The sequence below is a fragment of the Dipteris shenzhenensis genome, chromosome 25 (assembly GCF_047967505.1).
Source record: "Dipteris shenzhenensis isolate YYH24624 ecotype China chromosome 25, Dip_SZ_1.0, whole genome shotgun sequence".
In the NCBI taxonomy this organism is placed as follows: domain Eukaryota; kingdom Viridiplantae; phylum Streptophyta; class Polypodiopsida; order Gleicheniales; family Dipteridaceae; genus Dipteris; species Dipteris shenzhenensis.
Window position 1 is genome coordinate 3,942,628 of NC_141620.1, and position 72,089 is coordinate 4,014,716.

General features: G+C 41.3%; 2 protein-coding genes across 3 annotated transcripts in view; both read left to right on the forward strand.

Annotated features, from left to right (window-relative positions):
• Nucleotides 1-11,598: 11,598 nt before the first annotated feature.
• LOC147885328 (rhodanese-like domain protein) lies at nt 11,599-52,605 on the forward strand. 2 transcript variants are annotated; one of them, XM_087396928.1, is made up of 9 exons: nt 11,599-11,994; nt 19,053-19,217; nt 19,334-19,445; nt 19,558-19,813; nt 34,582-34,663; nt 44,310-44,392; nt 44,511-44,643; nt 51,283-51,520; nt 51,659-52,605. In XM_087396928.1, the coding sequence occupies exons 1-9, from the start codon at nt 11,803-11,805 to the stop codon at nt 52,579-52,581; spliced, it is 2,184 nt and encodes a 727-aa protein (XP_087253054.1). In that variant the 5' UTR covers nt 11,599-11,802; the 3' UTR covers nt 52,582-52,605. The 2 variants fall into 2 exon arrangements, with proteins under 2 accessions (XP_087253054.1, XP_087253056.1); XM_087396930.1 differs by having other exon boundaries at nt 51,283-51,391.
• An 18,601-nt stretch (nt 52,606-71,206) lies between these two features.
• LOC147885329 (uncharacterized) overlaps nt 71,207-72,089 on the forward strand; it is a 935-nt gene continuing 52 nt past the window's right edge. The window contains exons 1-2 of the mRNA XM_087396855.1: nt 71,207-71,631; nt 71,760-72,089. The exon at nt 71,760-72,089 is cut by the window's right edge and continues 52 nt beyond it. Of these exons, the coding sequence (XP_087252981.1) occupies nt 71,210-71,631; nt 71,760-71,904 (567 nt within the window). The 5' untranslated portion in view covers nt 71,207-71,209 and the 3' untranslated portion in view covers nt 71,905-72,089. The remainder of the gene's footprint in view (nt 71,632-71,759) is intronic.

A 72,089-nucleotide genomic window follows, 5' to 3' on the forward strand; every position in this document is an offset into this window, starting at 1 on the left:
CCTCGCTTGAGTCGATTGGTTGATAGATTTTTGCTTCCGATTCCAGCTCTGGATTAGCCAATCTAAGAATCATCGACTCCCAACTAATATTTATGGGGGTGTCTTGCTTAGATTCACTTGCAGCACGCTTTGCTTGAATTGATTAGTGGCGTTCCCTGCTTCTTTGGCTAGTTGGAGATCATACCAATCTTTGGATTAGCAAGTCTGAGAATCAACAACATCCAACTAAAATTTACAGTGGTTTCCTATCAATGACAAAGTCTTGATCTTCTCGGACAAGGAAGCCACCTTATCAATGCTACCTTGTATTTGGAAGGACCACATAATGTACAATAAGCTAAAGAAGTTAATGCACTCAAATGACCACAAGATCTTGGAGATTTTAAACCACATTTAAATTGGCACACAAGCACACAGATTTGAACTACTTAAGCACACTATATCATCGTTCACCTCTAAACAAGCATGAAATTCTACACCTCTACTACAAAAATGGAGTAAAAGACAAGCATAATGAAGACATCTTCCACATGTTGAGCCTCCAAGCACACTTCATTAAATCAATAGACATTACCCATAGACCCAAAGAACACCGGAGGCCTTCATGCAAAGCTAAGGCTTGAACCTAGCATGATAGTTGAACTTTGTTCAAGAAATCTTAACATTGTGGATGCTTAGTCAATGGGGATGATGCCATATTCATGGACTCCAACATGGACAAAAACCCCATTTGTTGCATGGGTAAATTTCACCGACATGAGAATTGGCTCTAGGACACACTCCCAAAATCAATGTTCTATGCAAACAAAACCCAGTCTTCATGGACACCAATCTGCCAAGTCACTGGTGAATTCCAAATAGAAAAGAACCTTCTCAACACTGTTTGCAGGCACCAATTTCCATTACAACTAGCATCTACATGTACAATTCATCGCCCTTAAGGTCCTTCCATGGACTATTTAGGATTTGACCCTACTATCATAAAATCTCTTATTCTGCATTATCCTGTGTGCGAGATCCATCTCGCCTCTGCATGTTGCAACCATCGAAAATGAAACATATCAAAGTAGACATGTTTTCTTTGCAAGAAATTCAACGATTAAAAACAACGCATGAAGGGAAATTTGATTGCATCAATCTTAGTCAACAATACCCAACATTGCCAATCCTATAATCCTTGAACACAAGGGCAAGAGGACATACTATTCGATCCAAAAACCCTCACATCACATATATTTTTCCTTCAAGAATACACCCACACTCCCATCATAATCCTATCATCCCAAACTTCAAATATATCACTAAAACAATGGGCCTAGGAGTTTCAACTTACTATAGAAGAAAAATACATCTAGTACACAAGCAATGATGGAGTCAAGTGCTTACTAACAATTTTCCAATCAATCCTTGCAAAAAAAATCTATAATAATCGTATATCAAGCACCAAGAACACAAACAAATATCCTCATCCATTCACTAGACCACATGCTTACATTATAAAAACATTCCCACATATATCTTAGGAGACTTAACATTGACTATAGAATGAAAACATATAACAAGCCAAGAAGCGAGTTTTTGAGGCGAAACCCGAGGCGGAAACCCAGCTCTGGCTAGGAAACAAAATTTGTCCTTCACACAAATACTTGGGGGGGAGTGTATGTATAGTAGAAGAATAGCTATAACTTTTAATGCACAACAAGAATCCTACAATCTAGGGAAGAATCAACTCCAAGTGTTTTTCAATACAAGTTTGGAATCGTACCAATGCCAGTCAATGGATCCCGTACAACAAAAACTTGAGAGAAACAACAAATCTTGCAAAGATTTGAAAATTGTCCAAATGAAAGAATGTTATGCATCATAAAATACAATTCCATATTCCATTACTCACAAACAAAGTACAAGTTTCTTTTAAATACCTTGAAGTGGGTGTCTTAACATTCAACATCCTATAAGCACGTATTTACTTTTTGTTTTGTTTTGAAGTGGGTGTCTTAACATTCAACATCCTATAAGCATGCATTTACTCTTTGATTCAAATGCAAGGATATATGTTGTATAGCTAGATGATCAATCCAACTTGGAGAGGATCAATCATCACTGAACGGTATGCTTGCACGATACATCTCAGATAGATGATTTGCTTGATGAAATCATGCTTACCGATAAATAGATATTTTAACACCATAGATGAAGGTACCAAGGTTTTAAAAAGTACGTTTAAAAAAAAATAAAATACATACATTTTGATTTAAAAACGCTGCCTAACGCCTTAAATGCACAAAAATTCATTTATTCCCACCAGCTGCCGATCACGAGCATACCGCGCACTTTGTCAAAATATCATGCGGTATGTAACTTTGGGCTCCGCACGATATAAATCCATACCGCACAGTGAGATGAACCCCACATGGTCCCACAGACATACTGCATGGTTTTTTTAAGGATTCTAGGAGACAACGCTTGGTGACACACCCATATTGCATAGTATTTGTCATATCGGCACGTGTGACATTGTGTACTATCCGATTTGAAATGATTTGCAATTGGGGCCCATTAACACACCGTGTGGTTGGGGGAGGTAATATGCGATGTCACTGTGAAATGTTATAAAATGACCTCGCCTCCGTCACTACCATGTGCATACAACTATCGCTTTCTTCTGCTTGTCTGCTTTGTTTCTTCTTTGGGTGAGGTCTTTTCTTTAGTCTTTGGTGTCAATCAATTGGGCCATTGTGATGGCCCACCTTGGCTGGTCGGAATCACCTTGCCCTGGCATTGATTTAATATACCCTGTCGGTTGTGAGTGGTTTAATTTACATAAGCATTGCAAATTTGCATGTGTAATTCAAGTGTTCTTTATTTTAAAGTAGTTTGAGTGCTTACAAAATGATTGTTGCATGCGCTAGATCACTACACACCCATCCTTGATGGCAACACAAGAGCAATTGAAGACTTAGGTTATGATGCTTGTTCGTAACTTAACGATCGAGCACCTAATAGGATTGAGTGATGAAGAAATGTAGGCCCATGCAACCTCAAAATATTTACGTGATCAAATGCTAACCTGAGTATTTGACCTTCTATACATGAGCTAGCTCGAACGTGGCCAAATGTCATGGTCAGAGGTTAAATTGATAGTTGATCTTTTTTTAGGCAGGTAGCATTGTGCCATGAAATGAAATACTTGCTTCTCGTTGAGCCACGTGTCATGGTTTTATCAATAGGAAATATAAATATTAAATGAAAACCTTCGCCTCAAACGGCACGAAACTGTCAAAATTGTCTCCTTTTTCTTGTTATTCAAAGTTCCCTCACCACACCGGTCCCGTTTCTCTACCTCTCCTTCCATCTATATTCCTTTTTTCCTAGCTCCTCCTGCCTGATGGCTCCCCTCTGCTTCTTTGGCACTCAAATCGTTTGATATCCCAACGAATCTATAGAGTAGGAATGAGGATCTCATGTGTAGAAGAACCTGCCCCTCTACCTCTTCTCTCCCCACAATACCATCCTTCCCTTGTCTCAACTAATTGATCGTGTTGGCCTTGCACCACATGCCCTTCACCAAGTTCGAAAACTACGACATGGATCCGGAGGCGAATGAGCTGGCGCTCTCCATTACCGAGTTCCATCTACGAATCAGTTGCCGAAGACAAATCAACTGTGTTGCCAAGCAAATTCCGATCACGAGCAGAAAAACGAGGGTTGGTAGTGTCATGGGCACCTCAACACCACTGCTAACGGATGAATAAGTAGGCGGATTTTTGAAGCATTGAGTACATCATTGAGGTAGCAACATCTACATGTGAGTGCGATGCTTCATTCTCCTCTCATGATCTTCTCTAAGTTTTGCAACAAGCTCACGTCCAGAATATTTTGGTTTTTTCTTTCCCTACCTTTTGGTTCGTTTAAGAGCCTCAACAAGTCTGTAAAGATCCTCAAGTTTCCTATTCTTTAGCAGCATAGATCATGAGCCTCTTCTCCTTGAATATCATGTATAGAAGCATCGATGACGATAACTATGGTGATGACGATGATCTTGAAACGCCTTTCAAAACAGCGGCGATGTCGACCATTGAAAATAAAGGCTATTGCAAAGCCTGACAAAGTTACGATGTTACCTCAAAGGAACAACACCTCCTTGCTTTTCTTGCTGGCTGACAGAGGTTTGAACAATCCTCTACTACTCCATTACCTTGGACAATGAGCTCCTTCCCTTGCACAATCCTCTACTACTCCATTCCCCTCGACAACGAGCTCCTTCCCCTAGACTAAATTCATATCTAATGTCTAAAGGCAAAAACGAAAGTCTAAATTTTGTATCTATATGAGGAACATTTAAATGGTCAAATATTTAACAATTAAAGTAAGGCAACTTATACAAAGTTTACTTTGGAAAAAAACAATTGACTAAGAACAAATAACTACAAGAATAAATAATAAATCAAAAAAACTTAAGTCTTTAAAATGAAGAAAAAATAGAAAATTTTTTAGTAGATGATGAAGAAGGGGTTGATTTAAACGATGATTAGTATTTAGAGGTCAAAACCTCAAAGCATTACATGAATGAATGTTAATAAAGAAAATGAATAATTACCTTTAGAGTAAATGCATGTATATCTAAGAAAACTTTAAATAAATGGAGACTAAAAATAAACAGAACCTGTCACTATAAATGCAAAAGGCATCAGTGTTACATTTTTTATATGCGTTCATAGCAAGACCTTCATTTTGTGCTTGTTTATCCGTGTGTTTTTATAAAGAAGTCTCACCTGTTTCTAATACAATAGTCTGATACAAGACTCAGCATAAGAGAATAGTATAATACAAAGGTTGCAGTAGGAGCCCGACAGCCAAGACTTATCCGTGGTCGAGAGCCAAAATTGTAAAACGGGAGAAGTAGCATTGAGCAAGGTGATCTCGGGGGAGACCTGTCTTAGTGGCAAGCACAATACGATGTGCACAAGGTAAATAAGGTAGATAAAAGTTGCCATGCAGTAACGATGCCAGCCCAAGAGCCTGAAGAAGGCTCTTAGGTAGTCAAGCACAACAAAAAGTTAGCGTAGGGGCTAGCCAGAGACCCGAACTGCTAAGCATGCAGCTAACCAGAAAAGCAATAAGGTACTTGAAAGCAACAAAAATAAAAGGGTGACACACAGCCAACACGACGAGCAAAATTTTGGCTACTGTGCTAGAAGTTGATGGAAATAGAAGGTGTTTATATCGTGGGAAGATGAAGGAGCATGAAGGTCAGAAGAAATGATAACTTGTACAAGCACAGGGGGGTTTAATTTGATGGAAGTGAATAAGAAGAAGCAACGTGCTTAAGTTCTTGCAAGTAAGCTGTGTAGCAAGCCTTTAATCCAAAATACCAGCCTTCCTGAAAGCCGACAACTTCAGAAGAGTTTCGCCAGCAAGTTCGGGCTTGCAGAGCAGCGCAATGGAGAAGAAGTAATAGCAGCATATCAATAGTAACTATAAGCTTTTAAATGGCCACGTAAAGAGCACCATACTACTAAGGGCCTTAGCACATGGATGGGGCTAGCATGGGTTTAGGATGGGAATATTTTTGTCATCATTACTCCCATCCTACACCAAGTGGTCTAGGATGGATTTAGAATGGGAGTAGCCACTTTTTCTCCCATCTTGGACCATGGCCTCTAGACCCTGGCAGCCAGAATGGGTTCCCCTTTTTTTTTTAGATTCAAAAACATGGAAGGATGACATGTGTCCTTGTCCCCACAAGGTCCCCACCTCTTAAACACATAAAATGATGCCATGTGTCCTCTTCCTTCTAAACCCATACCTAGTTCTTTTTTTGTTAGCACATGGTGGGATGGGAATAGGATAGAAATATGCATGGGACCACTTGGGACCACCTTTTCCCATTCCCATCCAATTTCTTCCCATGTGCTAAGCCCCTAAGTAGAACCATTACATAGTCTAATAAATTGGACATAAAAGGGGAAGAAATGGATAAATGTCATGGATGGCAAGACGACGGTTATCCTCCCTTCTCCATCCCCCATGTGTGTGTGCGGATATTTCAAGACAAACATAATCCATTTCAATCCTTTCAATACGAGAAGCCACAAGACAAACTTTAGAAGAAGGTTCTTTACATTAAATATTGGATTTTGCTATACAAAAATACCACATGACATTGAAGGAGCTCCACTCACCTGCATCCATCCACACAAAAGCCAAGTTAGAACAAGCACTTTTTAAATGTGGGACTGCAGGCTTCAAGGCACAACTCCGCTTGTTATTGATGTCACAATATCACATGATATATACAAAAAATATAATCTCCAACACCCTTGGTTGGCGGTGCCTCATATGGCACTTCTACATCAGAATCACAAGTCTCCAGATGCTCCCTATAGGTGGGGCACATAAATAAATCCTCTCTTAAAGATATTCTCCATCATCATTCCATGCAAAAAGAACAAGACAAAGCGTGCCTCCCATAGTATGTATAATGATCTTAACTCAAGACTGGAAGCAATAGGGCAAAACTTCTTATATTCGATATGTAGCTAAAGTGCCACCTTAATGGGATCAAACCCACACTTAAAGGTCGTACCATTGAAACATTAACGGTAATTAAAAAGTGCCACGTTGTTGGCATGAAGCCATTCAAAAAATATATCCACCCACATTCTTCACAATGGCATCAAGTCATGCGTTGGTCATAACAAAAGGTGAGTTTATAACTTTTAAGCTCATACGATTAGTCGTGTATGGATAGTAGCTTATGCATATGAATATAAAGTAATCATGTATAGCTATGCCATGTAGTAGAAGCAATGTAAAGGACCCCAATCAAAATACGCATGCGTTAAAACAGAATGGTCCAACCACAAGATAAGTGGAAAGAATACCTCCGATGAGCATTGTTTGGCTCGGTGCTTGTGGTGTTCAACTTTCTCAGGCCCCTCAGCGATATGCATTGTCCACTTATATGTCAAGCATAAGATTCAAGACCACGGCCATCGACCCATAGATCCATCATTCGAGCTTCACTTGATTTTGGGTGTTGCGGATCTATGGAGTTCTGGCATCTAGTGTAGTAATAGAGGCTCATGAGCATGACCAGCAACAAGCAGAGTTGCATTAGAGAAGTATATGTGTTTGCCCTGCTATCAACCGTGGCACACAATTGTTTCTCAGTGGAGTTTGCAAGGCGCAATCATTGCTGGGGCCTTCAACCGCACACTATAAGCTACTATTCCGTGGTTCTCAAGATGATGGCTAAGAATTATACACTGAGTACATGACTCTTGCACTGCATGGCGACGATGATCTACTAGACGAGTGGATCCATATATATAGCTTTATCAATGAATCCACCGACTGAGTCGGGGTAGAGCTAGGTCTCACTCCCATTATGGCACTGAGAACGGCCAACTACTAGTCAAATAGAATGTGAGGTATACTTTAGAGGCTCCATGGTTTTATTCAGTGATAGAGTTTGGCTGACTATATTCTATCCTCCTTAGTTCCACTCACTTAGTGGGATGGGGACTATAATGCAAATAATAGTGTATTTATCTTGCAACGGCCAGAAACTAGGAAACAAATGGTTGATGATAGTTTATCAAAAATTTAAGGTTCATGTATTTATTTGTTTCATATCACCATAGTATACCATGTCTTCACACTTTGCTCCCTTATCTAAGATATTGATAAGGATCTACTAATCATATACTCCCTAAAGCAAGTACAATTTCATATACTCCATGGGATTTAAGTTTATGTTGCCTTATGCATAATACTATGACCTATGGTTGGTCTAATAAAGCCTTTAGCCAGCCATACACCATGCTTGGTATTTACGCAATGCCAACGCTACGCTTGAATCATTGTGTCAAGCAATAATGTCATTATTAGCGTAATGTCATTATTTTAAGCAATGTTAACACTATGACTGAATCATTATCAAGCACTAATGTCATTATAAGTGCCTTTGTGTGTGTGTGTGCATGCGCGCGTGCATGTGTGTGTGTTGCCTACTTTTTCAATTAATCACGTCTCCACGAGGTCTGCAGCTCTTTTCACTTCTCATTTGAAAAAATAACATAAATTAAGAAGTCCCTTTTACATCTATTTTTTGCTCAAGGCCATGATCAGACTCAAATATAAAAATAGCAAACTCAACAAGGGCTCAATATTAAATTGTCCCTTTGTAACTCTATTGCAATCAAGCAGTAAAATCCTCATCAAGGAAAATCAAGGGTTTTTTTTCAACATTAGTACCCATTTTCTTATATTTCAATGTGCATGGAACATCAAGCATGATTTAGGTTGTCCATTGACCTCTCTTTGTCCAATTTTCGATAGGACAATATTAACCCCATGATGTTCTCCATTAAATATGTATTCCAAAATAATTATTTTTATAATTTCATAGTATCATCATATAAGCATTTATCAATGTATGGGGGGACATACTCGCTCAACTTTATTTTATTCCTATTTGTTTTGGAGCATGGAGGATAATTAACTTATGTGTGTCCATGGATTAATTTATTTATTTGAGTTAATTTATTTATTTTAAGCTATGTCTAAGAGGAGTGCAAAGGGTAGGATTCGAAACCATAATGTTGTCTTTCGCACGTGTGAGCCCTACCACTAAGCTATAGGGTGGAAAAGCATACCAATTACTAACTAACTTTCTTTAAAGCCCCCTTCAAATGGTCCCTATTCCCCCTCCCTCTTTAGCATGTGCCTTCTTCTTTAATGCCCCCTTCTTAACTGGTCCCTCTTAATTGAAACTTCTCCTCCCCCCTGTATCCCTTAGTTTAATCATGCCCTTTTCTCTTCCATTTCACCCCTCTTCTCTTCTCCACAACTAATTAATGGGGCAATTTTCCATTTTTCAATGTATGGGGGCACATACTGGTTGCTTGCATTTCTAGCGACACATACCCCATTTCATGTATCACTTCCTACCAAGTAAGTTCATATAACTGTCTTTTCCAAAAACCTCTAGTGAAACTGTTTCTATTGAAATAGAAAAAGCTAAACTAGCCAAAGGTGGCCAAGGCCATAAGCGGACCCTCAAGTGCAGGTAGGTAGTGTAGTATTGCCTTGGAAGGTGTACTCCTATCTCCCCCTTTAAGCATCAAAATGGTGGGAAAAGTGGCCAAACTCACCTGTGTCAAACAATCAAGGTAAAACCAGATTTAGAATTGTTGTCTTACACTTGCAACCGCAGTCTTCATGGCTCGGCCACGGTTTTTATCCCTGCCAAATTATTCCTTGCATACAGTCTCACATTGTAAAGTAGACATCTCCTTTTTTGGTGATCCATGCACAACTCATCCCATCCTTTTTAGTGTATGGAAGAATGCAGGTAAAAAGTATTACCAAGGTAACCTCCATTAGCTGTCTATACATGACGCTAGAGTGCAACCTTAATTGTCAAGGAGGAAATCCCTTTACTGCAAGAACATCCATCAAAGTTAATCTTGAGTTTTCTGCCAAGTGATTTCCTAATAACACAGTATATTATCTCTCTATAAAGGGAGCTTATTTTAGTGCATCTCCTCCCCATCAAGATATGTCTATACATCAGCATACAGCAAATCACCTTGTCCAATCTAGTCCTGGTGGATAGTTTATATCTAGCCCATTTACAAGAGCGGTTAGTCAAGACCTCATAAAGACAACCATATATATATGTTATTACAAAATCTTAAACCTAAAAATATCTACCAAAAAAAAAAAAAACGGGGAAACAGCGGCAGGCTTTTTGAGAATATAAATTTTGGTCCAATTCCAACCTTTTTATAAAACTCAGTGTCATAAAGGGACCGTTACAAGTCTTTGGCACATAGGGTCCACATGTTATTGCTGGGGGGGGGGTGTCGGGGGGGCGGGTAAGGTGCTCAACTATCCCATACAACCTTGTGAACGTGTTTCAAAGCCTCCCTTATGATCCGTGTTATTGAAGGGCCTTGAATTGTCAAGCATTCTAATCGACTTAACCCGTAGTGAGCCTTCTAAGTGTCCTTTGTGGGCCAATGAGCTTTTTGGGTTTCGAGGTATATGAGTACAAAGCAAGATATCTCCACTGCGTGTTTGATAAGCCATGTAGGAGGCTTACTTCATGAGAAGGTAGCTCATAGCTAATCGGATGAGAGTTGAACTGCATAATTGTCAACCTAGGGACTCAGGGTTTTGTGGGAATTCTAATGACATGTAGGAACACATGCTTTACAAGAAACAACGTAGAAGTCAAGAAAGTGAACCATAGCCACCGAATACATGGCTATTGTGACCGTTGTATTAGAAGGGAAGGCCACAGTTCATGTCGTAGTAAGGAAATCTCCGTTTGTGCCTACTCGTTTAAGACAGGTGATCATTTACATAGCGCAAGGGAGCAGTAGCCTTCTTAGACTCTTAGTCAAACGTGGTTTAGGCATGGAACGGCACTATTACAGTCGAGCCCATCCTTTCCAGCTTTACTATAAGCATGGTCGAGATCAAGGAACGCACAAAACATAGACATCAAAGGCTCCATAGAAAACAACTCGCCATTCATCTTCAAAACCTACATGAAGAACCTCTCCAGCATCTCATTCAATTGATGAAGCTCTAGATCCTCTAGCTTCACATTCATATCCAAGCCACGAAACTTCCTCCAAGCATCAAAATGATTCCTCGCCCATTGGTCCTTCTCAATAGAACGATCGTGAACACTCTCATATAGCCTAGCTAGCTCCACAGGATCACTGTCCAAGAAAGGCACATCACGACTCAAACTCGAAGAGCTCGTAACACGAACCATCTTAGAAGGACGACAACAACTCGTCACATCAGACCCCACAACTTTAGTTGCAACAAGAGCTAATAGAGCTCGCACTACCATAAGCTTCCACAGATACACCCCTAGCTTCCACAAACCCGTTGGAACACTCCACAGATCCACCTGGAGCTTCCACACACCCACTCGGATCAAAAGACACAGCACCACCACACGCCTCGACAACATCTTCACCAGCAGCAATGACACAGTCCTTAGAAATATCCAAACCAAAGCTAGGACCATCGCAACCCTTCACGACTTCCATTCACACTCGTTGCACCACGCTAAATCCTACAACATAGAATCGCTATCGACCAGCACCTTGACTACAACAAAAACAACACTACATAAAATAGAATCTCATGAACACACCACCAACACCCATAATCTCTACAGACGACCTCCCAACAAGAGAAATCTGCTGATGATGTCCTGCTCCTCGAAAAACCTCGTAGACAACCTCCTACCAACACTTAGCTCGAGAGAGAGCGCCAAAATTCAAATAAGTGATCCAAAACATGCACCCAACAGACAACATACGTGTTTCAAAGGACATACCCACAAGACCCAGTCTGACACAGTTAACTCGAGGCAAACCCGGGGCAAAGACCGAGACCTCATCCGACAAACCCTGCAAAACCAAACCTGAATAGACACGTTAGAACCGACGGGACGCCAGGTTGCACCTGTCCGTCACGTTCACGTGCTAATCTTGACGACCGGAAGGGCGACATGTTTGCCTGCCTGGTCCGATCCCGGTTCCTGGCCGCCCTAGGGTCGCGAGAAATCCGCCGGCTTCGTCCCCGGAAAGGCCTCCCCGTGGCCCCTATTCACCGTCAGCTTCAGAGCTGCATTGGTAGACTTGCAGCCTTGGCAGCAACGTGGGGAGCTCCTCTAACTCGTCTGGCATAACAGATTTTAAAAAGAGGAAAGCCCGTCCTGGAGTCACACAGCCGAAGGAACACGCGTTAGTGGTATTTCTTTGGATGATGGGAAACGAAGGCGTAGAGACTCGGAGCGTTGTCTTGCATCATGAAGGTTCCATGGGGGTGCTACTGTATTATAACTTCGTCGTGGTTCCTGATCCCCATATTTTGAAGGACTGGTTTATCTCCCTCTGCTCTTCTCATTCTCTCGTCGGCAGAATACGGATAGCTCCTGGTGGTATCAACGTCACTGTAAGACCATCTACAGCCTCCCTCGTGTAGCTCGGAAATTTGTGCCCTCTTATACTAATTACTGTTTTCAAGCTCAAAATGTTTTAATGCAAAAGTTGGCTCGTTGAGACCCTGATGCTGTAGAAAACTGGTATCAGGTGAAAAGGATCTGCATATGGTCAGCTTTTAAGTGTCTAGTAGATGCCAAAATGTCGAAGTGTGATCATATTTGAGCCAATATGTCTGCTGATTGTTGTCTTGATACGATCATAGACAAGCTCCTCCTCACCGTTGGAAGAAAAACTTTACACCATATCTTTGACTCATTTGGAATCGGAATGTCCTGCTGCTGCTGATGATGATGATGATGTTGATGATGATGCTGAGATTGATATATAGTTGACCATCAACGTGACTATGTTGTACTTAGTACTGCCATTCTGCATTTTGTGCATTTTGCATTGGCGTGGATGCTCGTTTAGTAGCTCCACTACCACAGCTCGTTTGTATCAGGTTTTTTACAGTCTCATAGACCCATTGGTCTTCCGAAGACTTTAATAAACTTTCTTTCTTTCTTTCTCATCAACCGGATACTAGGAAAGATGTGATTTTAAAGAAAGGGATCCTACTTTTTGTTATCAATGCAATGTGGGGTTGCCCTCATATGGGTTGCCAAGGTTGTAGGCCTAGTGAGTTAATGCTTATCAACAATCATTTGCTGCATTGAGATAATGTTACCTTGATAGTGGGCTGTGGCATAGGTCTTCCCATCCTATAAGTATTGTGGCCTATTCGCCTTTAGGTAACATACGTGGGTCTTGAGGCTGCCACTGTCAATTCTTCCTGAGACGTTGGTGGGTGTTGTAAGGTAAAATATATAGAAATGTGATCCACCTGAATGCATGCATAATGTGATGGCATTTTTAACGATGGGCTAGGGCTGTCTTCAGCTTCTTTTTGATCTGTGGCTTATAGACAAAACAGAGAGAGGCATTGAGCTTCATTGATATACATCGAGTGAATGGCCAGCTTGGACTATAGGTAACTTGACAGTTGTGCGGATGCTGTTACATTCCTGGCAGATTTAGGTGAGATTCTCAATACTCGGGGTTGACGATGGCCAAGCATGCCCATGAGAGAGTCTCGAGCAGTCGACTAGGTGGGCAAGGTGCCATGTGAGTAGTCGTAGGCACAAGGCAGGTGCATGTGTAAGGTGACAAAGGTGACATGCATATATTGGGCTGTCACATGCACCCCTACACTTGGGTGCAAGGTGACAACTAGCTATGTCAATATTGCAAGTAGATTCCTAATATAGGTGATTTTGTCATATGTCGTGACCCCATTGTGAGCCCTTGTCTAGGGACAGACAGGCACGAGCTATGTAGGTCAGTCTCTCAGTCTTAGGTCAAGTCATAATTCAAGTCCATGTTCAGTAGTACCCACTGGAGAACAGTAGGTTAGTGTTTCCATCTTAGGGTTTAGCTAGGTCTAGGTCTCAGCCTAGGGTAGGAGCCCAGAATGGCCTCCAAGGGCTAGACCAAGTAACGGGGACATGAGCCGCCAAGGTAGGAGCCCTAGACGGGCCCCTTGAGGGAGCTCCAAGCAAAGGAAATGGGCTGGGGGAAGGCAGCTTTTATAGGCTGCCTTCTGCCCCTCACTAGGCAGCTAGTAGGGCTGGATTTATGGCCTAACCAGCCAGCCAAGCAAGCCGACTGGCTGGTCGGCTGGTTTTGGCTGGTTGGGGCCAGCCAACCAGGCCCTCCAGCCCCCTTCATAAAGGGGAGCTTGCTGCCTTCATTTCTCATCCAGCTACCCCTCAGTTTAGCCTCCTCCACCAGCCCTAGAGCAGCCTCTAGCCTCTCCAAAAATCCCCTACAAGATAGCAATAACATTCCAGTTGGGTGCCTACGCAGCACCATAGCCTGGGCTCGGAGAGAGGTTTGGGGTTCTGTTTTCCAGTTTTCAGCTTGTTCCTTAGCTCTTTCTCAGCTCTCTTTACTCTGCATCTCTCAGCTTTCACACAGTTTTCTCAAGCCCCATATCTCTCAAATTTCCGTCCTCTCTTCACCTCTCTCACTCATGCAGCTCCGTTGCATGCACGGGGACAGCAAAAGCCTCTTCAATAGCCTTGCATAGTGTCTACATCTACAGTGTGGGCAGCATTGGCCTTGGTCGAGATTGGGTTATTTCTCAGGCATTCGTGGGTCAGCTCTCAGTGTTGAAGGGCCATCCTCAGAGTTGCATTCCGTGCTCTCTTAGCAGATCCTAGTAATGCGGTCGTAGATGATGCAGATAGGTCATTTGGCAGTGTATCCCTAGGTTGGTGAGTCCAGATATGAGACTCTCTCTCGATGCACCTTTTACCAACCTAGAATTCAGGATTGCTCTTCTTGCCCTTCATAAGGGGAAATGCCCAGGTTCAGATGGGCTTACACCCTCCTTTTTCTTGAACTTTTGGGATATGATTGGGGATCACATCACCTTAGCCCTGCAGGGCGTTTGGGACTCCGGTGAGATGCTTGGCTCACTTGTGGAGGGTCTCATATATTTAATCCCTAAAGGGGGGTGCAAAAATAAGTCCAAGAAAGACGACTTTGACGAGGAGACTTCGAAGAGGAAGCAAAAGAAGAAGTGCTTCTACGGTGATACGCCATGACATTTTGCAAACAAAAAGGAGTCTGACTCAGATTCAGAGGGAGAGGCCAAAGCAAATGTGGTAATCAAAGAGTTGTTCCTGGTGACATCACCGAGTGTTACCGAGGTCAGATATGTTGACCAAGAAATCACAGTGAGGATGTCTGACATAGAGATGTAGGTCGACCCAGATGCCTTTGTGACGGTGAAGGACAGCATGGAGCGCTTGGTACCTTCCAGGTGCGTGGCTGTTGACACTAACACGAGGGTGGATTCCATGTAGGGCCCTAGGGTCTCATGGTCAGATGGATGCTGTACTTCAGAAGGAGACAGTATAGGATTACACAGGCTCTTGGTGGGTGCCTCGATGAGGTAGAGGGTTTGCTTTCAGAGCAAACACACACAGTACAACAGTCTAGTATGTACTTGATATTTTGCATTTGAGCCTTTATAGCATGCTGTGGAGAGACTCTGCGCTTCATTTTTCTCAGGAGATAAGAGATTGGAAGGAATTGGCCTTCTTCGAAGGCAGAAGGGGAAGTAGTTTTTTTGAAATGTCTTGAAACGATTCACGTTTCTACCTTTGGAATGTTTGTGGTGACTGTGGTCACATGAGGACTTGCTATGGTATGGTGATGTGAGTCAACTAAGGTTTGGCTTTTTATGGGTTTCCTATATAACCCACCTCTCTCTTGTATTTTCAGTTTTTGGTAGTGGGTAGCATTGTGGAATACACAGCTTTGCATCTTGCCAATACAATTTCTTGTACTCCTCTGTACTTTCATTTGGTATCAGATCCTATCTCTGACCTTCTATCTTTGCTTGGGGCAGCTCGTTTTTGTTGTGTAGCGTATGTTCTCAGCTCCACTGAATATTGTTCAAACTGCGCAAGTGTCAAGTGGACACTTTTGAGCATATTTGCTATTCGTTTAATTTATGGAAAAAGAAAGTTGTTTTAGGGTTTCAGAACTTTGTTCAACTGATTAGGTATGTCTAGGAACAAAAAGTGCTTGAGAAACATGCAGGCTATATTTATTTGCTTTGAATAGGCTGCATTGGTGTTGAGGGTTTTTGACCAGCCTAAAGGCACATTCAGACTTGGTCTAATTCAAAAGTTTGTTGGGGGTTGAAAGGCTAAGCCAATTGTTTAACTTTTGTCAAGTTTGGAGGACTTTGATCCAGCCACCACATGATTGAACCCATGTCAGCAGTGCACAGTCAGCTAGTGTTAGTCTCCTAGTACATTTGCAGGTTGGAGGAGTATCTTTAAATGCTTTTTGTTAAAAAATTTGATGCATTTGTGATTTTTGGTCACTTTTGGGCATTTGAGCATCCAATATTTGCTTTGCATGAAACATGAGAAGAAGAGTCGAACTAGAGGGAATTTGAGCAATCCGGCTAGTTGGCCAAAATGTTGTAGGCGGTGGCCATCTTTTGGGTTGAGTAGATGGATTTTAACGAGTCTCAGTCTATTAGCTAGCTGCTATCAACCCGTCCCTTGAGATGTGACAACATTTGTTTGAGTAGGGTCTACATGGCTGGTCAGCAACCAAATTGATGTCGCCTCGTAGGGATTTGCCACATGTTTTATCAAATGTATGCATACACAAGAATGCATGTGTGGATACGTATATGCAATATGACTTGTTTTGTATGTATCATGGTTGGGGCTTTTTGCCACTGCAAATACTGTACATAAGATCTTCTTGCCTTAAAGCCTTGCTATGATGTAATTACCTAAGTGGGAGTCAAACTGCTCCTATATGTGGTGATTGTGACACACTATTAGGTTGGTTTGCACTCTCTGATTCTCACAACAGACAATCTCGATACGAGGCTCACCACCTAGACATGGTAGATCATATAAAAGTACTTCTAGAACCTAGTACTAGCTGTCCTAGCTATTATAATTAGGAACCAGCCAGCCTTTAGGCCACTTAAGCCTAAAAATCAATGCCTAACAACCAATGACCTATATTACTCGTATCTTCCGAATCCAAGGCACCCCCTAGGGTGGTGTTACACGGCACTATTATTGATGTAACATTTTGTCCCCCTTAAAAAGAGTTGACGTCCTCTGCAACAATGTTAGGAAATTGTTTTTTGAGTTTTCTTACACTTTTTAAGGTAGCGTTCTCTTTAGAACCATCCTTCCACGAACCATCCTTCCACGTTACTAAATATTCTTGAATAACTGTATGGTGTGTATACTTGTCTTTACTATTGAGAAATCTTTCTAGCTCATGTGGAAGCATTGAAGGCTGAATCAATAACTCTTCTTCTACCGGTAAGGCTAACCTTTAACATCAAGACTTCTTTCTAGCTCTTGTGGAAGCATTGAACGTTCAATCAAGTCTACGAGAAGCTCTTCTTCTAATTCGAGTAATCAGTTCTTTAGGCGACTATATTGCACTCTATATCCTTATGGTAAGGCTAACATGTAAGCTGGCTCACCAGTCTTTTGAAGTATTGTGAACAGACCACAATACCTTGAAGTCAACTCAGGGCCTTCACCAGTCTTTAGGGTTTTAGAGGACTCAAGTACTCTCAAAGAAACTCTCACCTTATTCAAATTATTCAAATTTTAGCTCTATCTTGAGCTTTCTTAATACTATTCTAGGCATGCTTCAATGGTGCATGTCCTGGGCAGTAGCTGCTTGTACCCTTGCTCTCTCTCAAGCCCTAGAGATGGTGGAGATTTAGGTTGGAACCATACATTAACATAAATGGACTATAGCGTGTAGTTGAATGCTTTGCAATATTATAGGCAAACTCCAAAATTGGAAGATATTCCTCCCAATTTATTAACTTAAGCACCCAACATATCTTCCAAAATTTCATTGACCTATTTTGTTCGACCATTCGTCTGTGGATAATCAAACATGCTCCTTGTGCAAGACAGACCTTTAAAAATGACTGTCAAAACCCTTGTCTCAAAACTCGGTCACTAACAATACCAGCAAGTAAACCATATAACCTGAAAATTCCTTTGACAAACAATCTCACTAATTCAGGGGTTTTCACATGTTTTCAAGTTGGAATGAAATTAGCCATTTGGTCAATTGACCCACACAGAGTCATGCCTTGTATGTGAGCGATTGGTCGTCTATCTTGACTAACACAATACCCCAGCTATTAGTTTCAAGTATGAAATGTCATTAGGATCAACTGCTTTGAAGACTCTGGCAATGACTATCAACTGCTTACTTCCAGCTTTTTCAATCTAAGTAAAGGTACTTCCCTTCAATTTAAGTTGATCTATCATTGGTAAAAAACATTTAGGGTAATCTTTGACAAATCTCTGCGAGAAACGTAATGCCCAGGTCAAATATTGACAACTATAGATCAACGTATGCCCCAAACAAAGGTATTTTTGGGTTAGACAGCTTGGTTAAATCCCAAATTTTATTTGTAACAAGAACAAATAAAATTGTCTTTTGAAGGGATGATCTATCTTTAAAAATTGCACTAATGCAAGTCCAACAAAGGGCTTTTCAAAACAAAATTTATAGTTCAATCTTAGGCAAATTTTGCAACTTTAGCAAACACATTTTGACAAAACAAAAACAGAATTTGTCGGAAATAGTATCCACACAATGTCTGGCAAAACTATGTGGTCATCAATCGACTGAATACGTTTCTTTAATCGACAGGTTTTAAAACAATATTCGAAGTAAATTCAAGACATACAGGCTTCATTAGCTCAATATGCTGAGATACCCCATCCACTAAAGCAAGCATTTGTTTTCTGCTGTCAAATTTGAGCATCCATTATTTGCCGTCAGCATGGTGATTGTTATCATGGATTTCCTGCAACTACAAAAGCTTATCATGCCCAATAACAGACTGCTGTCACATTCTTTGTGAACTAATTACCACCCATCAACTGGCCATTGGCCATTGCCTTTAGCATAGCCTTTATCAGGAGATCCCCATATGCTCATCACCTGAAATGGTCACGCAATTGTGGTCCTGTCTGGGCCAAACACCTGTCGATGAAACACCCATTTAGGCAAGTCACGCATCGCACAAATCAGTGACGAATGCTTTCTTAAACATCACCAATTTTGATGTCAGAGCCATTGGCAACTTTGCGGTAAAGGTATCCTTGATTCCTTGGCAACTAGAAGGTTCGTTACACGCCTGCTGTGCAGTCTTGGTGTTATATACTAATGAAAGCTCTTTCCAGGGTGTATTCAGCTAATTTGTGCCAGATTATATAGTCAAGGTCTGGGTGCAGTGCTCATTCTAAAGCTGCTGTGCTTGAGGCCTTGCCATTACTTACAATAGGGACCATGGCATATTTTAAGCCCTTTAGCTGAGCAAACATTTTCAATTGCTGTCCCCTCTTATCATGGTTGTGTTTTACCACTGCTGATACATTTGTTATTCCTGGACTAGAGGGTGTTTTCTTGTATTCTGATTTGTATCCAGTTTTCCAGGTCGGAGGAGTGGTAACTTCGCTTCATGAGCATATCAAGGCAGTTGGCTCACATCCTTTGCTGGGAGGATGTGATTTTAAACTTGCTGCTGTACAGTCGAACTCCTTCAACTCTACTCTGGCTAAAGAAGTTGGGTTCAGTTCTTTATCTGTACGAGTGGTCAAGGTAACTTTCTGTGTTATATATATCTGCTTATTGAGAGGGCCGGCCATGAAGAAACGACTAGTGAGTGGGTGAGGAAGCAGGTACTTTAAGATCAGCACTGAATTGGGTTTGAACAGGAGCTTGTAACTCTGGGTCTGCACCCTTCAAAGTATCCTCATATTTCAGAAGCAGGAGATCATTTAACTCCAGTGGAATTTCACCAGAAAATGCAGGAGAGAGTCCACTTTTGTAAGTTCTTTAATGAAGGAGCAAATATGGATCTTCAAAGCATGGCATAGATTCGTATATTTGTGGATGTGAAGAGTGTATTTTGATGGGAAGAGTGTATTTGTGGATGCAGACAGCCCACTGCAATCCTCTGCTGGAAATGGTACGTTAGTTAAAGATGGCAGAACTCGACCAACAGGTTTGTCGATTGGCACAGTCCAAGCCAAGCTTGTACTTCTAGATGCCAGAAACATCTATGAAACACGGATAGGCAGGTTTGTTCCTCCACAAGGGGTAGATTTTCTGGACCCTAAAGTTCGTCAGTACAGTGATTTGCCAGGCTGGATTGATTCTAATACAGAGCAGCTACGGAACAAATGCATCCTCATGTAGGATCTCTCTCTCTCTCTCTCTCTCTCTCACACACACACACACACACACACACACACACACACGCATGCACGCACACACGCACACACTTGCGTGCTTGCGTGCACACAGACACACAACGTGTGCCCACACGTGTACACACATAAAAATCCTCGTCAAAATGTTACACTGAAAAGAATGGTCCCCACCACCCCTGTGCGCCTTTACCACATTCTTTCCCCTGCCTTCTGTTTGTGCGTGTGGTTCAAATAGGCCACCTTTGCGATCGGTGGGAGGTGTATCCAGCCCTACCTGTTGGAGTCTACCCTTGCTCTGCACAGTGTAAAGTAGCTACCATCAATTTGTATGATTGGACTTATTCTAGTCTCACAAAGGTATATAGCTACCATCAATGCCAGATTCCTTGATAAAAAAGGGGAGATAGAGCTGACATCAAGTAGGGGAGGCCAGTGCTCGATGGCCAGCATGGAGACTGTGTGAGACCTCTTGAAGAGGTGTTTGGTCTTGGGCACTAGAGCTGACATCAAGTAGGGGAGGCCGATCACCCTTCTAGATACAGCCTACAAGGTCTTAGCTGATGTCTTGAGAGTGCTCGATGGCCAGCATGGAGAGGGTGTGAGACCTCTTGAAGAGATGTTGTTTGGTCTTGGGCTTTACATTGAGACAGAGGGCTCTCTCACCTGAGGCAAGACTCTAGGCTTTCAGTGGATCCTTAGAGACTAGACTGCACACTATCTACAGAGCCAGGTTGGGGGTTGACAATTGGACATATCAGCTGGGTAGCAGCAGATAGATTTAGCCCTTGAGAGTGTTTGTTGTAAGCTGCTGCATTGCTTCCTTGTAGGTAGAGCGTTGGTGGAGGCCTCTGCATTGTGTTTCTATTCATGACACGTGGGACAGCTTAGAAGTTGGCCTACACTTTCCATGGGCAAGATCAGATGGCACATGAGACACTGAAGCTTGGGCAGCTTGCTAGATGATTATTGTGTATTGTTGTTGCAAGGGGGACTAGTTGTCCTCAGTACCCAAGAGATTCCGGAATCTTTTTAAAACCGTTGATGAAAACACAAAGTATAGCTTTGCTTACTAAGTTATTATTATTTATCATTTTTCTCATTTACTCATAATTTTTTCTAAATTCGCTTACAAACTCCCTTCTTTCATTAGATATTTTTCTTGTTCTATAAAAACTTCTAATTTCTAAGATTGGATGTATTTTAGTCGTATGAAGGTATGTAAAAAGAGATGCAGAGCTAGAGTCCTGTTGTGCAAGCTTATTGTGTGAGGCCTTACAAAAGCTTCGGAGGGGAAGCTTTTGCTACAACAAGGTCTTTTGTGGAACATCCCAAAAGGTGGGGGGTTTGGGGGGCGTGGGGAGGGGGAAGTGGGGCCGGGGGCATGGCAGCCTTCTCACAGCAGAGATGGATTTTTCTGGAAGCCCCCCTTAGGAAGGGCTCCACAATGATGCAGATCTGACAGGGGTGTAAATATACCTTTGTGCTGGTCTAATGCAAAGACATTGCATGGTGTAGGGCCGGCACCCTGAGGTTCAAGATGCGGAGGGGGACATCCTTGGGGCTAGGAAGTCTATTGGCTGGGCACAGTTGAACAGTGGACTTGCTCTGTCCATGGGGACTTGGAGGTGACTAGCTCAGTAGCAAAAAAAAGCGTTTGACCCTTTGAGCAGTAGTAGTACCATCAGAGGATCGGCCCTAGATCCAGCTCCAGCTCCAGCAGCCTCCGTCTATCCAACAGACGTCTCAGTCTTTATAGCAGCCCCAACCTCACCCTAGCCTCTTCATGTCCCATCCTAGCATGGGAGCAGTTCCTTCTATAGCCTCTGTTCAGTCCTTCAATGGAAACAAATGTAATAGCTCGGACCAACATCAAGGGGACCAACAGTTGTACTGTGGGTATATAGATTTTGGTAATTGCTAGACCCCAATCCTAAAAAATATAGATAGTAGTTAGCATAACTATGCATGTAACAATGATATGATGTTTCCCATGCGTGTGTTGATTATATCTCTCTCTCTTCTCTCAGATAACCTTCCACCCTTCTGCACCCCAGTTGATAGCACACTCATGATAGTGTAACCCCTTTAGTTTTCCTAGAGTGGAGTCCCTCTCAGAGTTCGCTAATTTGCTTACCACTATGGATGGAGAGAGGATGGAACGTTGCAATATGTGCCCACTCCGGTGTTCTATAATATATATGTTCTGTTGCAGCCTTCTATTTGCAGCCTCTTGCCATTCATAGGGTCCCCTTGGATTACCATCTCATTCGCTATAGTAGCAAAGGATCAAAGTTGTGGGGAGGTTGGGACGGCCAGCAAGAGAGGCATGTAGAGTGGAGGTTGTGGTTGTGGAAAGTTGTCCACTAAGAGAGATGTACCGGGATCGTGGAGGGTGGTTCTAGCCTTATCTAGGGCAGACTAGGAGGATGGTGCAAGTTCCCTTCTTTTATCCTTCTCGCATTTATAGACAACTTTAGTTAGTGGCCTTCCCATGGACACCCCCATGTGAGAGGGCACTAGCTTGGGCAACATGTACTGCATGAGGTTCTCACAGAACTTTTTCTTGGCTTTGGACTAGCCATTCGCTTCATAAGATGTTATACTTCCTTTGGCTATTGGCGTATGGCATCCTTGTCATTGGCCCTTGGTTGCATTTGTCATGTTGCATGATAGGAGATGATCTCCCACTACTGATGGAGCTGCTCTTCGGCATTGGGAATTTGGCATTACTAACTTTAGAATCATGTTGCTAGCGATCGCATCTGGCGAGCATTTATGGGGGGGATGGTTTTCTAGCTCTTGGAGGAGCTGCATGCTTTTCCCATAGAGATGGTATCTGCCCCTTACTTGTTGAGTGGGAAGATAGTCATATGTCAAGACATTTATGTTGGCACTCCTCCCTCTAGGTGGAGTCCCTCTAGTTTTCAAGCGGACATCAGTTGCGAGCCTTTTTTTGCAATCGTAGTGGATAGCATGCAATGATGTGTGGGGAGCAAATCAATCCTTCATCACAAGGCCTGACCAAGACAAAATAATTCTTCTTGACATCTTTTGGAGGAACGAATTTCTATCTTGGCTTGTTGCAAGCTGGCTCAATGTACTGATTTGCCACTTGGCAACTGTGGCTGAAACCAGCCTTCACGAATCAAAGGGTGGTAGAATCCACTTTAACCACATCATACACAGTAAATAATGAAATTATTAATCACCACAGATTAAATCACAGGGAGCTAGAGTGCTCCTACTCAGAAACAAAGACACCGATTAGCCCCAAACATTGGCACCCCTTGCGGTATTTCTTTAATATTTAAATAAAGCCAAGAGGCTGATTACAAGGTCTCCTGAATGCTGCACCACAAGCAAACCACTGCCCACAGACTTCCAATATCCTGCACACCCTGCAATTCCTGCTCAACTTTATATGGCGAATATGCATCCAATCACTAGGCAATCACTCATCCTTCCTTCCGACCAAGCGTGCAATAGATCTCAAAGGCATAAACTATCTCTCTGTCCTCTGCACCTGCACAACCAAGTGCCCAACGCTGCCAACAGATTAACCAAGTCTGAAAGGGCAGCCAACCAACAGACCAACCATCCCCTTGAGCATCAGGCAATGCTCCAGACGCCTATCGCTCTGCTGAACCTAAATGAGTGCCAACTAAAGTTGGATCTAACTGGAAAGCCTCAAGGTAAAGTTGCAACACTTGATGAGTATTCGCCAGTTCCTCCTCCTCCAACCGCTTCGCATGCAATGATGAATAATTGGAAAATTTCACTTGTAGCATCGGGTAACTTTACCTTTTACCTTCCAATTTGCTCAGGTACCAGAATTTTGTCCAACTCTTCCACCTCTGGTTGCATCTCCCAAGGAAAATCCTCAGGCACATCACCTTGAAAAGGCTTGAGAAGACTCACATGAAAAGCATTGTGAATCCTCCAATGATCAGGTAACTGTAACCGGAATGCTACATCATTGATTCTCTCACTTACCTTAAAGGTCCCAGAATACCTCATACTCAACTTGGAACCGAGTACAACCCCTTGTACTTTTCAGCCTTGCCTTTTGAAAATGCAGCAAGACATAATCACTTCTTTAATATGAACTTGATGGCGGTGTTTGTCTGCGGCCCTCTTTTGCTTATCTTGTGCCCGTTGAAGTGCTTGCTTCACCTTCTGATAAGCCACATCCATACTTTCCACATACTTATCAGCCTCAAAGATTATATCTTTTGTCTGCAAGATGGGTGGAATCTTACGGCTGCCTTCCACTATCTCAAATGGAGCTTTACTTGTAGAAGAATGTATCGTGTTATTATAAGCATACTCAACGAATGGTAGAAATTTCTCCCACTGTGATTGGTGCTCTGAAACATAGCATTTAAGCAAATCCAATGTTGTGGAATTAGCCTCCTCCGATTGCCCATTTGACTGCGGATGAAAAGCAGAAGAAAACTAAAGACTAGTGCCCATATTCTCAAAAAGTCCCCGCCAAAACAAGCTGGTCATGCGAGGGTCTCTATCACTCATGATAGACTTAGGCATGCCATGATACTTAAAAATATTATGCATAAATAACTTCGCCATATGATCTGCCCCAATCTTCTTTCATACAGGAATGAAATGTGCCTGCTTGCTAAATCGATCAATACTCCGTCATTACTTGTAGGGGTCTTGGGCAAGTAAAAAATGAAGTCCATGGCTATGCTTTTCCACGGTCTATCTTGGATGGGTAAAGGATGTAACAATCCTAGAATTCTGATGATCGTACTTCACCTTCTTATAGGCCATGCATGTACGAACATATTCTTCAACATCAACCGCAGCGTAGGCCAATAAAAGAAATGCTCCACCGCCTTAACTGTGGCATCAATACGACGACGTCTTGCCTATGGTGGATCATGACATTCTCTCATGTCCTTCTGCCTCAACTGCTTAGTGACACACAGCCTGCCATGCATCATCATATAACCATCCTTAAGCACATAATGCTCATGTCCTTGCCCATTCACAAGCTGTCATAAATTCCAACAAATTGCTTATCATCTGCATACTGATTCTTCTTAACCTCAAGCTCATTACGATAGGAAATTGTCACAGTTGAAACTTGCAGCTTTCAAGACAGGGCATCTGCAACCATATTCTTCTTGCCTTCAACTTGTACAATTTGAAAATGAAACATAGACAAGAAGTTTGCCCACCTCATGTGCTTCTTGGATAGCTTGGATTGCATCAAAAAGTAACGTAGGGATTGATGATCCGTGTGTACTGTAAAATCAGCTCCGAGAAGATAATGTTTCCAAGTGGATTAGACATGAAGTACAGCCAACATCTCCTTTTCATAAATCTGTAAATGCTTTTCAGCTGGCTGTAATATGCGACTCTCTTAGGCTACAGGGTGCCCATCCTGTGTCAGAACAGCTCCAACACCATTCTAATTTCTTACCACAGGCATCTGCGTGCACATGAAAAGATTTCTGCAAATCAGGTAAAATCAGCACCCGATCTGTTGTAATTTTCTGTTTCAGCTCCTCAAAAGAGTCATTTACCTCCCTTGTCCACAGAAACGCTCTTTCTTTCTTTGACAATGCATGCATAAGAGCTGCAATATCTGCAAAATGTCGGATAAAGCGGCGGTAGTATGAACATAAGCCCAAGAAACTGCGAACTTCATGCAAGTTCTTCGGTTGTGACCAACTCTTTATGGCCTCCACTTTAGCCGGATCCATCCGGACTCCTTCCTTGGAAACAATATGCCCAGAAAATGAATTTCATCCATGAAAAACGCACTCTTCTTGGGGTTAATGAACAACCTCTGTCTCTAGATGCTCTTGATGCTCCTCTTCATCTTTTGAAAACACATCATGTCATCAAAGAACATACCAACAAAGGCTCTGTGATTTCGAAAGATCCTGTCCATCATGCGATTGAATGTCGCAGGAGCATTATGACCAAGAACTCGTACAACCAAAAGAAGTTCTGAACGCCGTCTTATGTACATCTTCGGGGCAGATGTGAACTTGGTGGTACCCACTCTTTAAATCAATGTGGGAGAATACAGCCCCCCTTTAACCTATTCAGAATATCATCTATCCTGGGTATCGAAAAGCGATTCTTAATAGTGATCTTGTTCAAAGCGCGGTAATCGATACACATACGCCAAGAACCATCCTTCTTCTGCACCAACAGGACTGGAGAATAATAAGGTGACTAGCTAGGCAGCCCCTTCTCCAAGAGTTCATTAACTTGACTCATGATCTCCTCCTGCTGCGCTGCAATGACCCTGTAGGGTGGTTTATTAGGCGGACTACTACCAGGCACAATATCAATCCCATGGTTCCTCTTGCCTTTCTGGTGGAAGCTCACTAGGCAATTCATTCGAAAAATAATTTAAAAACTGATTTAAAAAGACAGCTCTTTCTCTGTCCATACAAGAAACAATATGCTCTTCATTTACTGGAGGAACCTCCCTAGCAAAAACCATGTACGTTGAAATAAGACTTTTCATTATGGAATTAATGGCAGAAGCCGTTACAACTGGGACAGATTCCCCTTTCAATTTTGCATCAATAACATGGGTGACGGGTCTTCCCTTTATGACAAACTGTAATTTTTCTCTTTTTGGCAATTCCTGCTCAACTTTATATGGCAAATATGCATCCAATCACTAGCCAATCATGCATCCTTCCTTCCAACCAAGCGTGCAACAGATCCCAAAGGCATAAACTATCTCTTTGTCCTCTGTACCTGTGAAGGGAGATACTCCTTCATTAATGTCCCTTGATATCACTCAATTTCCATCTTCCCATTTAGAACTACATTTAGTCTATGACCCATGTATCTACCATTCAATGCAGTCTATGCATCCTTCCCTTTCCTATTACCCCTAGGACCTAGGAGTGTGGGTGCACATCTTAATAAAATAAGTGTCACATGTCCAAATTTGGTGCTGTCGGAAGCAATGGCTCCAGCTCGACATGACCTATCTATTCAAATGATCCACCTAAAAATATCGTTTAGTGTCCATCATTAATACAAACACATGTTGCACCATCAAATTGGCACTTCATGTCATAATGCTTTAATGTTATTAATTATAAAATAGTTTTCTCGTCATGACAACCCAAGTAGATGGCTTTGTTGAAGCGGCACAACCAACCAAGGAAACCCTTCCAAAACAGCTCGTCCCAGTCTGTAGCCACCCCAACCACTGCCCAATAGCATAAATCAGCCTTTCCCTACCTAGAAACAATACCAAATGCAATAACCAGCCCACAACCAGTTCGGGAACGGCAAAAGCAGGCAAAAACCAGCCTTTATCTGCTAGGAATCTTGAGAAAACAAGTCGTCTGGTCTGGAAAACCTTGAATCCAGCAAGGAACTGTTCAACCCTGGAACAGCCCGAAAGCAACACAGAACAGGTCGCCCCACCTGGAAAGGGCCCAAAATCAGCAGCAGTTGAGAGAAATTAGCCAGAAATCAAATCGTCTTGCTTCCTATAGTTTGCCTGCAACCTGGAAAGCAGCAAAGACGAATTGATATGGAGGCTCTTGGCACAAAAACGAATTTCGTTTTTGAGCTTCTGGCAGTCTTGGTAGCCCACCAACAAACAGCCCACAGATTGCCTTGGTAGTCAAAAATCAGCAAGGCGATGTGATAGAATAGCCCTGGAGCACTTTTCCAACCTGTGACTTCCCTCTCCCTGCTCTTCTGTGGTCCAGAAAACAGCCCTGAAAGAAAATTTCGACTTTTCTGCTTGCTTCTTGGCCTCCTGCATGCCAAATTGGTGTCTTGTGCTGATTTTAGAGCCCGTGCCAAAAATAGCAATTTTTAATTTCACCACTCTTTTTCCCCTCTGTTGCACACACTGGTCCTAGGAATTAATTGCCTAGTAATTGACCTACACATTCACAATTTCCAAGGGCCCGCTAGGAATTTTAATTCTCCAAGTCCCACACACGTGGCCAGACTTCCGTGCCCTAGAGGCCCAAGGCAGTCACACGTAAATTACGGGAGTCCCAAATCAAAACTCCCATAAATACGTCCTCGTGAGAGCGGCTGGACATTATGTATACCTTGTGCTCAATTTGGGAGTGAGGTATAGAGGGCTTCATGAAGACCCTTGAGCGTCCTTCTCCTTCAGTGTTTTTTTTTGCCCCCCCCCCAAAGAAAGGAACCTTCTATTAATGCTTGAAAGATTTCATACAAGACAACAGCCCCGAAGGTGCTGAGTATGAAAAAAAACCGGAAAAGGTTGAAAGAAAAACTGGCCTGTTCCAGAGAAGCCCAGCTCACTGCCTAGGGGATCTCGGGAACTGGGGCTAACAGCCAAGTGGGGGGACTATACAGCCAGCGAATCCCTCGCGGAGTGAAGATGCAGAAAACACTTGCAGGCCAAGCCTTGCGGAAACGAGCACGCCTCTCAATAGTCGCCTTGGAGCCTGGAGTCCCATGCTCCCAAGTGGACCGTAGAGTGTAAATGATATCGTGTCAGATGGCATCGGGTGCTCTCCCATCACGAGACTGCAGCGAGCCACCCAAATGTTCCAAGCCGTGATGCTGGCTACCACCTCCCAAACACTGTCTTCCCTAGGGGAAGGAGGAGCTAGGGCATTAGGGGGGGCTGCCTCGTGGAGTGCAATCCTCTGAATGCTCTGACCTTGTATTCTCCTTCAGTGTTAACCTTTGTCATGGTTGAGTTTGCCCTTCACCTCTCGAGTGTGGGCAGAAACTCAATATGAAGACCTTTGTATAAATGGATGCTCAAGTATGTGTGGGTGCGTGGATTTGTATGTGTGAGAGTGTATGTTTATAGTATGGTCTACACCCACCGTTGGGTACTGATGACGTCTGTGGGGAAGTCATAGTAGCTAGTCCCTGCTATGCGTGATGGAGTTTATGGTTTTCAACCTTATGAGTGACTATCATGAGATTGAAACTACACTATGTGTTGTGTTTTTTGAGGATGAGTTTGGGCATGTTCCTGGATTCATCAAGATATATATTGAGGGCTCGTGAAGATAGTTGAGCATCATGAGCGTTTATGCAAGCCTTGCCCTACATGCATTTTTACATTCTCATGGATTGAGAAATCCATTGGTTGTATAGCCCTCCCCTGTGGTTGCTAGCATTTGCTCTTGGGTTACCCTAGGCAGTGAGTTGAGACCATTAGAAGTAGGTTGCAAGGCAACTAGATTCTCTTTATTGTCTCGTGAATAACTTATTTTGGATCGATTTTCAAAGCATATAATCCCTTTTTCGAAGGGGGGGAAAAACATAAATGCCAAATAGAGAAGCAAGTAAAGATTCAACCGAATGCTAAGAGAACGGAAAGAGCATTACTGCATAATTGTAAACCAACAAAACAACCATAACGGGTTCTGTTACGGTGGATGCACTATCTTCCTTTAATACAAATAATCAACCATCAATTTTCATAATTCTGCTGTTGCGGTGAATTTGGTTGTTGGGCTGTTTTGTTAGTTGTTGAAGTACCACTATATTGAGCTGTGATCTCACGATCAAAACTTGGGGGAAAGTCCTGGCGATGGCCATGAAATGATGCGGTCACCTTGAAGCATAAGTTGGCATAGTGGTTAATCTTTTGAGGCTTGGGTGTCGACAAGGGTTCTATATTATAGCTTGGCTATGTGGAGATAGGCTTTTGAGCCATTGGTTGGGATGTACTTGAGTGTTTTCTACCTTTAGAGACGGAAAAGTTTTTTATCCCAAGAGCATTCTATGGTATCCATTCTTTTTGTAGGATGTAGTGTCCCTAGGTGGGCATACTTGAGTTGAAATCGATAGGTCAGGGGTAGGATAGTGCTTTTTTTTAGCAGGGCCCTAGGCAATGTGTCAAAATCGTTTTTGCACTTAACATTGTTTTTGAGGTGCAGCCATATACCTTTCTTTTCCGCAATGGAAGTACTTTCCTTCCTTTCAGAAGGTCTCGAGCTGTTGTGAATTGAACTTTGATTTTCCTTTGAAGGGCTTTAACGAACCCCTAGACTCCTAAGGCTTTTGACTTTGTGCTGGTACCATATTCCTTCTGATGGTGTCCCTATCCTTTCCTTTTGACGTTGCTACTATCCGTAGCAAAATCTTTCATCAACTCGATCATTGAAGTTGCATCAAATCTCGAAGTTGTCTTTGGTTGAATACTTACTAGGGCACGGATACTAGTGTTAGCAATAGTAGGATGTAGTAAACCTTGTGGGGGGGAGCATTACCCTCCCAAGGTTCAATTGTCACATGTTTGGTGCCACTTGGCACTCTTGCATGTAGGTTTGGACGTGTGGTGGCGTATCTCTTCTCCTCCGCCTTTTTCGGTGATCATGAGGGTCGTCTCAAGGATTTTGGAAAAGCCATGACCTTTGGAGAAGACCACCATGATCTCTGATAGGCTAGTCTTAGCTGGTGAAGCCTTGAGAGGCAAGCCTAGCTGGTGGAAGCTAGTCGGCATGGAGGCAGCTCGTAATCACGACTCCTATATAGAGGTAGATGTTGGGGTTGTGAGGTTTGCTGGAGTGCACATCCTCCTCGCCAAGAATTCTTGTGTTGGAGCGACTAGTGTGGTTGCCATAGTTTGATTGTTTCTCAGTCACGTAGTCTTGTAGAGCTCAATTGTGTGTTGAGCCTCATAGTCGACCCTAGTGGTCTCTTTTCTTGTACAGCTGCAACAAGCCTGGTAGGGCTGAGCAGTTAGGTCAATATTGTGTACTCTGGAGTCTGTTGTCCCAGAGATTTTGATTTCCTTCATAATAGATCATGCCTTTTACATGAGCTTATATTGCATGCAATCAAATCTAATATATGGTATCGGAGCAAAGCTTCTTGAGATCTGTGAGTTTTGGTCAAGAGAGGTGAAGTGCTCATGAGCTTGAGAGCTCGAGGATACAGTTTGCAGAGAAGGATACGAAGGAGATCACCACGTTTCGAATCATTAGGGTTCCTAATGCTCTCAAGCGACCCTGAAGCACATGCAGAAGGAGGGCTTTTGCTCTCGACATACTTGCAAGCTTGCGTGGGTAGCTATTATTGCAATAAACAATGGAAACATTTGCTAGGGCTACCAGAGGACTTCTGGACACTTCAGTAGTGAAGTTCAATGGTCGGAACTTCCCCTCTTGGCAGTTATTGGTACGTCTCTTGTTCATGGAGAAAGCCCTGTGGGGTGTTGTATCTGGCTCTGAGAAGAAGCCAGCCAACAATCAGGGTCACAAGAAGATGCAAGCATGGGACGGCAAAAAGTAGAAGGCTCTTGGCCTATTGGGGAGAGCCCTTGGATTGGAATATTTCCATCATGTAGATGCTAGGGAAGGCTTGAGAGGCAAGCCTAGCTGGTGGAAGCTAGTCAGCATGGAGGCAGCTCGTAAGCAAGACGCCTATATAGAGGCAAATGTTGGGGTCGTGAGGTTTGCTGTAGTGCATGTCTTCCTCGCCAAGAATTCTCGTGTTGGAGCGACCAGTGGTTGCCATAGTTGACTGTTTCTCAGTCACGTAGTCTTGTAGAGCTCAATTGTGTGTTGAGCCTCATAGTCGACCTTAGTGGTCTCTTTTCTTGTACAACTGCAACAGGCCTGGTAGGGCTGAGCAGGTAGGTCAATATTGTGTACTTTGTTGTCCCAGAGATTTTGATTTCCTTCATAATAGATCATCTCTTTGGCTTTACGTGAACTTATATTACATGCAATCAAATCTAATATATCCAACAACCATGTAAACCATACTTATAAGTTCGAACTTCGAAGCTTAGTCTTTTCTGAGATATCCTTGAAGGGAGTGAGCTGAAGGTAAGTCGCCCAAAACTTCTGATTATAAGTCTCGACAATATCTGAACTTGTAATACTTACCCTTTCCCAGGTTGTGCGGACATCATTGAAGAAATTTTTAGGTAAGAACTCCTCATAAAACGGTTTCTTAAAATCATGCCAGTTCTTTGGCACTTCATTTGCAACTAAGAGATCTCCCCACCATGTGTTGGCGCTGTTTGTAAGACGTAGACTTACAATCTTCAACTTTGACTTCTCTCGATAATGTCCTATTTTGAAAGTTATATCAAATTGGCGGATGAATTGGCAAAGCTTTTTCACTTGTTCCATACTTTTATATCAAAAGTGGTGAACTTGACGGACTTACCATTCTTTGAAGTCTTTGCTTCTGGATTTGGATCTCTTCCTTTTTCGTCCACGAGGAGAATGCTCTTTAAATGTGGAAGAAGAAGAAGAAGAAGAAGAAGAAGAACTGCTCGACGAGGGCGTCATGCTTGTAAGACACGTTAAGACATGACACGTCAGACATGCTTCAGACACGAGTGCCTAAAGTGTCTTAATGATGAGACACATAAAACACATCATTGTAGTTATAATAATAAACTTTTAATGAAATAAATGTATGTGTGTATGTATGTATGTTTAAGTATGGAAGTATACAACTTGATAACATAGCTAACTACTAGATTCTAGAAGTACACTAAGCTACACTTAAACAATGCAAGAAGTAACAATGTACAATGTAGTTAAGAGTCAAGGCTCGTCATTTTAAAAGTTAAAAGTTAAGACTCACGACTTAGGGGCTTGCAAGTTAAGACTCAAGACTTAAAAGCTAAAAATTAAGACTCAACACTCGAGACGACTCACAACTTTAAAGTTTAAAGTTTAATTGAATCTCCATATTAAAAAATCCAAATGACAACTTAACAAGAGCCCAGATGGCTACATAGATGATAGGTGAATCATCATAGATTAATAAAAATAAATACCATGCCAACAATCTATTTGTCAATGGGACATGAATGAAATGTGAAGCCTGATACATATAATTGAAAGGAAACTTTCGACTCTTGAGTCAAGTCTCTCAATACTCATCCTAATCTGGATTTACTAGGTCATTGTCACTGCTAGCTCCAAAGTCACCATCGATCCTCTATCGAACTCAACTCCGTTGTTGACATCAGTGATGGATGGCCAATTTGCACGGTCCAAAGTGCCAAAGTGTAATTTCCAAAGTCCAAAGTCCCAAAGTGCAAATGTTTAGAGCTTTCAAGTTTTACAAAATTTCAAGAGTGTCTAAATGTATTTTAAGGTAAGACTCGTGTCTTAATTGTATCATCATAAGACATTGGTGTCTTAACAACCATGGAGGGCGTGTTGGAACTTGGGGATCTTCGCCCATTCTTCTTACTCCGACTTCTATGGGGCTTTGTGTCCCTTCTTCTTTCTCTTGAAGCATAGTACTTTCAGAATGGTGAAGGACTTTGGGAATGCCTTTTTAAGAATGGCGTTGTCCTTGGGATCCTTTTGAGGTAAAAGAAGTAGGATGATGCCTTTGATTAACTTAAGTAGCTTGCTTGCACATAATCTCCTCAAATAAGTGCTACAATCGAGGTATTTGCTTGAAGGGCTGGTACTCCTAGATTCTGGCCTCAACAAATTCTTCATCTAAATTATCATCAGGTTCTAAGGGACACCTTTGACTGGGGCGTCTAGTGGCTGAACTGCCATATTCCGAAACCATGATGTGCGAGATGAAAATTCCAACCCAAACTGATTCAAAGCTTGGTTGAGACAAAATAGCCAATTGCAAAGCCCAACTCCTCACAAGGGGGTAAATGTGTTATGGGTGAAGACAAAAGCTGACCCAATGCGTGATGAAGTAAGGGTGGGAGTGGCTTTTGGTTGTATGGTTCAACCGATTGACCAGTAAATCAGCCCTGAAGAATAGTAAACAAATAGTCAATTGCAGCTCCAAAGGCCTGCAACACACGAGCGGAACAGGCGGAGCTGGATTGGAATCAAAGAGGGACTCCTTGTCTGGATCTTGGCATCGAAAATCTCTCTTCCGGTTGGAATATCTCCAAATCACTGAATCTAAGTAGTTCTTGGATTGTGGCCACAAAGGAAAGTGGCAAGAGGCTGACCTCTGGTACCATTGAAACCTTAACCAAACCTTAATGCAGCTCCCACGATCAAAACACAGCTCCCTGGTGAATTCACATTCAAGGAAACAAGGCCAGGATTGGCTGGGAACCAGATCGCAGAAAGGGAAGTCAATTCGCAGCACCTAGGAACAATCTCACTTGAAGAAAGAATGTTTGGAAGCTGGAAACTCTGAACAACGAGCAGGAATACCAATGGGGGAGCTGAGAAACAATTTGTTGTAGAGAGAGAATAAGGGAGTAGAGGGGGGAGAGAAAAAACACATCACCAGGGGCCAGAAAGAAGGGCTGGCTGCCCGGAACGTCTTTATTGCACTAGAATAACTTTGCACAACTGGCTCACAGAGGGAGCATGAATACTGCTTAGAGCTTAGGGGCTCTTCTTTTATAGGCTAGGCCTAGCTTGTGCTTTTCCAACAGATAAACCTGCTTTCTAGCCTAGAATAGGCTACTTTTTACAAAAGCTAGCTTTTACGGCCTTTCTCCATAAAGAAGCACTTTTCTTGAAATCCAATCTAGAGACCTCGGGAAGTCTCTCTTCAATAAAATGGTAGTTCTAAAACCAATCGCAGCAGGCATGGCACACTTTGATAAGCTGGAAATCAAATCCGCAGTAGTAAGAGTTGCTTGTATATACGAGATGCACATTCACATTGAATTCGGACTTTTTGCTATGTTTTGTCCAAACGTGTGGGCGTATTGCTAGCCTTTTTTATATGAATTTTCTTTTTGCCAATGACTTTGAGTACTGTAAAAGTTTTAAAGCAAGCTCATATAATGAATGTAAATTTTTCTTGTGGCATGGCATTCCTAGGTATTGCACAGGTGGAGTTCGGTGCGAGATGGCTTCCGCATATTTGAAGAATAAAGGGAAAGGCTTTGAAAATGTCTTTCAGGTCGTGGCTTACTTGGAACTTGTCTTTGCTTTTTGTTTGAAACAACATGAAGTACAATCAACAACTAAGGCGTTCAATTGTTTTCCAAATTTAGTTAAGGTGTAACTTGACCTAGTCAAACTTGATATTCTAGGGTTATACATCGTGGGTGAAGTCAGAGGAAAGTTATTGGAGACAAATTCAATGTCTACCTTGTATTATTTTGTATGCTAAAGCACGAGGATCTTATTCCAAAGGCAAGAATATCATTATTGCTACAAACATGGAAGTTGGATGACCTAGATCTACACAAAACATTGCGTAGGGACTCAAAGGATTTGGCAGTGCTCCCTTAAGATGGTGGGCAGGATGTGACGTACCAGGCAAGACTACACTTTGGGCACGGCAACTTGGTTGGGGGGACCACATGCTTTCCACATTGAGACGGTCTCTCCAGCCAAAAGGATAGATGGCCTCAGTATCACTTGCTTGGATCTTGAGGACAAAAGTCCATTCTTCGGAGGAGAGGCCTGAGCTCCCTCCGAAGGATTGTGCTTGGGAATGGTGGCCAACATCATAGCTTACTATGTGAGCTAAGCATTGCTCAATGAAGCCAAAAGGAGCTCCTCTTTCACCATGTTGGTTGAATCTGACTTTGACTCTTCCTTGGGCTTGTCACCTTCCTTTTGCTTATGATATGCCTTCTTCTTCCGATAGTCCTTCGCCATGTGGCCTAGCTTCCCACAATAGAAACATTTCCAATGCCAGTTCCTCTTCTTCTTGTCTCCACTGCCATATGGCTTGTCCCCCCTTTGAGTCGTTATCATCTTTGAGCTTGCCTTTTCTAGGCTTACCCTTTTTGCCTTTAGCTTTTGCAAGAAAGGCCTTGTCACTAGATCCATCGAATTTTGTTTTCTAGTTTGTTCTTGGGAGAAAGGGCACTAGCTCTTCAAAAGTGACTGGTGCCAACCGGTGCCCTGCAATCATGGTCGTGACAAAACCCTTGTAATTTCTAGGAAGCATGCTGACGATCAGTCTAGCCATTCTGGATGAATCTCTCGTTTGCTCAACAGCAGAAAGTTGAGCTCTTATCACCTTCATCTTGGTGCCATGCTTTTGAACTGAGTCCCCCTCATCCTTATGCCGTGCTTTTGTCCACGTAAGACACTCTCCTATAGTGCCCTAACCCCTTGTCCTCTTAATATGAGCTCACAAGTGGGCAGTGACACTCCAGCACACCTCTCAATGACTCGACTATAGCCGATGCCCATGTGTTTGGTGCTGCTCTCTAGGAAGATCCTTGGCAAAAGAAGCGGAAATGTTGTCCTCTATTGGACAGTACATCAGCTCCAAGACCTCGTCTTGGATTAGCTCCCGAATTAAGTAATATTCAACCTCCATATACTTCATACCAACATGGAACACCGGAGCGATACATGATTCCATAGCTGGTTGTGCCTTTGAGGTACCTAAGAACCTTGAATCCAATCTTCAGGTGACCCTCCCTTGGTACAGCGTACTCCAATGGCAAAAGCTATGTCAAGCTTGGTATTAGTTGAATACTAAGCCTGACAGCAAACAACCAACCGTTCTCCGGTCTACTACTGCATCTAGCAACTAAGACGTTTCTCATTGCTCAGTTTGGTCCTGCCCACCATTGGAATTGGTGCTTCTTTGCAATCCTGCATCTGAAATCTTTTTGGCAACCTCTGACAATACCTCTCTTGACAAATGAAAATATTGGCAAGAGAGGTGGTGTTTCCTTTAAGTTGGTGATAGTACCTCTCCATAGGAGTTGCTATGAAACCTTAACCACACCACAAACTCACCTCCCCGAACAAAATGTAGCTGCTAAAGTCAATTCGTACCATGGAAACAAGCCCAACAATCAAGCTGGAAGGTGAATCACTTTAGAGATATGGGAAAGGGAGAGAGTGAGAACAAGAACACAGCATTGGGAGCTAGGAATAAGAGATCACCCCGCGAAAGTCTTTATTGCAATAGAAATCTCTTTGTACAATGCGGCTCACATGGGAGCACAGTCTAGGTACAATTCTCAATACAATTTCGAGCCTAGAGGCGCTTATTTTATAGACTAAGCCACCCTACTAGAAAGCATGCGCTTTCTAAGAGCTGGGCTTGCTTTCCTTGCCTAAAATAGCCACCTTTCTCTAGACAGTCGAGCTTTCTCCAAGGTATTCATGCAACTGAGCACTTCTTGCTGTCCCCAATGGCCACATGTGAAAATGTGCAAGTTGTAGTCCCTTGAACCAACTCTTGTTATTAGACATGAGTTTGGAGGCTTTGCAATCCACGTACCAGTCATCACTGTCCTCACTCACTATGTGAGCTAAGCATTGCTCAATGAAGCCAGAAGGAGCTCCTCTTTCACCATGTCCGTTGAATCTGACTTTGACTCTTCCTTGGGCTTGTCACCCTCCTTTTTCTTATGATTTGCCTTCTTCTCCCAATAGTCCTTCGCTATGTGGCCTAGCTTCTTAGAGTAGAAACATTTCTGATCCCGGTTCCTCTTCTTCTTGTCTCCATTGTCGTATGACTTGGCCCCCTTTGAGTCGTTGTCATCTTTGGGCTTGCCTTTTCTAGGCTTACCCTTTTCACCTTTACCTTTTGCAAGGAAGGCCATGTCACTCGATCCATCGAATTTCTCTTCCCAAAATTTTCTTGGGAAAAAGGGTACTAGCTCTTCAAAAGTGACTCGTGACGAGCGGTGCCCTGCAATCATGGTCGTGACCAAACCCTTGTAGTTTCTAAAAAGCATGCCGAGCAAAAGTCTAACCATTCTGGCTGAATCTGTCTTTTCACCAAAGGCAGAGAGTTGAGCTCTTATCACCTTCATCTTGGTGCCGTGCTTTTGAACTGAGTCCCCCTCATCCTTATGCATGTTGTAGAGCTATGTTTCAAGATCGTGGATCCTCGCAGCATTGTTCACTTCGTACATGTGTTTGAGGATCGTCCATGCACCGAGGGAGGTGGCCGGGAGCCGAATATGTTGGAAAACACAATCTACAATGGTACAATGATGATGGCCAGGGCCTCCGCATCATGCATCACCCAATCTCTCATTGCCATTGGATCTATCGGTGTAACAACCCCCGTCACATTTGTAGTGGGCTGTGGCATCATCTCAATTGCAGCCATGATTTCCCAAACCAATCTCACCACTAGGTGGCTCCGACCTTTCATGTTTCAGAGAGGACAATTCGACCATCAGGTCTACTTGCTTCCCCCAAGCTTGGGATTGGATATCGAACAGCCATGATGAGACTTCAGGGGGGAGATCGTCCTTCTTTGCACTGAATGCAGAAATCATCTTCCTCAAACGGGGTCGCCCCGATCTTTGGAGGGGCTCCTTCCTCCAAGGGTGAGGGGTATCATAGGAGTTGCTGACGAGGCTCTTACACCATGTTAGATTTAGGGACTGTTTGGGCAGCAAACCTAGCACAGCGCAATAAACTCAAAGCACTCCTTTTCCAAAGAAAAGAACCTTCTATTGGAATTTAGAAAATGAAGATGATACAAATCAGCAGTCCATGGGACGCTTGACCAATCCAAAGGGGCTTCTATGCACCCTGCTACTCAGGACCGCAGCTCACTACCTAGAATGGCCTAGAAACCAGTGCCAACAACCAAAGTAGGAGACTATACAACCAACGGACCCCTCGATCCATGAAAGTGTAAAAACTGCCTGCAGGTTGTCCTTGCAAAATTCTACCACCTTTTGGTAGTCATCCTAGATCACTCTACACCTTGCTCGAAGTGGCCCATAGGGTGTGGATGATATGCTACCGGCCAAATCTACTACCCCTATATCACTAAACTATAGTTCGTTGCTCAAATATGGCTGGTACACGGATAGCAAAGCCTCCAAACACATGTCCATTGGTTCAAGAGACTACAACTTGCACATTTTCACATGTGGCCATTGGGGACAACAAGAAGTGCTGAATTGCTTGAATACCCTAAGGGACTAGGTTTAGTCCAAGAACTAGAATGGATGAATTTACTTAACCGCTAATGGGTTAAAAGTGTTGGATATTGTTTGTGCAAGGTGCGGGACTTTGTAGAGTGCTAAATTCCTCCAATTAATGGAGGGCCCACTTGAGCTAAAGTGTAAAAGGTGCTCCACTCAATGAGGAAAGGCTCCTGTTTTTGGGAAAGCCCAAGATTTTAGAGAAAGCATGATTGTCTAGAGAAAGGTGCCTATTTGCTTTCTAGTTGGCTGGCCTAGTCTATAAAATAAGGGCCTCTCGGCTGAAAGTTGTATTGAGAATTGTAGCTAGACTGTGCTCCCATGTGAGCTCCCTTGTACAAAGAGAATTCTATTGCAATAAAGACTTTCGTGGGGGGTGGGGGTGGGAGTCATCTCTTATTTCTAGCTCCCAATGCTGTGTTCTTGTTCTCACGCTCTCCCTCTCCATCTCTCTACAATGATTCACCTACCAGCTTTGTTGTTGGGTTTGTAATGCGCTGTCTAGAGTTTCCAGCTTCTAGACGACGTCTACCCAATTTGCGGTTTGCTGCAGAGTGCTGCGATCCATCCTTGCTGCGATTGAAGTTTCCAGCTAGTTCTAGGCTTTTTTCCAAGGTGCGAATTGAATCTAGCAGCTACGTTTTGTTCTAGGAGACGAGTTTATGGTGTGGTTAAGGTTTCACTACAACTCCTATGGAGAGATACTATCACCAACTCCAACGAAGCACCACCTCTCTTGCCAGCATTTTCATTTGTCAAGAGAGGTACTGTCAGAGGTTGTTGAAAAGATTTCAGATGCAGGATTGCAAAGAAGCACCAATCCCAATGGTGGGCAGGACCAAGCTGAGCAATGAGAAACGTCTTAGCTGGTAGATGCAGTAGTAGAACGGAGAATGGTTGGTAGTTGCTGTCAGGCTTAGTATTCAACTAATACCAAGGCTGACATAGGTTTTGCAGTTGGAGTACTCTGTTAGTTCTCAACCAAACCAAGGGAGGATCACATGAAGGTTGGATTCAAGGTTCTTAGGTACTTCAAAGGCACAACCAGCTATGGAATCACGTATCGCTCCGCTATGGAGAATTTTGTGATTTGGATTGGGCTGAAAAATGGGATACATGGTGCTCAACTTCAGGTTACTGCTTCATGTTTGCAAAGTGCACCATCTAGGAGGTAGAATACATGACAGCTTGTCCGGCAGCATGTGAGTCCATTTGCCTCAGATAGATTTTGAAGGACATGGGAGTTCTTCAGGAGACGGTGACCGTGATTAAGTGCAACAACATGTATTGCATAATGATTGGAAAGTCCGGTGTTCCATGCCCGTATGAAGCATATGGAGGTTCAATATTACTTCATTTGGGAGCTAATCCAAGACCAGGTCGTGGAGTGGATGTCCTGTCCAATAGAGGACAACAGTTCCACTATTTTTACCAGTGAGCATCACGAAATGCATGGGTATCAGCCATAGTTGAGTCATTGAGAGAGGCGTTGGAGTGTCACTGACCCACCTGTGAGCCCACAAGGGTCATGGCACTGTGGGAGAGTGTCTTACGTGGACAAGAGCACGGCATAAGGATGTGGGGGACTTGGTTCAAATGCACGGCACCATGATGAAGGTGATAAGAGCTCAACTCTCCGCCGTTGGTCAAAAGATAGATTCAGTAAGAATTGCTAGACTCTTGCTCGGCATGCTTTCTAGAAACTACATTGGCTCTATCATGACCATGATTGCAGGGCACCGGTCGGCACCAGTCATTTTTGAAGAGCTAGTGCCCTTTTTCCCAAGAACAAAGTGGGAAACGAAATTCGACAGATCTAGTGACAGGCCTTCCTTGCAAAACATAAAGGTCAAAAGGGTAAGCCTAGAAAAGGCAAGCCCAAAGACGACAACGACTCAAAGGGGGGCAAGTCATACAACAATGGAGACAAGAAGAAGAGGAACCGGGATCAGAAATGTTTCTACTTTGAGAAGCTAGGCCACATAGCGAAGGACTATCGGAAGAAGAAGGCAGATCACTTAGCTCACAGTGTGAGTGAGGACATTGATGGATGGTACGCGGATAGCAAAGCCTCCAAACACATGTCCAACAACAAGAGTTGGTTCAAGGGACTACAACTCACACATTTTCACATGTGACCATTGGGGACAGCAAGAAGTGCTTAGTTGCATGAATACACCAAGGGACTAGGATTAGTCCAAGAACTATAATGCATGCATTTGGTTAACCCTTAATGGCTTAAAGTGTTGGATATTGTTTGTGCAAGGTGCAGGACTTTGGAGAGTATTAAATTCGTCCACTTTTCAAGGGGAAAAGCAGAAGACAAATGGCGCCCCAATTAATGAAGGGCCCACTCGAGGTAAAAGTATAAAAGGTGCTCCACTCAATGGAGAAAAGCGTTTGTTTTTTGGGAAAGCCCAAGTTTTTGGAGAAAGTTCGATTGTCTAGAGAAGGTGCCTATTTTAGGTAAGAAAAGCAGGCCCAGCTCTTAGAAACCACATGCTTTCTAGTCAGCTGGCCTAGTCTAAAAATAAGTGCCTCTAGGCTCGAAGTTGTATTGAGAATTGTAGCTAGACTATGCCCCCATGTGAGCCCCCTTGTACAAAGAGATTTGTATTGCAATAAAGACTTTTGCGGGGGTGGGGGACATCATCTCTTATTTCTAGCTCTCAATGCTGTGTTCTTGTTCCTTGTTCTCACTCTCTCCCTCTCCCATCTCTCTACAGTGATTCACCTACCAGCTTCATGGTTGGGTTTTTAACGCGCTGTCTGGAGTTTCCAGCTTCTAGACGAGGTCTACCCCATCTGCGGTTTGCTCTAGAGTGCTGCGATCCATCCTTATTGGTGTGATTGAAATTTCCAGCTAGTTCCAGGCTTGTTTCCAAGGTGCGAGTTGACTCTAGCAGCTATGTTTTTTTCTAGGAGATGAGTTTGTGGTGTGGTTAAGCAACTCCTATGGAGAGGTACTATCACCAACTCCAACGAAGCACCACCTCTCTTGCCAACCTTTTCATTTGTCAAGAGAGGTACTGTGAGAGGTTACTGAAAAGATTTCAGATGCAGGATTGCAAAGAAGCACCAATCCCAATGGTGGACAGGACCAAGCTGAGTAGCAAGAAATGTCTTAGCTGGCGGATGCAGGAGAATGGTTGGTAGTGTTGCTGTCAGGCTTAGTATTCAAGTAATACCAAGCCTGACATAGCTTTTGCAGTTGGAGTACTCTGTTAGTTCTCAACCAACAAACCAAGGGAGGATCACATGAAGGTTGGATTCAGGGTTCTTAGGTACCTCAAAGGCACACCCAGCTATAGAATCACATTATCGCTCCGCTATGGAGGAATTTGTGATTCGTATTGGGCTGAAGAATGGTATACACGGTGCTCAACTTCAGGTTTCTGCTTCATGTTTGCTGAGGGTTGAACTATCATCCAGGAGGTAGAATGCAAGGCAGCTTGTTTGGCAGCATGCGAGTCCATTTGCCTCAGATGGATTTTGGAGGACATGGGAGTTCTTCAGGAGACGGTGACCGTGATCATGTGCAACAACATGCATTGCATAGTGATTGCAAAGAACCCGGTGTTCCATGCCCGTATGAAGCATATGGAGGTTCAATATTACTTCATTCGGGAGCTAATCCAAGACGAGATCGTGCAGCTGATTTACTGTCCAAGAGGACAATATTTCCCTATTTTTGCTAAGGCTCTTCCTAGAGAGCAGCACCAAATGCATGGGCATTGGCCACAAGTCGAGTCATTGAGAGAGGCTCTGGTGTGTCACTGACCCACCTATGAGCCCATATCAAGAGGATAAGGGGTCAGGGCACTGTAGGCGAGTGTCTTACGTGGACAGAAGGTCTATGCATGGTTTGCAGCAGGTTTGGTGGACTGGAAGTACCTGGAAGTCAAGCTGGGCACATGGCACGTCTGCCTGCAACAGGGCAGCAAATACAGCATGGTTAGTGGACTGCGAGGGCCTATTTATAGCCCAGGCAGTAGGCGCCTGTGAGAAGAGCAGAAACGAGACCAATGAGGTCAGGATCCAGTCGGCTAGATCCACAGACGCAACCGGGTTTCTACAGCAGACAAAGTTGGGTATTTTGGGCAGGCTCCAGGTTTTGTGTCATTCCTATGCAGCTACTGAAGACTGTGATGACCCCACAAATTGTGTAGAGTGTAGCAGATCATCTGTCGTGTAGGTCTCAGTAGGAGCAGCCATCCTTGACTGCTATTTTATCCAGCACCATTGGCTGTTTGTACTTGGATCTTTTCTGAGCAGTTCTCTCACAATTTGTGGATGAGTATACTGAGTTCTATTTCTTCTCTGTGTTAGTTTCAGTGAGTGCTTGCTGCTGTCTATGAGGGAGATCAATGAGTGATTTGAGTTTGTCCAAACAGTCCCTTAATCTAACATGATCTAGGGGACTCTTCACTCCCCGATATGTATCTGAATATTTTTTGTACATGGCAGTGATCCTTTTGTCCATAGACTAAGGGGCCTTGCCCCCTTTTATCTTCCTTCCACATTTTTGGGGCATTAGGCCCCTATGAGACAGTAGAGGCCTGTGTCGCAACAAGAAGCTGATTTTTTGGTTCCAAGGAGAGCAATGGGTCAGCGACGATCTACCATACTTTGAAGTGGGTAAAGTAGGCTTGTCCTGGAAGGACTTTGCATGTGACTTACTTTAAATATCTTTTTGAAAGGTTTTGTATAAACACAAAGCTAGAAGAAAATATTTTACAATATATCCTTGTGCATTGACTAGAAAGTCCATTAAGTTTTAGGATCTACTTGAGCTGGTATGTTCCCCATTTATGTAGTATTGCTGTATGCCATAATCTTGAGAGTTCATGCATAACTATGATCTCACCTGAAGAGGCTGTCTTATGGTTGTCCTATAAGGTTGTGGCTTTTAAAATCCTTCAGGAATTTCTTCTTAAAATTGAATGATCCTTGACTCATGTGTTTGGCTGTATATTTCTTCTTCAGTGTGGTTTGGGCCGACAGTTGTTGTGCAGTATTTTTTGCTTGTCAAATATCCATTTAGACCCCAAACGCCACTTGAAGTGGGAAGGCATTTCGTCCCATCCATCCTTTGCGGCCATCCAAGTATCTTTGGAAATGGTGGATCCAGCAATTATGGGCTCAATCCTAGAGCATGTGAAGAGATGCAAGGTTCATAAAGTGGATTGCACTGCTCAAAGACTCAAGTTTAAGAATGTTTACTCACAACCTCGTTGATAGGCTTATAGTATTAGAACAGTTAACCTCAGTTTATAAGCTATCAAATACTCCCAAGACGATTCGAAACAAGCAGAGAACTTTTAAATGTGTGTCAAGAAAGTGTATGGTGCTCTATGTCTAGCTCTTCTTTCTTCTTCTTAGGACTGGCACTAAGACTTTCTGGATCCCTTTGTGTCACTTGGCATGGTTATGCATTGGTGGTGTTGCTAGTTTCTTTTCAAGTATAGGTAAAACTTTCACAATTTGTTCTGCTTGCAAGATGTGCTTTTAAAGAAGAAAGAGCGAAACTTGGGTTCTTTATTTTTCCATGGAAATGAGCAGTTGCTTTTTTATTCTTGGAAACCTGTATGTTCATAAGTCTTAGTATGTTATCCTGTCGACTGTGTTGGGTCACCTTCTTTTTTAAAAAGAAGCTTCCTTATGTTTTGTTTGCAGCTCTCTGGTGGAATTCAACGGTATTTGGAGGCCTTTCCTGATGGGGGGTATTTCAAGGGCAAGAATTTCGTGTTTGATCATAGGTACATGGTTTTCCTTTCATGGGCTTATATTGCTCCCTAAATTGGTGTATCACTTAAACCAGCTCATGTGCTCAAATAATACTATTGGAACTTGAAAGACTGGGTCGTATTCCTCCAGGGTGGCAGTTGCCAGCGCATCCTCTGAGGTGATTGGATTGTGCATGAGTTGCGGGGACTCTTTTGATGATTATACCTCCAGGTTTCGTTGCTCTCATTGTCGAATGTTGGTGTTGATCTGCAGCAGTTGTCAGGTTTGCCTCTTGTCAATGTATGATATGATTAGATTTCTCACCTGCGTTGTTCCTCAACAAAATTATTTTTTGCTGCTGAAATATATATGTGTGTGTGTGTACGTAGTCACCTGCCATGTGTGATTCAGTGAATATATATATGTGTGTGCGTGTGTGTAGTCACCTGCCATGTGTGATGCAGCTTTACAACCATCCTGCACAGGCCCAATCATGCTTATAGTTTTAGCGACTATCATGAGATTGAAATTGCACTATGAGGTGTGGTTCTAGAGGAAGTTTGGGCATGTTCCTGGATTCATCTAGATATACAAATACATCCTATAGAGGCCCAATCATGCTGTTTTCCTACCTTGGGCTCGGTGACCTTTCAAAGTGTACCCTCAAGGATGGCTAAGGGGAAAAGAAACCCATGACCTATTGCATATGTGCACCTTTTTTGCTAGGCTATGCCCTGAATATCATCTATGTATGTGACCTATGAACATGAATGTAATACGTTCTTAGAGACTTAAGCACAATGTTGATGAGTGGATAGTTGTGTCTTTCAAATAGATGACGTATAGAAAGGAGTGGGTATGGCCTTTTCATACAGAGATCGAAGACCAAACGTCGTATCATTATTACTCGTCACAACATAGTCACATATACAAAAGAATGGACTGTTGGAGCAATTACTTGCCATCCATAGATAACTGGACATTTGCGAACCTTGCGTGAAGGGCAAGCGAGCAAGACAAATTTTTGCCAATAATTTTAACTTCAAGGCAAATGATTTTAATCAGTCCACGAAGGTTTTAAAAAAAATGCAAGTTGTCACAATGAATCAATATTCTCCGCCTTCACCTTTTTGCAGTTCCTCATCCAAGGTCTGAGCCCTCCACAACTCCTTTAGGCCAGCCAAAGGCCTCAGCATGGGACCTGCCCAGTTGTGTGGGCTTCACAACAGCTTGACTGCATTTTTGGACAGCAAGGCAGTCCCATGCTCTCCATGCCTCTTCCATTCCCTCCATGCTCAAAATCTTCACCGCTCTCCTCCCACACTCCCTCTTTTCTTTTTGAAGCATCTTGCCTTCCCTCAGGATTGATAGACTCTGAGAGAAGTGGCTGCCTTAGGACAGTATCCTTTGAAGCTTTGAGAATCCAACTGCCCCTCTCAAGCTTCTTCGGCTCCTTCCCATCTCACACATACGTATGTACATGTATATATGTATGCATGTACGTATCTATCTATCTACACACACACGCGCATGCACGCGCGCACACACACAAATATCCGTTGTTTTGCTTCTAGACATGTGAGAAACCCTTTTTAGAGATATATTTGGTTTCTTAATTTGATTAAACTTCATGATTTTGGGGAAGGTTATCTCAGATGGCCAAATTTTAAGTCGATATTGGTTGATACAAATTATACAAATAAGTGATTTAAGGATCCTTAATAAGTTAAGACGTCTAAGAGGAGTAAACATCTTTGCAGTCGTCAACCTCTTAGTTCTATTCATACCACTTCTATGCTATCTACAGTATTCATAGTAGTAGTATGCTTTATGTAGGTCAACCTTTTTGAATTGCTTTTGTCCATTTTCAAGAGCATGTTGGGAAAGCTAGGAAATTCCATAAAAGGTATTCTTTGATTGGATATTAGAAACCCTTATATGCAGCAATGGCAAAATCAGGTTTTGAATCCTTTTGTTGTTTTCCTATTGAGCATATAGAAAGAGAATTTGCTAATTTGAAATAAATTTTCAAGGCATCTAGGCCCCATGAACTTTTTTGGATGAGAACTTTACATACCTTCTTTCCTAGTGGTTTTAATTTAGAAGGGAAGTCGGCTTATCACAGGCTAGTCAAAGCATCCTATGTTTTGGAGGACTAAACCAAAGACTAAGAAGTTTAATCCAAATTACCTTCTAGTCTTGATAAGATAGGTTCAAGTTCTATTTTGAAGTCACCTCAAGTTATGAACACTCTTTCTCAATGGGTCAGAGGAGTTTGGAAGCATCCTGTGATTGCTTGGACATACATGAAAACATTAGAAATAAAGGCCTTCAATTGTGTAGATATTGGTAGAAGCATACAATGCATGCCCCAAGTTATTATTAGTAGTCCTTGTGGTTTCGCTAATCAATAGTTTGCTCCTTTCCTTAACAATTTGCTAGGACATGTGGCTATTGCTGGTACTTTGTCCTTCCTACTACCTTACTAAGGAGAATTTTCTTAAAAGGCACAAAATTTTGACTTCCTTCTTCCAAGGATTTTTGCGTATTAAAGGCCATAAAGAACGGAGTTTCAAAGTTTGCTATCCAAGTAGAAGAATCTTTAGGGATCCAAGGTCTGTTATCACATTGAAAATAGACAGTTATGAATGTAGTTGCTTGAAAACTAAGAGAAATTCCTTTAGTTCACACCGTTGATAGTTGTTTTCTCTATTTCATCAGAGGATGAGACATGCGTGCATAAATTCCAGCAAAAGTTTGTGATTTCTTATGTAGACAAATGCTCATATAATTTTGTCCTTCACCCGTAAAAGGTTTCACTTGCTATCTCTGCTAGGAGAGCTTAACTTTGTGGCAAAGACAGATACTAGCTGTTGTATTTCTAAAAAGTATTTGATTCTGTAAGTCTTTTGGGTTCATTTGCAACCCAAGTCTTTCTTATCTACGCATAGCTTGGAAGTTTCATGAATCTAGATGTATTGCGGCTTACAAGACTTCTCTGACTGATGTCTCAAAGCGGTTGAGTTTTTTTCCCAGAGAAAAGAACTTCTATTAATGCTTAAAAAGTCATGTGGGGATTTCAATAATTCCCCTGCCACTGAGGATAGTAGTACTCATCGATCTCACATGCTACGAAGAGAACGGGCATGTGGAGACATATGTCTGGTTCTTGCATGCTTGTGATTTATGGCAACGTCTTATGCTTGCTATTGATGGGTACACCTTTCATCATAATGCCTTTACTTAGTATTGGGATCGATTGGATTGATGTACATGCTCCATGCATGGCAATTTGGTAATTTTACTTGTGAGATGGCTTTGGATTATACTTCGCACTTTTCGGATCATTTTGAGGTATGTATGACTTTGCAAATCTAAATTTTTATGATTGGACATATTCTAGTCTTACAAAGGTATATTTTTCCATCACCTCAGCGGACAGGCAAATTCTTTGAATTTTCATCCAAGTGGTGATCAATTGTTCAACTACTTCGATTTATATCACGCGGGTGCAAAAGCCCCAACAGCTAAAATTTTCTCTGAAGAACAAAAAATCTAAATTTGTATGATTGGACATATTCTGGTCTTACAAAGGTATATTTTCTATCACCTTAGCGGACATGCAAATTCTTTGAATTTTCGTCCAAGTGGTGATCAGTTGTTCAACTACATTGATTTATCTTACGCGGGTGCAGAAGCCCCAATAGCTAAAACTTTCTCAAAGAAAACAAAAAATCTAAATTTGTATGATTGGACATATTCTAGTCTTACAAATGTATATGTATGACTTTGCATTTTGGCCTTCCATTGCATGATGTACAACTGCCCTGCAAAAGGCTATTATTGGTCAACTTCTTATTTGACACACAATGCCTTCAAATTTTTGGTCTAGGCTCTCATTTTCTGACTTGTAGTGCATGCCTCAATCAATGTAGATCGGGCATGGGATTTGATTAAAGAATTTGGGAAATGCTAACTGGGTGACCTACGGTGAAAAGTGGCAAATGCAAAAAGTCAAATTCAGTACTTTACTACTGTTGTGCAGCAATGCCAATTGTCCCTTAATGGACAAGCTGGCTTTCAGGATGCTGGTTGAGAATGATCAACAAAAGTTGAGAAAATTGTAACGTTAGAAAGCCATGCAGGATAAAGGTTGCTTTTCAAAGATTTTTTTCAAAATCCTGCATACTTCCTGATGGATGCATTAATTGCATTGGTGCTGATCGGAATGGCCTGTGGACGATGAATAATCAATAGCTTGATGATGTGGTGCAACAATATTATGCCAATTTATTTGCAGCCCCTCCTCCTTTACCTGTTTAGGTTGATACGTGGGACACCTTTCTTTGAAATGCTCAACCAATTCTCTCCTAGGAATCAGGATGAGGTGCATGCGTTGGATTTGCGATTTACTGATTAGGAGTTTAAAGCGGCATCGTCTAGGTTGGAACGCTTGAAATCCCTGCAGGTGCTGGGATGGCCTTGATTTTGAGTTTTTTGTTGAATTTTGGGATCAATTGAGTTATTTCTGCTGCACATAATTTATGATGCTTGTCTCTCTGGCACTATGTCTTCATTGTGGAAAAAGTGATTGCTGTGTTTGATTCGTAAAATGCCCCTATGCTAATATTTGTCAGACTGGCGGCCGATTACACTGATATGGGGTTGCACCCTGCCCAGTATGGTTTTGTGGTATATAAGTTGATTTTAAAAATGTTGGTATTATGCATATTTCTTGTATATGGGGTTGCACACCCAGTATGGTTTTGTGCCCTGCAGACAGATTAGGATAATATTGCAAATGCTTACATTGGCATCGGATATGCCAAATATGCTCATCAAGATGTAAAAGGCAACACTAACCATATTAGAGGGCATTGACAACAATTCTTCATGAAGCATTTAAGCACGCAACAAAAAATTAGAAGAATACAATGATCTTTAATTGATTTACCTCAAGAGGTAACATATTTCTTTGGACAGGAGAGGCATCATACCAAATAGGTAACATATTTCTTTAATTGACTACCTCAGGAGGTAATATATTTCTTTGTACAAGGAAGGCCGTATTAGCGGGCATGCAAATTTCACATTGTGAAGTTTTCGTCCAAGTTGCGGCCTGCTGGTATTGCGATAATTCTTTCTATCTTAAATGGTGCGTTGCCCTATTAGCTAGATTTAGATGCTTGCTTGGGAGAGACTAAAATGAAATCGTTTAGACTTCACAAGCAGTTGTAGCTTGAATGAAGAGATTTTGGACTACTTTTTGATTAGCCTTCTCCATTAGTGCTAGCCTTCGTCACGGCTGAGTCTGCCCTTCACCTCCGGAGTGCCGACAGAAACTCAGTACAAAGACTTTGTATAAATGGATGCTCAAGTATGTGTGGGTGTGTGGATTTGTATGTTCGAGAGCATATTTTTATGCTATGGTCTACACCCACTGTTGGGTGCTGATGACGTCAGTGGGGATGTCATAGTAGCTAGTCCCTGCTATGCGTGATGGAGTTTATGGTTTTCAATCTTATGAGTGACTATCGTGAGATTGAAACTGCACTATGTTGTGTTTTAAGAGGATGAGTTTGGGAATGTTTCTGGATTCATCTAGGTATAAAGGCATCATACCAAATAAGATGTAGAATGTATCAATAATAGCATATGGTCTGTCTTGTTCAAAAAGAGAATGCACACTATATAGGTGGTGAGATAGAGGAAGAGGAGAAGTTTCATCTTTATGCAAATTACCTGAAGAGGCAATTTATCAAAGGACATTTATAAGTAATGTAGTATCTGAAAATGGAGTACTTTCCGAATTCTACATGTTATGCCTGGTCCCAAGAGGTGGGTGGGTCTTGAAAAAGCAATTGACTTTGTTAGATGGGATCTTATTGTAGATGTTATGTGGTGGTCGGGCTTTAGACCCAAAATGCAAAATGTTGTTTACTGGCTCTATGAAGATGGCACCGCTTGTTGCCTCTTATCTGATGCCCTCTCTTCTTCTTGGACCTTGTGCTGCTCTGTTAGTCAAGGATATCCTCTTAGTGCCTTGCTTTTTGCCAACTGTTGATGCATATGGATGCCTTATTTTTGAAGTAGTGTTTGCATCATTGAATTTTCCAAGGGGCGCTTCTTTTGTAAGCCAGGCTTATGCGGATGAATCTTTTTTCTATGGAACTCAGAATCAGATGGTTGGCAAATTATGCAAGCACTTGATTTGTTTGGTCTTGCAGCTGGGCTGAAGTGAATTCCATTAAATCTAACCTCCTGCCTTTGCATGAGTGTGACTGGCATTGCCTTTTGTGGCTGAGCCTCTTGATCAGGTTGTGCGACACATTCGGATACCCCATTGGATGGGATATTTATCTGTGACAAGAGAGATGTTGGATACTAATTTTGCATCAAGAAAGCATTTACATTCATAGCTGTGCAGTCCATGAGACTCTCTCTCTCTCTCTCTCTTTCTCTCTCTCCTCTCTCTCTCTAGTGCACACACATGGACTTTATACACAATGCGCACACACACACACATGCACATACAGAGACTTTGCGCGCACGCGCACACACACGAATCATGATAAACAAATCCAAAACACATTCACACAAAAATAACACATACACATATACACATACACATATAAGAATTAAAAACAGCTCCCCTTCACCCAAAAAAAGGCAACTCAGAATTGCAAAAAATTTCCCAAAAAAAGAAAGTTTTTTGGGCAAGAGTCTTGTCTGGAAGTGCCAAGTTTACGTTTTGGGCACAAACGTTTCTAAGCATTTCGACTGCCCGAAACATGTTTTTTTGGTAACACTGGTAAGGGTAACATGGAGTTCCTTTTCTGAATTGTTGGCAAGGATTCTTTTTCTCAGCAAAACTTGTTCAAAATGCAGCTTGAGATTCTAACACTGTATTGCTTCATCCCAGACCAACACATCCCGGGATGCACGAAATCCAGGTTATACTTGTGAGCTATGCAGGGTTGGAAGGAATTCTAATGGCATGCAGCCCCCGACTCAGCAATCGGGGCTGTTAGGTGATAACAGTTTTGTAAGGCATAATGTAAACGAACCATTCTCTGAAAAAGAAAAGTCAAAAAGGTTGTATATGCTGGACATTAGGAGGGAAACTAGGCCTGAAGATCATCATCTGAAGATGGAATGTGGTATGTGCTTTTTATTCACTGTAGTCGTCTTTGAATTCAGCCTTTAAGAAATGTGGTTGAAATGACAGATGATGTGGTTTTCGACATAATATTGCTGGGTGTATGTCTGCTTTCTCAGAGTGACATTTGGAAATGCAGGAATGCCGACCAAACAAAGACTCAGGATCCTCTGCTTGCATGGTTTCAGACAGAATGGCTCCAATCTAAAAGGGAGATTGGCTTCATTCACCAAAAAGCTAAAACACATTGCTGAGTTTGTTTTTGTAGATGCACCACATGAGGTCCCATTAATATACTCACCCCATTCCAAACAAAAATATACATATCAAGAAAGTGAAACTGGAGGGCAGGCAGCAAAGACTGAAGCAAAAGTAATTTTACCTCGCAAAAAGTTTGCATGGTTGGTCACTCCTGAAATGATATCTTTAAGTTCAAACCCACATGACTTTGCTTGCTATCTAGAAGGAGAGCCTGTACAGGTTTCTGCCACAGCTGAGGAGTTTAATTATGTTAAAGCAAGCCCTCCACAGGCTTTGCTGGATTCAGGAACAGTGCCTTCAAAAGATGATTATTCAACCGCTGAGCAGTCTTCATATTCAGTAATGGAATTTGACCAGTTTCAGTACAGAAAGCAGACTGAAGGCTGGCCCATGTCATTTGCCAGACTCAAAAGTGTTTTTTCTGAGCTGGGGCCCTTTGATGGAGTTCTGGGGTTTTCGCAAGGGGCTGCTGTTGCGGCTTCTCTTTGCCTTCTAAGTGCTGAAGGGAAGGACTTTGAGTTTAGGTTTGTGATATTATGTTCAGGCTTCTTGTCCCCTGCAAAGGAACATCAAGGTTTGATAACCGGTTCTTCTTCTTTGCCTTTGAACTGCCCATCCTTGCATCTGTTCGGTGACACTGAGGGATGTGATCGACAGATAAGTACGGATGCCAGCATGGAGCTTTTGTCTATATTTAGCTCTGATCATTGTGTGGTGCTGAAGCATAATTCGGGTCACATTGTCCCAACTCAGAAAGAGTATATGAATCAAGTCAAAGCATTTTTGAGTCAGTTTTTGTAACTACTCTTTGTTTTGTAAATTACGATGTTGCTTTTGGCATTTCGCAAATTCTTATGTAAAGGAATGGGCTAATCCAATAATCTTATAATCACTTCTGTGCCTGCATGTGGTATCCGAGTAACAATTTCCGTCTGTTTCATCCTGGCTCTTTGTTTATTGTCCTTCTTACGGATTTACCTGGTAGAGCATCCCCTGGAGTTTGGAGTATTTTGCTATCTCCCAGGGTTCCTCGCGCATTTTGGTAGTATCTCTGGTCTATTGGTGCTAGGGTTTAGGATCGATGATGTTGAGTAGATGTATTGCAAGTTGTATTGATGGTAGTGTCTGGAACTTGACCGAGTAGTCGTGCGAACTTCATCATAGTTTGCTTGAAAGGTATAAAGCATTATGAATTCACGTTGATATGAGCCATTGAAATTTTTGTTGTTGGCCTAAAACTCGATAGATGAAAAGTATTCCAGCATGCACACACTTGGTGATATTAGCAGCCAATGGCCTTGATGTTGCAATTTGGTGGGATCCATGGCGTATAAAGATCCTAGTATTCACAACTACCACGTTTTTAACGTGGCAATAATTTGCAAGTCATCTTAGGAGGAATTTGCAAGCATAGTCGTATAGGGCATTGCGAAATATGGGGGATTTGTGGATCAAGACCAGTTGGAGATTAGCATGTGAAGTCATCATTACTGCTTCATGATTTTGTACGTGGATCATGCTTGCATCTAATTGGTGATCATTTTTGCTTGCTCTAATTCTTGCCTTTGTTGATATAATTGCTATAAAATGTTCTTAGAGCTATCACATGCAATTTTTGTTTTGTATTTGGAGCAATCGTACAAGCTGCAAGGAGGTCTACGTTAAGCTTATATTGAGTGCATTTGTTTGAATCTAGTTTTCTTTTCATGAGATGAACTGTAATGGAAAATTTGATCATAAAAATATTATTGTACTAAGACTATAGTGCAAAATAGTTTTTGTATAAGAAAGCTCATCAACTATAGTCTTACATAATACTCGTGAACTAGTTCGTGCAATCATCATGATATATGTGCGAACTTATTTTAAAAATGCATCGTAACAAAAATCATGATCTTTGATGCATCATGGATTGAGCTCGGTGACATAGGACTTTGAATATGATCCAATGAAATGGTGAATAATGATTAAGGTAAGAAAAAAAAAAGCAAAGGACAAAACAAACAACATAATAAGATTCTTGTCAAAAGAGAAGTATGTGTCCTTAGGTTGAATTTGATGAGCTTGACATTATGTGGTCTCTAAAAGGGTTCTACATAAATCTTTGAGTCACTAAAGTTGCCGTGCTAGTTCATATTAGTGTGTGAAACATTTCAATGTGCTAGTTTTGTTTTGCCCAATCTTTATTAGAATTAATTTACTTTCATATATGGAACTTAAAACATCAAAATAAATGAAGAAACATGATAGATTCAAACTATCATAAACAAGACTAATCTTAGAAAAACGTAATAGTCACAATTTTTAGGGTCAGTATAATAAAACATACAAGCATAGTTTTTAGTTGTAGAACATGTTACAAAATTTTAATCCTCAAAACACTTTTCCTAGCTATAAGACAATAATTTTTAAGATTTATGAAAGGTTTTTCAATATTTTCTTTTAGCTTGATCCTATAGCTCATAAAACTTTCATCTAGATGCTTGTTTAAGTAAAAGTCCTAAACAATTTCTCTAGGTTCAAAGATAAATTCTTCAAGATAAGGAAAAAAAATCAAGCTTTAAAACTAATTTATAATTTCAAAAGTGTTTGAAAATTATAATATTTTAAAAGCTCACCCTAGTTTTCTTACTTGTAAAACAATCTTTTTGAGCTTCAAATTTTTGGCTTCATTGTAGCCATTTGAATTCTTAAAAGAATATTTACAGAAGGTTTTTCAAGTTGGGGTATTAGGTAAGAGCATAAGTTAGAGCAGGTGTAAGGGGTTATTTTAAAGCCTTATGATTTATAGATAAGGGGTTTTAATAATGCCCCTTGAATGCACATTAATATATAGAGTTTTCAAGTAGTGGTGAGTTCATGTGCAAGATTGCCAATTTATTAAAATGGTTGTACTGATCACCTTCTTAGATGAACTCTTTGCATAAAACTTCTTGAAATCATCACGAGAGGTTTTCTTTCTAAGAAACCATGTAAGGTCTTTTGCCTTCAAATACCCTTGTGTGGTGGTTAATCTTCTTTGGTCATTAAAGTTATGTAAGTCAAAAGGTCATGTTCGTCTATTCAACCATGCCTCAACATTATACATATGCTTCTCTTTCTTTTCCTCGCCATACATCATAAAGAAGAAACAGGGATTCCAAAAAATGTATAGTGACAAGTAGAGAAGGAATTAGAAAAGAGCGATCGATCAATTCAGAGTTACTAAAGCTAGTTTCTAGTTCGCATGGTTGTGTCAAGGTCAATAAATTTAGCAATTTTGGGAGTGATATATGTTATACAATATTCATCATTTTCTTTGGTCCGATTTTGAAAATGGACTTTACATAAGTCCAAAAATTTGTATGTTGAACCTCATTTGCAATTTTGGTGTTTATAGCAGTTGAATTGTGGCTTATGTGTTATATTAAATCTTACTATTGATAATTTTTAGCCAATTAAATATAAAGTTATGATATTGTTCTTTTCCTAATTTGGTATCCTAAGGATTTACATTTGTTTTTAAATAGGTTAAGAAAAACTTATGAACAATTGCTTTTAAAAGATATTTGAATATTGCTTTCCCCCTCCCCCCTCCCCTCTCTTAAGTGACCCTCCCCACTCTCATGTCACCCCTCTCATGTCAACCTCTCCCTCCCCTCCTCTCTGCTCGACTGCCCCTCCTTGCCTACTTCCCCTCCCTCACCTTCCCTCCCCCCTCTTCTCCACACCCTACTTCCCTCTCTCTCACCTTGCCGCCCCCCTTCTCTATTCGATTGCCCCTCCTTGCCTACTTTCCCTCCCTAACCTTCCCTCTCCCCTCTCCTCCACCCCCACTTCCCTCTCTCTCCCTCTCCCTCTCCCTCTCCCTCTCCTACTCTCCTCTCCCCCCCCCTCCACATGTGGCGCATGCCACATGTGTATGTGTCTCGTATGTGTGTGGGTGGGGGGCTTCTCCCCCTCTCCCTAATCCCCACTATCCCTCTCCCTCTTTCTACTCCCCCTCCCTCACCTTTCCTCTCCCCTCCTCTATGCTCGCCCCTCTCCCTCTCCCTAGTACTCCCCCTCTCCCTCTCCCTACTCTCCCCTCTTTCCCTTATTATACCCACATGTGGCATGTGCCACACATGGGGGTTTGCCCCAACATGTGGGTGTTTTTTTGCAAATAAATGATACCTTTAAAAAGCTATCCCTCTCTCAGCTCCTCAGCCCTCCCCTCCTCTCTAATTTTAAATTTTTTTTCACATTTTTGAATTTTATTCAAATCTATACCCAAAATGTGAGTTTTCAAAACATGTCCTATTTTGAGTTTCTTTCCAATTTAATAACAAAAAATTAGGGTTTTTAAAAAAAGGTTTCTAGTTTTTAAAATCTTTTGATTTTTTTTCCAAAAAACATATTTTCACATTTGATATTTTTTCCAATTTATACCTCGAAATGGGGATTTATTACATTTTGATTTTTTAGACAAATCAACACAAAAAAATGGGAGTTTCTCAAAAAATGCTTGTAGAATTTGATTTTTTCCTACTTTTATACCATTACAGTAGGGTTTAGGGTTTAGATCTTAATCAAAGTATCTTACTTGATATTTTAGGGTTTAGGCTTTAGCTTTTAGGATTTAGGGTTTAGCATTTAGTATTTAGGATCGAGGGTTTAGCGTTTAGGATTTAGGGTTTAAGGTTTAGGATTTATAGTTTACGGTTTAGGTAGGAAACATGGAAATATGCATGTCCAACCATGAAAATAATATCCGATAGATATGGTTCTTTTTATAGGCCTTACTCTTACTTATAAGCCTTGTGTAAAGTATCATGCCCATTAGGGATGGCCAAGTACACTGATGCATATTTTATAACACATGTTAAGAAATGAGAAAATATGCATGTCTAACTATGCAAATAATATCCAATGGGTACGATACTTTGTACAACGTGTAATGTCACTTACATTAACGCTTTTGCAAAGTATCATGGCCAATAGAGGCACACACATAAGGTAGAAGCATAGACATGCATACTTTCTTTTTGTTTCCTATTTTGAGGGATGGGTGCTTGTCAAGTCAATTATTTTAGAAGCAATTAAATTCTACTTTGCATTTCCATTGCTAATCTTTGTTTCTTTAAATACACAATTTCACTCTACATGCAGGTTCAGATATGGGATTGTCTATGAGAAATAAAGTGGTTGCCTTTGGGCAAATACTTGGTCTTGATCCCATGAGCTTTGCTAGTTGGCAGCTATGGATATTTAAAACTTAACAACCCATTGATCCATGAGCTTTGCTCCCAATGGGCATTAAAGGGCATCAACAGATTGTTAACTTTTTAATTAAACTTATTTTTTGTGCACCAATGGGCTATTAAGTTTCCAGTTGTGCATCAACGGGCTACAATAGAGTCTAATGAGTGTGGAAGAGATTTAGAGGCATAAGAAAACATATCTTATGCATCGTTTTCATAAAATGGTGTATCTTTACACCACCTCTATGTTGATAGTAACAACCCTTGGATTATCATGTACAAGTTATTTAATTTATTTACTACTCAAATAATAAATAATTACTACTCAAATAATAAATAACAAGATTTTTTAAAGCAAATAGCTAAGAAATTATTTAATAAATAATTAAGGAGGTATTTCGCAACAAAGATTATATAACAACTAGTTTGATGAATAATTAACAAATCATAAATTTTTAAAAATAGGTTAATTAGTAAATATTGTTAATAAGAAATTTAATTAATAGTTAATTAAGAAATTAATATGTACTTTGTGATTTCTGGTCATATGTTAATAATAACCCTCAATTTTTGAACTTCCCCTTTTTTCATCAAAACTTTCACTAGAAATTTGAGAATGTAGTCATGTTTGTGGAAAAGTGAGCTCATTTTTGACATCAAATGTGCATAATACTATACTACAAAAGATTTTTCCTTCCCCTCACATTCTCTTCACTACCCATACCTCTATTTTTGTTTCTTATGCAATAGTTGTGTGCATGTGAATATAAAAACATCCATTTTTTAGTGTACAAGGTGAATATGATGTGGAGGTGATCGGTTTCAAAAAAAGGTCCAAAATAAGAGAAAAAGTCCAAAAATTGTGAATACGGTATTTAAACTAGTGTTTGTTCCCCAATTTGGGGGCATTGTGGATGGTTAACGTTTAAAGAGACTAGATGCTTGAGAAGGAAAAGTTTATGGGATAGGTTGGAACTATATGTTTGTAGAGGCAATAGTTCTTTTGATGAAAATGTATTAATTAGTGGAAAAGGGAGGAGGGGAAGGGTGGGAAACCCAAGCACATGGGTAGAAAGAAGTGATTAATGAGGACATCGCTCTATTTATGAAGCGAGAAGTGTGCTCCTCTTTGATTTATGATGATAAAGATGATCTCCCCATTTTACCTAAGCTCGATCAATTGAATTTCTCCATTTCCAAATAAAGGCCTTTTGAATCAAGTTTCTCTTTAGTTCAATTTATAACACACTATTCAAAATTTTTGGACTTGTGTAAAGTCCAATTTGAGAAATGGACTAAAAAACAGTCCAAAAATTTTGAATATACTAGTAATGTTGTTTTTTGAACTAGATTTGACAACTCCAAACAAAAGATTTGGTGATTAAGTACTAAGAACATCAATGCATAACCAAATCTCTTACAGAGGTGGTCTACATAAACATCTTCATAACTTCTTATGAATTGAGCTACTATCACCTAAGAACATCAATAGATGACCAATTCTCTTAGAAAGGTGGTGTAAATAAACACCTTTATGTATAAGTGGTGTGCACACATCTTTATGACCATTTCTTTTAGAAAGGTGGTGTACATAAACCCCTTAGAAAGGTAGTGTACATAGATCCTTTTATGTGCAAGTGGTGTACATATACACCTCACTTGGTATTAAAAAACACCCTTAACTATAAAAATACATATACACCTCACTTGGTATTAAAAAACACCCTTAACTATAAAAATACATTGACATAAAGTTTAAAATAAACCATTAAGTATAAAATGGACCTCATAAACAATCTTTATACACAATAATGAGAGTAAAGAAATAAAAAAATTAGTTAACTTTTTATTAGATATTCGTTTTACATAGAAGTTCAAAACTTGCAAAGTTCAAAACTTGTGATTACAAAGCCGTCACCCATCATGTTCCTCAGTACCAATGTCCTCAATGCCATGCCCTTGACTACCAGGGTCCTGACTAATAGGCTGCTCTAAGACAGTACCAATGTCCTCAATGCGCCCTTGACTACCAGGGTCCTGACTAATAGGCTGCTCTAAGAATGGAGTCTCAGTAGCAAAGTTCTCAGTAGTTTGCTCTTCAATTCCAAGCACCTGACTAGTAGGCTGCTCTAAAGTCTCATGTGACCCAAGTTCTTGGTGAGTAGGGTGCTGGCTACTAGGTTCTTGACTAGTAGGCTGCTCTGGAGTCTGTAAGGTCATGGTTGAAGAACCATCTATGCCTCCCGGTAACTCCTCCTGGTCATGCTTTGCCTCATCCATACCTTCTTTGGGTAAGGCTTCCTTGCTTGATCCACTTGCATGTCCTTCACCCAAGATCAAAGGTGCCTTCCTCACTTTTAATTTCAAGGGAAGTGCTTCCACCTCTTTAGCCTTACCTTTTCCTATGACGTGCTGTACCACTACTTCTTGCTGCTGTGAGCCTTCCCGTATGATGAGTGGAACCTCCTTGACTCTAGTTGACAATTGATCACCGTTATTCTTTGTGCGGATTTCTTCTTGGCGTAAGTCATCGGATGCAGAGCTTTCATCCTCATCATCACCTGAGCTAGAATCATCACCCTCAGACTCACTACCCTTGTCTTCGACATTTTCCTCTACCCTCTTCTTTGACATTTTCCTCTTCAAAGAAGGTAGTGCAACTGTAATATGTGTCAAAGAACTCAATCTGATGGGGGGTATCAATGACATTTACATTTCTACCTTGGCGTAGCAATTTCTCAGCAGCAAAACCCATTCGATACAATGCTACTTCCCACCCATCATTCAGTAAATTCTTTATCATCGCTAGTATCACATCAGGATCCATCGACTTTCTGTAATACACCATTGCTGCATCAAGTTTAACCTTATTGTCCTCAAAGTAATGAAGCTCGAGAGTCAAAGGAATTTTGATTAGATTGCCACCACCCCTGGATAAGAAGCACATCAAGAAAGGCTGCAAGACTTGAATGGCAATGCCTTCCAAGACAGTCATATGATTACGTAGGACTATACCATGGTATACTTTTGAAAGTAAATACCCAAATGCAGATGTCAAACTCGCATACAAGGCATCCCTTTGTGATTCTGTCACGAACAAGACCAACGTTGATCTTTTCTTATCTGCCATAGGACCTTCTATGATAAACCGCACAAGTTCAACTATCTGTGACACTGCAAGGTCTTGCAATTCATCTATGAAAAATACACGGCTTCTCCCAAGCATGACCGCTCATTGTTATGAAATGCTCTATATCAATGCCATTGATGTGTGCAAAATTTGTATCATTCTCTGATAGCAAGATATCATAGGAGAAGCTGAATGGAGAACCATCATCTAAACCACCAATTGCTCTACCTTGGGCAGTGGACTGCAAGGCCTTTTTCTTGATGTCCATATATTCTGTCTCAACAATATTTGGCATTTTAGCTCTTAGATCCTTTGTTGGTGTGGCATCTGCATCCATTGAAGCCAACCACTTTCTAGCCCATGTCTTATCAAGGAGTTGACCTAGGCTAAGTGCTTTCTTCTTATCCACATTAATTCACTTGCCAGCTAACTCATCATCAGATTTCAATAAAAACAATAGTGCCGAGAGAGCAGCCTCACTTTGAATCATTCGGGTGACCACTTCATCCAAGTTGCTATGCTTGCTCTTCTTTCCAAAGAAGCAGTCACCGCTTAGGATCTTCTTGCATACTTCTTCTGTTATTGCATCTGGAACAAACCTTAATGCTCTCCACCAAACAATAGACATCGGTTTCATTATTTCTTTCCTCTGAGTTGTAGTGTGCTCTGGTGCCTCAAAGGATATCTTTCCTGTTTCATATGCTTGGCAAACATCCACTATGCTCTGAAACACTAAGTCCTCGCAGAAGACAATGCAAGTAACATCCCTGTATCTTGCAACGGCGGTGTTCAGATCCTTTGCCTCAACCTTATTACTTGGTATGCCTTGCGTATTGCTTACAACACCTTTCAAGCATCTATAGAACCGAGTCCTCTTTGCTAAGTACTCAGATGTAGGTCTCCTGCCCTTCACTGTTTGTGGCTTTCCATAGCCCACCCATAACTCCCTTGCCTTTATCAGGATCTTAGAAAGAGAAGAGCTTTTTTTCAACCTAAATGAAGTAGAATTCAACCTTTCTGATTCTAGAATGTACTTCGAGTCATCATTAAATATGCATACATGACAAATGACCTGTTGGAACTTTTCCATCCACTCAATGTATGGCACGTTTCCTTTTCTTCCCTCATCAAGGGCAATCCTGCAAGCTTCACAAAAGTGTTGCCCATCAATGGGCTCAAACCTGCATCTTTCCAAGAATCTATTCTTTGCCAGCATGTATCTCTTCTCGATGTCTGTCCCATATCGGCTTTGGTACAAAGACTCTCCACGAACAAAGTCACTCCTTCTAAAGTTCTCAAAAGCATCAAGAAAGTCCACGTGCTTTTGAAATGTGACATCAGGCAATGTAGGATCATCTTCTTGAAGTCTCTTAAACGCCATAGGACGAAGAGTGATATTAGTGGCAACTGGAGTTCTTGTTTTCCTCGTATCTTCATACAATTTGCATGCAAATGTCATATCTAGCTTTCTTTGATTTGTGAATAACGAAGCTCGATCAATAAGCATTGTGGCCACGCTGAATTGTGAAAATCCCCAAATGTACCCCTCATCCTCTGGAGGATGTAAGTCTGCCACACTTATAGAAAAGTCTGCGAGACTTGTATCTTCTTCTTGCGGATCCTCCTGATCATCACTATCCAAATTTACGCCTGGTTTTAAATAACTTGCACTTGAACGATCTACACGTGGAGTAGGAGTTATTTTTGCTCTCTTTCTGGGAATAGCTATGGAACTTGAATCTGCTCCACGATCACTCCTTGTTCTTGTAGTTGCAGTAGTCGATGGTGTAGGTACAGTTGGAGATACTGTAGTTACTGTTGCAGATATTGTAGTTACTCTTGCTGGAGATACCATAGTTATCGCCACAGATATTGGTGGTACAACTTGAGGGTTACATGTTATAGATGGCGTACTTACTGCTGCTGAAGGTACGACACCACCACTTGGAAATGCATTCCACATTTTCTTCAATGCTTCCAAGGCACTAAGTAATTCTTGGGATCCCTCAATTGAATCTGGTAAGGGCTTCAAGAAGTGCTTGTGCGTAACTCGTAACTTGTAGACCACATCGTCATTCTTCCCTTTGCACACAACTTCTATCAAATTGTTTTCTTTAATGTTGATGGTTGAGACCATGCCACCATTTCTTACTACCTTTGGAGAATATTTCACGCTTGACACATTCTCGGCAGTGATCACCAAAAAATACTTTGATTTACGCTCCATAAAATACCAAGCATGTTCAAGATATTTGAAAGACACCTTGGAACCAAAACTCGAAGCCATAGTTTTCTGCAAAGCAATCAAAAATAAAAAATGAGAATAACAATGATTTTCAAATTCAAAATATTAAAAAAATTGCTAATTAAATATTTAAATATTAAAAATTAAAAATTAATTAAAATTTTACAAGTTTAAATATATTTTTAAAAATATTTTTTAATATTTCTAGATACTATTTTTTAATATAATACTTTTTTACATAAATAATTTAATTCAAAATATTTTATAAACATAGATAAAAAAATTTAATTTCAAATTTCTAAAAATTTATTTGATTTTAAAAAATTTGATTTGATTTATTTGATTTTATTGTATTTATTAAAATTTATTTATTTATATACCTAAATATTTAATATTTAATTTATTTTTTTAAAAAAAAATTTAAAAAATTAAAAATTTTATTTATTTATTTAATTTTAAATTTTAAATTATTTTGTTTTATTTTAATTATTTATTTCTATATTTAATTTTTTTTTAGTTTTTTTTTTGAGCCACGAAGGACCCCCACTTAAGGAGAGGAGGGAATTACCCCCCAACCTGTTGCGTGCGCAACAGGTTGGGGGTTAATCCCCCGCCGTCCCCTCCCTCCCTCTCCCATCTGCCCGCCCCTCCCCTCTCCTCTCGCCTCCCCGTCTCTCCCCTCCCCTCCCGTCTCGGTTAATCCCCCACCCTCCCCTCCCCTCCTCTCCCATCTGCCCGCCCCTCCCCTCTCCTCCCGCCTCCCCGTCTCTCCCCTCCCCTGCCGTCTCCCCTCCTTGCCCCTCCCCTCTCCTCCTTGCCTGTCTCCCCTCCCTGCCCCTCCCGTCGTCCTTGCTCCCCTCCCCTCTCGCCTCCCCTCCCCGCCCCTCCCGCCTCCCCTCCCCTCCCCTCCCCTCCCTGCCCGTCTGCCCTCCCCGCCCCTCCGGTCCTCCTTCCTGCCCTCCCCCCCTCTCACCTCCCCTCCCCGCCCCTCGCGCCTCCCCACCCCCTCCTCATTGCGGGAGGCATCGGAGCCGCCCCTCCCATCCTCCTTCTCGCCCTCCCCTCCCTCTCGCCTCCCCTCCCCGCCCCTCGCGCCTCCGCACCCCCTCCGTGCTACGGGAGGCGTCGCGACGGGAGGGGCGGGGAGGGGAGACGAGCGGGGAGGGGAGGGGAGGAGAGGCGGGAGGGGAGGCGAGGGGACAGGCGCCAGGGGCGAGAGGGGAGGGGCGGGGAGGGGAGGGGAGAGGCGGGGAGGGGGGGGTTAACCCCCCCTCTCGCCTCCCCTCCCCTCCTCGCCCCGCCCCTCCCCCCTCGCCTCCCCTCCCCGACCCTCCCCTCCTTGGCCCTCCCCTCCCCTCTCGCCCCTCCCGCCTCCCCATCCCGTCCCTCCCCTCCCCTTGCCTCTCCCCTCTCTCCTCTCCTCCCCGCCCCGCCCCTCCCCTCTCGCCTCCCCTCCCCGCTCCTCCCCCGCCCCTCCCCTCCCCTCACCTCCCCCTCACCGCTCAAAGGGGAAGCGGGAGAAGAGGGGAGGGGAAGCGGGAGGAGAGGGAGGAAAGGAGGGGAGGGGAGGGGGAAGCGAGAGAAGAGGGGAGGAGAGGGGAAGGGAGGGGAGGGGAGGGGAGGGAGGAAAGGAGGGGAGGGGAGGGGGAAGCGGGAGGAGAGGGCAAGGGAGGAAGGGAGGGGAGGGGAGGGGAGGGGGAAGTGGGAGGAGAGGGGAAGGTAGGGGAAGGGCAAGCGGGAGGAGGGAGAGGATAGAGGAAAAGATGAGGGGAGGGGAAGGGAGGAGAGGGGAAGGGGGAAGCAGAAGGAGGGAGGGGGGAGGGGAGAGAGAAAGCAGGAGGAGAGGGGATGGGAAGTGGGAGGAGAGGGGAAGGGAGGGGAGGGAGAGGGGAAGGGAAGGGAGGGAGGGAGTACCTGGGTGGGGAGGAAAGTTGTGACAGAGAATGAGAAGTAGAGTTTTATAGGAAATGGATACCTTTTAGGTAAAGTCAACTTTTTTTAGTTTTTAAGGTTTTTTTAGTTCTTTTAGGTTCACTATAAGTAGAACGTTCTTCATTCTCTCTTTCATTCAAAGTTTATTCTTTCACACTTTACGCTTCTCTCTTATCAACCTCTTGCAGGATTCTCAAAATTTTCAAAATGTTGCAAGAGGTGAGTTCATTTCCAACCTATTGCATAAGCAAGAACTTTAAGAATCAAGTTTTTGTAAATTTGAATTTTTTTTCAAATTCGATTCTTTTCTTAAAAACTTGTTGCGTACGCAACAACTTCAAAAAACCATCTTTTGCATTAAATCTTTTTTCCCACAAATTTCCCTCTTTACCTTAAACTCTCACAACCTATTGTCACAAATTTCTCTCAACCTCAAACTCTCTCAGCCTATTGGACACACAATAATTTAAAAAAATAAAAAAAATCGAAAACAATCTATTACAAATTTCTCTCTCAACCTCAAAACCATTCAAACCTCTCTACCTATTGCGTACGCAAGAACTTCAAAACAAAATTTAACCATAATCTCTCCAAAAACTCTTCTCACGACACTTTATTAATATAAGAAATCCATTTATAATATTTTTGCTCCATAATATAATAAATTTTTATTAACGAATATTAAAATATAATTTTGCTAAAAATATATATTATTAATCTATAAATTAATATAAATATTATATAATTATATATATAAATACATTAATTAAAAAAATATAACAATGAAAATATTTTTGAATGGGAAGTCTTCTAGCATATGTGCTTTATATAATACTTATGCTTAAAACAATGAAGAATTAGTGAATGTATTTATAAGGTAGTTCTTAATATGAAAAATCTCTACAATATTACGTATTTGTAATGTAGTTCTTAATATGAAAAATCTCTACAATATTCTTCTTGCTATTAACTAGATATTAAATTTTAGTTTTAATAAAAATATACATTATTAACTTAAAAACTAATATAAATATAATGTAATTATTATATAAATTTAAATAAATATATAAATTATTAATATTATACATTAATAACATTTAAAATTATGTATATTATATACTAATAACCTTTAAATTTTAAAAAGGTATTCAATCAAAGAATTGAATTAATTTAAAAAATAAGAAAATATTAAAATTTACACAAGTATTTTTAGCATGTATGCTTTTCTTCCATGTGTATAATACTTGTTAGTCAAAGAATGAAGAATTAGATAATGTATTTGTAAGGTAGGTATTCAAAACCATAGAATCTGGAAGAGGTTTAGCATACTTGCTTACCTTTGTTACAATATGTAATACTTTGCAAAAGCCTTAAACAAAGTTTAAGGCTTTGTACAAAACTACAGTATCATTGAATCCATATCATTTTTCTACTTTAGCAACCACCAGATATCCATGGTATGAATCCATGATATGGGATACATATTTCTTATGAATATTTCTTATCACATACTTCTTCATTTCTTCTGATACACCATGCAGCATGAATGCAAGAAAATATGAATCAGTGTGCTTTTAGCCTATGTGCTTGTCCCTAATAAGTAGGATACTTTAACTAGGTAGACTTATAATTACTTAAAGTAAAGCCTTTGCAAAGGATCGTACCTAGTATTAGATATATCCAACCTGTTGCACAAATCAAGAAAATTGCACAAATCAAGAATTTTCTTGATTTGTGCAATAGATTGGATATACGGTTGGTTGGATAAACTTTAAACAATTAATACCAAAACATCTTAACCACCATAAATCCTAAACTTTAAACATTTAATTCCTAAACCCTAAATCCTAAACTCCTAAATAATAAATTCTAAACCCTAAACCCTAAACTCTAAATCCTAAATCCTAAATCCTAAACCTTAAACCCTAACCCTTAACCCTAAACCCTAAATCCTAATCCCTAAACCCGAACCCTAAACCCTAAACCCTAACCCTAAAATACAAACCCTCTTACAACAGGTTGGGGGATATATCCAACCTGTTGCACAAATAAAAAAATTATAAAAATCAAGAATTTTCTTGATTTGTGCAACATATTGGATATACGGTTGGGGGTGCACCCCCAACCTGTTGCTCAAGCAACAGGTTGGGGGATATATCCAACCTGTTCCACAAGTCAAGAATTTTCTTAATTTGTGCAACAGGTTAGATTGAGCAACAGGTTGGGGGATATATCCAACCTGTTGCACAAATCAAGAAAATTCCTTGATTTGTGCAATAAATTGGATATACCTTCCAACCTGTTGTAAGAGGTTGGGAGTGCACCCCCAACTGTTGCTTGAGCAACAGGTTGGGGGATATCCAACATGTTGCACAAATCAATAATTTTCTTGATTTGTGCAACAGATTGGCTATATTCCCCAACTTGTTACTCAAGCAATAGGTTGGCAGATATATACAACTTGTTCTACAAGTCAAGAATTTTCTTGATTTGTGCAACAGGTTGATATACCCCCCAACCTGTTACTCAATATATCCAACATGTTCCACAAGTCAAGAATTATCTTGATTTGAGCAACAGGTTGGATATATCCCCCAACCTGTTGCTCAATCCAACTTGTTGCACAAATTAAGAAAATTCTTGACTTGTGGAATAGGTTGGGTATATCCCCCAACCTGTTGCTCAAGCAACAGGTTGGGGGTGCACCCCCAACCGTATATCCAATCTGTTGCACAAATCAAAAAAATTCTTGATTTTTGTAATTTTTCTGATTTGTGCAATAGGTTGGATATATCCCCCAAACTGTTGCTTGAGCAACAGGTTGGGGGATATATTCAAGCAACAGGTTGGGGGATATATCCAACTTGTTGCACAAATCAAAAAAATTAAGCAACATGTTGGGGGATATATCCAACTTGTTGCACAAATAAAAATTTTTACAAAAATTAAGAATTTTCTTGATTTGTGCAACAGATTGGATATACGGTTGGGGGTGCACCCCCAACCTGTTGCTTGAGCAACAGGTTGGGGGATATCCAACCTGTTGCACAAATCAATAAATTTCTTGATTTGTGCAACATGGTTGGGGGTGCACCCCCAACCTGTTGCTTGAGCAACAGGTTGGGGGATATCCAACCTGTTGCACAAATCAATAATTTTCTTGATTTGTGCAACAGATTGGATATATCCCCCAACCTGTTGCTCAAGCAATAGGTTGGGGGATATATACAACTTGTTCTATAAGTCAAGAATTTTCTTGATTTGTGCAACAGGTTGATATACCCCCCAACCTATTACTCAATATATCCAACCTGTTCCACAAGTCAAGAATTTTCTTGATTTGTGCAACAGGTTGGATATATCCCCCAACCCGTTGCTCAATCCAACCTGTTGCACAAATCAAGAAAATTCTTGACTTGTGGAACAGGTTGGATATATCCCCCTGGGGATGCACCCCCAACCGTATATCCAATCTGTTGCACAAATCAAGAAAATTCTTGATTTTTGTAATTTTTCTGATTTGTGCAATAGGTTGGATATATCCCCCAATCTGTTGGTTGAGCAACAAGCTGGGGGATATATCCAACCTATTGCATAAATAAAAAAAATTCATTAAATTTTGGTTGTATTTTAGGCTTAGGATTTAGGGCTTAGGGTTTAGGATTTAGGATTTAGAAATTAGGGTTTAGGATTTAGAGTTTAGGGTTTAGGATTTATTATTTAAGAGTTTAGGATTTAGGGTTTAGGAATTAAATGTTTAAAGTTTAGGATTTGCGGTGGTTAAGATGTTTTGGTATTAATTGTTTAAAGTTTAGGATGTAGGGTTTAGGTTTATTGCCTTCTCTACTAGTTTTGATATAAAAGTTATTAAGTAATAATAAGCTCAATGATTATTTATTGTGTCTTTTTTTGAGTTGCTAATCTTCTTTTGTACATAAAACAGGTATTCACCTTAACAGAGGGTATGGATGTGGTGTTATATAAGAAGAATGAAGTGGTGGCTTTTGGACGAATTCATAGTCTTGATCCTATGAATGTGTATCATTTCCAACGTTGTGGTGAGAGAAGATGTGTAGTGATAATCACCAACATTGTAAATCATGAAGTACATTTAAAATATCCACATGGAGACTTTGAAACATTGGGAGATATCTTACAATGTGGCATATTTGATATGCAAGCACACAGAATGCTCTGGGACCAAGACGAAATTGTTCCAAAGACATACTTTCAAGATATCAAGAAAACTTATTTTGAGGGGGAAAAAGTAGAGATGTTATCTTGCTCTGGAGAAGTTTTAGCAATTGGCAACTTTAAGGTCTATGCTCAGAGTTTTCTCTGTATAGTGGAGATAATTAAGTTGACTAGTACAGGTGTCATTCAAAATGCAATGGATAGTACTTCACATCTAGACGTCCATAATACTATGTCTCATCTACAAGTTCATAGTACTTGTAAATGGGGGTTAGCTTTCTTGAAATCAAGTTTGCCCAAGACAGTTTCCTTCAATGTCATGGAAGACACAATAGAATATTATCAGAAGAAAAGGACTATAACACAAATGGGATCCAAATTGATAAGAAGCTATAGTAGTGATTAAGAGTATCATAGTGGCACGCTCACAGATATTGAGGACATTATAGTAACAGATGTTGATGTAGAAAAGGTTTCTTATGTTGCAAGTGACTCAAATATACTCACTGGTATAGAAGACTTGTCTTGTGTTGCAAGTGACTCGAATAGGCTCACTGGTATAGAGGACTTGTCTTGTGTTGCAAGTGACTCGAACAGGCTCATTGGTATAGAAGACTTGTCCTGTGTTGCAAGTGACTCGAATAGGCTCACTGATATAGAAGACTTGTATTGTGTTGCAAGTGACTCAAACATGCTTACTGATATAGAAGACTTGTCTTGTGTTGAGAATAATAAGATGGGACCACAAAGAAAAATACATGCAAAGATTGATGGGATAAGTGATGCAATAATAGGAATTAATGATATTAGTGACAATGATCATGATGTTACTACTTGAACGTAGGGCAAAAGGGGCAAAGAATCTGAGACTTGTCATGTTGTTCGTAATATTGTTGCTAGCATGCCAGAGAATATAGATGGGAGAATCTTGAGTTACAAAGGAGAAAGAGTTCAACCATAAAATTCAAGAGGCATTGGCAACAAATTGACATCAATGAACATGTCTACCAGATTGCCATTTCCAAGATATTATAAGGAATCAAATAATTCTCAATCCCACATATCATTTGATTATAGAGATGAAGATTCAAGGGAAATGGATTCGAGGTTTGACGGGCTTATAACTGGAAAATGCAAGACACTATTTGCAAAAAGAAAGTATGTGACTATGAAGAGGCGAAGAATCATGGCATCAATTACAGAATCAAAGAGACATGTAATGTTATCCGAGGAGAATATGGAAAGGATGCTTATGCGAGCTTGTTGCAAGAGACTTTGCATGATTAGAGCTTTATGGTATGAACCAAAGCCATTGAAAAATCTCTCGAGAAGATATACAATAAAACAACTATATGAGGGATGCTTGTAAAAGAAACGTGAATGGGTCCCAAATAATGAGGGATTAACAGAGGTGGAAGTCAGTAGCATTATTCATTGCTGGAAATCGAGGACACGAAGTTTTAAAAAGAAGCATGGATACAATGTTGAAAAATGTATCATAATCCCTGATCCAAGTCATGTCCATATTAAACATCATTTGGCAAGACTTGACCCATCAAGCGCAAATACATTACATGACTCTGATGACTCTGAACGAGATTCAGATGCATAAGATAATGTTTTGTATGCTTTTTTCCATACAAATGGTGTATCTATACATCACCAATAAAATAATGTATTATATGCTTTGTTTTAAAAAAAAAGGGTGTATCTATACACCACTTATATATTGAATTCAACAAACTCTTTAAAAAAAAAAAATGGTGTATCTATACACCACTTATTTGTTGAATTAAGCAAACTCTTTTCATATGGTGTCATATTTTCACTTTATCAGTATAGTGTTAAAATTGAACTGGAGTTAGGAGACTACTGTTATTATTATTATAGTTATTGGATGGGGACACCATGCACAAGTTTGGGAATTATAGCTTCATTGAGCCATATATTTTTTTATTAGAGGTCACCACTTGACTTTTTAGCTTAATAAGGCTATATTTGTATATAAGTGACCCATTTAGTGCTCTAAAAAACCCAATTTTTGAGCTCACTAAGTGAAGTTGAGTGGAGAGCATATGCTCCCAAAAAAAGTTCAAACCACGATAGAAAGTCCAAAAATTTTGAATAGTGTGTTTTATATGTATGCCTTTTGATTCGAGTTTCTCTTTAGTTTAATTTATATGTATGGAATATTTTGTTGATATTAAAGGCCTTTAAAGGGAAGTCTAGAGTAGAAAACTAATGGAAGAATTAGGAAGTTCTTTTGTAAAGGAGTTGCAATCCAATTCAAGTACTTTGGAATTTTGTATATGAGATTAGCATCTTTCAAGCCGGCGAGGTGTCACATGGAAGCGACATATGGAGGCATCGAGGGACGACGCTCATCGAATCGAGCGACAAAGCTTTTTGTGGAGTGGGGTTCACGTTGACAAAGAAATGAACTGTCCTAGGATAACGATCATCCCATGATAATCAAATCACTAGCGTCCAGCTCACTGCCACCAGTTCTTTAATAGCTTGACGAATTCAAACTTCAAAGTAGCTGCGGTGCGTGGAGGTGCCTCAAGCGTCAACGCCATGCAACAAAATCAGAACCCTTCGAATCTTTCCTAGCAGCCCGCTTGACCTGCTCTTCCATTCTCCTGACGCTTTATATCGACTTGCAAGTTCCAACGAGTACTTCAGTTTGCCTTTTAGATTTTGGCCATGGATTCAACTGTTTGGATGACTAGTATGGCTGCCCTTCTATTGTCTGTTGCCGCAGTGTCTTCTTCTTTCCTCCCATATGAACAGGAGTTGATCTCCTTCGCTATTCCTGAATCGATCGAAGTGCCTTCGGGTCAAAAGTTGCATGAAAGCTACTACGCGGTGGGACTGCAGCACTACCGCTACAATGGATCTTCGTGGGTTTTATACAATGCCACGGCAAATCTTTCCAAGAAACCCAACGGAACGGTCATTGGACAGCATTTCTTCTTGCCATACCCCGATGCCAGAGGAGGGCAACCGTCTTGGGAGACGTACGAGCCACAGAGCTTAGTCACAGCAAAAATCTTGACACAAGTCTCAATCGACCCAAGCACCATTACGTGGAGCTTATTTGAAACTACGAACGTGAGCGGAAGCAAGTAAGAAACGGAACACGCAGACTCTCTCTCTCTCTCTCTCTCTCTCTCTCTCTCTCTCTCTGTGTCGCTTTTTTATTTAACTGATCAGTAATAAACCGACAACATGCCTTTCTGCACGATGGTTTCAGGAAACTCCTGGGAGCAGTGACATATTTACAGAGACTTTTCGCGAAGGGTGGTCTACCACCATCCAGTTCAGAGGGAGCTCAAATAGGCGATACCCATGCAACTCCATATTCTATTGTTTATGCCTACTACGTGAAAGGCAATTAAGAAATCTGTGTCCGCATGAATAAGGCGATGTAAGCACTGGAAACATTGAACTTATCGTCATTGTGTCATAGAAACTGATTGCATCCAGAAATTAAGCTTCAACGTCTGTTGCAGTACACCCGATCCGGATTGAAGACTGCAAGGGAGCTTGAGAGTGAATGCAGATGCTTAAACACGATCTTGCA

Bases quoted from the DNA above. Each gene is read 5' to 3' on its own strand.
- LOC147885328 (XM_087396928.1), top strand. From the start codon at position 11,803: ATGATGGGAAACGAAGGCGTAGAGACTCGGAGCGTTGTCTTGCATCAT. The intron at 19,218-19,333 runs GTAACTTTCTGT...GGGTTTGAACAG, and splicing joins TATCTGTACGAGTGGTCAAG to GAGCTTGTAACTCTGGGTCT. The intron at 44,393-44,510 runs GTACATGGTTTT...GTATTCCTCCAG, and splicing joins AATTTCGTGTTTGATCATAG to GGTGGCAGTTGCCAGCGCAT.